A 60,948-nucleotide genomic window follows, 5' to 3' on the forward strand; every position below is an offset into this window, starting at 1 on the left:
GCAATTGCATAAAGGGCTTTTAGTACTCCGAATAGAAAAGCACTCTAGAAGAACCAGTCCACTGACTGTCCTTTATCCCGATGAGGTCCACTGCACTGTAAATAACTAGACAAAAACCCATCAAGGTATGGCACATGGTGAGAATTTAGCTATTCCAATTTCATTATCAATTTCATTCCTTATCAATTCCCTTGGGTTATCTACATGGGTCTTCGCCTTTCGGCACTCTTTCCTGGCTAAAGGATTATATAATATTATTACTTCTATAGTAAAATTAAGAAAAACAAAGTTGAGAAAAATCTTCCCCATCCGTCTTAAATGTGATTCCATATGTTTAAGGCAGAGCTTATTTGAAATACTTTAAATCCTTTTTAAACTCTATCATCATATTCTATAAAGCATATGCTGTTGGTGGCTGTCCTCTGAGGACACACAGGTATTGTTCATGAGCTTTTTTTTTGTAAAAACATATTTTTTTAAAGTTGAGTCTGTGTGTCTGAGCTCATGAACATCAGGTTTTGCCTAGATATCTGGTCAGAGTTGTCGTCCCTTCTCCAACATTATCGGCGCTTTCCTTGTTCATGTACTAAAGGAGTTTTGAACTCATCTTCTCTACATCACACGTGTTGGCCAAGGTGGTTAGCAAGACAAAACGTATCTGTTACGATGATAAATCACTGAAGGTTCTTTTACTTGCTAATGGTAGCTGTGTTTCCATTTGGAGACTGTAACTGATCTCAGAGCAGTGAAAGCGGAGGCGTTGCCAGCTTGCCTGGCGCGCTGGTCTTCCATCAGCTTAGCAGAGGTTGAAAAACCACCGGTTTGTCCGTAATGTGCATGTGCAAATGACCAGAAAATATGTTTGCCCCTCAGTTTGCACAACTCCAGTAGCTGACTGTAGCCACAAGATGGCAGTAATGTAAAGGATGGAAGTAAACAAACCAGGAGATGAAACGCGAAAGAGATCGATTTACTTTGGTCAGCTTTTTTTTTTATTTATGTTTACTTTTAGACCAACACTGCTTGCCTAGCTTGAGGTCGCTTCGACCTGCATTATTTTCTCTGTAGGAGCTCCGCATTAAAGGGTTTTATTGAGTTTGCGTTTTGTCTGTTTTTTGGATCTCCAAACTCTCATGCAACCCATTTTTGACACCTGACATTTATGGACTGTTGCTAACAGAACAGGGGGAAATGTGTACCTATCCCAACATTTTTGCAATGCATTTCTGCCTTCAAATTCAACATGAGCTAATATTACACATATAGTTGATTTACTCTGGTCTGAATCAGCTAATGAGTTTGTAAACTTGCTGCTTTTTCCTGTGGTTTGGTTTGTTTTCACAGGGGAAAAATCCAAGTTAACTCCAAGTGAATCGAAATGTGTCACTACAAAATATAGAGATACGCCTGGAGCAGGAAAACAAAAGTAAAAGAGGAAAAAGGTGCTGTTCTGGTCTGTTTGAAAACATGGAGAATTTATGTTCATTTCACTGCTAGTTGCTAGTCTGTACAGACCCTTGTACATCTATAGTATCTTGTCACATTGAGAATGAAAAGCATACGTGGTCGAGGTTTCAGGTGTCACAGCTGGGATGGCCGGTGTGCTTGTGAAGCTGACCCAAAAGCAGCCACTGGAGAAATGAACATGCTGTTTAAACAAAAGGTGAGCCTTAATTTTAGCTGATAACATGAATCCAAAATCAAGGCAAAACAAATAGTGGCAAAAACTGAAACCTTAACAGGAAAAAACTAGACTATAATAACTACGACCAAGAGAGGCATGAACATGATTCATAGCAGGACTATGAGAGAAGTTATGAGACAAACCATGAACATGAATCACTTGAAACCTAACATGACACGGAGGGCGCAAAACAGATGATGTGACACTGAACAAAGAACGACAGAGGACTTAAATACACAGAAGGGTAATGAGGGAAGTGGAAACACCCAGGGAGACACAGCTGACACAGATGAACAAGACACCACAGGGGAAGCAAAACCAAACACACTGAACGTGGAAACACAAGACTTTCAAAATAAAACAGGAAACAGAGAAACATGAACTGGGACACACAAGCTTAACAATGAGAGAGGGAGCGGGACACATGGGAGAGAAACCTACATAGACAAGGAGATAACACAACTAGACTAAATGGTAAATGGCCTGTATTTATATAGCGCTTTACTAGTCCCTAAGGACCCCAAAGCGCTTTACATATCCAGTCATCCACCCATTCACACACTGGTGATGGCAAGCTACATTGTAGCCACAGCCACCCTGGGGCGCACTGACAGAGGCGAGGCTGCCGGACACTGGCGCCACCGGGCCCTCTGACCACCACCAGTAGGCAACGGGTGAAGTGTCTTGCCCAAGGACACAACGACCAAGGCTGACCAAGCCGGGGCTCGAACCGGCAACCTTCCGATTACAAGGCGAACTCCCAACTCTTGAGCCACGATCGCCACCAAACTTCTACTAAACTTCAACTAAATCATAACTAAGAATAACATCACAAGAACTTAACATATTTCAATATAACGTAAGAAACAGAAAATGCTGAGTTGCAGACATCAGCTCAAACCTGCACATACCGGCTTAGATTGGGATCAGATCACCTTCATACCATAAACAAACTGCTTTGGAATCCCCCCCCCCCCCCCCCCCCCAGACCACCTCTTCCAACAGGTCTCAGTGTGGTTGTTTTGGTCCACACCCGAGTGCAATGTGCACATCTGGAAAAGGAACCACATCAAGAGGAAAAATAAACCACAGTTCGATTTAAATGGACCAAACACCACAGCTGTGAAAAAAATAGTACATTTTCTGCATTTCTGTGTGTTTGTTATGTTTGTTATGTTTTCTATGTTCTATTGTAAACAAAATACAACTTCATCACAACTTTGCTGGAACTGGGGATGTGCATGTGACAGCGGAGGATGCAAGGGATAAGATGAGATGGAGGCAGATTTGATGACCTATAAAGAGAGCAGCCTGAAGAAGAAGAAAAACACATGATGATCAGAGCCTGGAGTGTTTTTAACTGACTGTCAGCCACAAGGAAATGATTCAAAAGCATCAAGCTCTCGATTTCTGTTGGCTCTTTAAGCTGATGCCAGTCAAAACTATTTCTGATGTTTTTGCATGATGGGTCAGTCTTACTTACATGTAATGCAAGTAAGACTGACATGCAGCCAAAAAATGTGACAAAGCCTCAACCATTATCTACAGATGTCTGTAAGACTTTCACAGACTGCTTATCTGTATCACATAATATATCTCCTTTAGTTCTCAGTGACTGACTTTTAGCAACAAAGTGAATAATAATGCAGTTTAACATTGGTTCTTTGCTAACACAACACTCATTTATCCTTTCAGTTATATGCTTGAATGATTCATCGGTTAATGTTAAGAGGCTTAACAAACAAAGGACTGGACTAAAAATGGAAAAGCAGCAAATGTCAAAAGAGATTTTTTAATACTTTTAGAAAGTATGGAGAACTTCTTGCTCAAGTCCACTTGACCATTTGAAATGATAGCAAATGCTAGCTCCTTAGAAGAAAAACATAAAAGATACAAGGATAGCTCAAGACTTTAGCAAAGTACTCTATATTTTAAAAATGAACACAGTGTGAGTTCAGTTTGAGTCTATAAAATCTGTTGATGTATCCACGTATCATACATAAGCAGTCGCCTTTGAGTCAGCCCAGTTTAAGGATTCACATCTCACCACAAACATTTGACCTCAAGTCAAAAAATGTTTGCTTTTTTCCGAACCTGAGTCACACTTGCATATCAAGGTCACTCTGTTAGGCCATGCTTACTCCCAAAATAACTTTGCCGTTAAAAAAGATATATTAAGTGGCTGCAGCAGTGTGGGTGTGTTGCTAACACTACAGCTGAGGATGGCATACAAAACGTTAGTTCAGTCAGTGAAAACATTACATATTATTTTATAGTACAGCTAACTACATTAACCACATCTGACCATGAAATGATTTATCAAAAGCCATAAATAAATTCAACCACACCATATTTATCCATGATGTCATGGCAACAACAGCAAGAAAACTGACTGTTGTATTTTTTTGTTTGTTTTTTTGTTGTAACTCAGTTGTAACACTTCTGTTGTTTGCTATGAGGCACCTGCTAAGAGAGAGAGAAGGCTAAGAGGGGTACATTGTAAAGGAAGCTTATGCTGCAGACCCAAGTAGGTTCCAAATTAGAGATTAACAGGTTTGCCGATTGATTCTCGAGAAAATAGCATCCCTGTTGCTGGAAGATCGGAATATATGTCTAAAGTCTTTGTGTTTCCTTGATGTGCATCAGTAATAAACACAGATTCATAGATGGAACTTTAGTCCATGATTTTTATTTTTCCATTGTTCTACGAGCATTAATACATGATGCTAAAATAGCACCTACACTCTGCTTGCTGATCTCATATCAAATTTGTACACAAAATACACTTCTGATTGAATTATGCTTTTATATCTAATCTTTGTCTCAGTCTCAAACCCTTAAACACCAGCAGCTGAAAAAATAAGAAACAAAAGCTGTCAGGGCAGCTTATGTTTAGGAAAATAACTGGAATTTAACCTGGAAGCTGGTTTCACAGAACAAAGGTCCTAAAAATGAAGTGACCAATCATCATGTTCATATGGATCAACCCTCCTATGAACACTTGTTTGGTTTCTCTTTGTATTGTTTCATGCTGCTGATCTTCTCACAGGTCATTTCTGTGGTTTATCAGCATTTAGTGTTTAGTGTATTTTCCTCCTTATTATTTGTGGGCATCTGTCTTTGTTTTGGCAGCACCTACTGAAAAAGAATTATTATTCCTGAACTTTAGAAATAATGATGAATACACGCGTTTCATTGGATTTTGTCAAATTTATTAAATTTCAGAACATGCCTGCACTTTTCTTTCAGCAGATTTTGAAAAGGTGAGTTTGCATCATAAGGATGTTAATGATGCACTCAAAACTGTGGCGCTTCTGTGAAAACTATGAAAGGTTGTCTAGACATCACCAAGGGCTGCACAAATATTAGGTACATTATGCATGTTGTGTAACTGGTTGCAAGTCTTGCTGCAGAAATTCGACTGCTTTCAAGGGTCATCTTCTGACACATTGTGAGACTTTGCACCCTTTGTGGTTGATGTCATTATTGTTTTATACGATCAGTCCTCACAGGTTAGTTCATGTGCTTGTTAAGTAGTGTGTAAAAGTAGCATGAACATTTTAAATAAGTAACATTTATTTATATAAAACTTTTCAGTGATATAAAGTACAAAGTTAAGAAGATTCCTGCAGTCCTGCATGTAATGGCCTGACACTGATTGATCGCTCAGAGACAGAGTACACCTTGCAACCTTCACCCCAATCAAGTGTTTTAAATCAATATTTCCTACAACTGCTTATTTTATTCTTTTAAATATTGACAGACTGCTGTTATGAAGATTATCAGTGGCTTACTTTTAACAGCTCATAGAGGTGACTGCTGACTTTTAGCACTTTTGAGTTTAACTGTTGCATTCTGCACAGTCTGAACCTCCAATGTTGTTTGCAAGGCCAAGAGCATGGAGGGTGAATTGAAACTGTTCTACTGAAATGTAAAAGAAGAAAAATGGAGAAGGTGTAATTCTGAAGGAAAACATGTGAATAGTATTGTGGAGGTGAAGGGAGTGTTAGACATAATCATGACTTTTAAGCTAGAAGTCGAAGGTGTGATATTGAATGTTGACAGTGTGTATGCCTCAGAAGCTGGACACCAGCTGGAAGTGAGACCTGCTACAATGTATGGATGGAGACAGCAGGATTCACAAAAAGACAGGAGCTTTCTTTCATTTGCACAATTAGAAATATCCTGTCTCAGAGTGACGCTGAAAAACTAGTTCATGCATTTATTATTTCCAGGCTGGACTACTGTAATTCATTATTATCAGGAAGTCCTAAAAACTCCCTGAAAAGCCTTCAATTAATCCAAAATGCTGCAGCAAGAGTCCTGACAGGGACTATAAAGAGAGAGCAGATTTCTCCTGTATTGGCTTCCCTTCATTGGCTCCCTGTTAAATCCAGAATTCGAAATCCTGCTCCTCACACACAAGGTCTTAAATAATCAGGCCCCATCTTATCTTAATGACCTTGTAGTACCATATCACCCTATTAGAGCACTTCGCTCTCGCTCTGCAGGCCTACTTGTTGTTCCTAGAGTATTTAGTAAAAGTAGAATGGGAGGCAGAGCCTTCAGTTTTCAGGCCCCTCTTCTGTGGAACCAGCTTCCAGTTTGGATTCAGGAGACAGACACTATCTCTACTTTTAAGATTAGGCTTCAAACTTTCCTTTTTGCTAAAGCATATAGTTAGGGCTGGACCAGGTGACCCTGAATCCTCCCTTAGTTATGCTACAATAGGTGTAGGCTGCTGGGGGATTCCCATGATGCACTGGGTGTTTCTTCTTCACTGACCTTTCTCACTCACTGTGGTGTTAATAGACCTCTCTGCACTGAATCATACGTGTTATTAATAGCTGGAGGATGCTCGGGATAATGTGAAACAATATCATAAAAAAAGTATTGGTCCCAACACAGAATGCTGCAGAATTACATGATTAAAGTTTGTGTATGAAGAAGAGTCTTTGCGTACATAAACAAATTGAAATTTAGCAAAAGGACATGACTCATGGCAGTGCAGAAGTTATGCTGCACACAAAAGTGTAGAATTAACCTTCTGTAACGATTACATCCTGTTACAACAGCTACAATTTCCAGCTTGACCAGTCTTTCAGTGAAATTAAAACCAAATGAAAAAAATTTAAGCTAGATGAATGCAGGTGAAAAAGTATGTCATGGTAACCATAGTAACTGTTGTGTTCTATGCTCCAATTCAATTACAGATCCAAGGGAGTTACTTTGTTTCTCAGATTTATCTTGTACTCTGTAGAGCAAAGCATTCAGAGTTTCAGGGTCTGTTCTTCTCTGTGCGGAGGAGGGCTTGCTGGTAGAAAAAAAAACAGTTTGTGTGCTCTGACCATCTTTCACAAAAACGGGCGTAGAATCCTGAAGGTGTATTCTTTTTCTGTGCATGAGACAGGAAGTGATTAGTCACATCGAACACACCTGGGTCTAAGTGGCGTCATCAAAATAGCTACCACCTATGAAACCAAATAGTGTCAAATGTTGATAGAAGAACTCAAACTACAGTTGTGTCAGCAACAGTTCATGATTAATGAATCCCGCAGACCTTAATAAAAGACTTTTACTTTAAAAAACCAAAGCTGAGTGGCCAAGCCTCGCTGCAGGGGCTGGAGGACAACAGCATAAACCAGGGTGTCAGTAGACACATGTCAGTGTCTTGTGTCAACTGACAAAAAATAAAACAGTAAAATTTCAGGTCTGGGCTTCTTTGTTCAGGCTGCTACTCCTGCAATCCAGCGCTGAATAAGCGAAATAAAATGGATACATGGATGGATACAATTTCAGCCAGACTTTTACGATGAGCCAGTTGTAATCACACATAAGGCCATATTTGCCTGATCACCATAAAGCTGTGGTGCTGTGGTGTAGGTTAGGATAGGTTGCAAAGCAGGCTCATTTCTGCCATTAAGTTGTGTATTTTAACATGGGTTTTTGTTTAATTATATATTGTTCCTGTAACAGATAGGTATCTTCCTGCCCTGCTTTCCTAAGATTGAATTTGATCTCTAATTTGCCTCCACTCACTGACAAAATCGTGAAACTAGTTGTCATTGTTTATGACAGGGAACAGGACCCACACACAGGACAAGAGGAAATAAGACTAAAAGAAATAAGAGAAGCTGGCTAATTAATAAGCTAAAACAATCCCATGCTCTCCCTGTGTGTGGGTTTCCTCTTATAGTCCAAAAGCATGCATATTCTAAACTGGACAGAGTGAATGATTCAATTAAATTTTATTTACAAAGCGCCGAATCACAACAACAGTCACCTCAAGGTGCTTTAGATTGTAAGGTAGACCCTACAATAATACATACAGTGAAAAAACCCAACAATCATATGACCCAATCACATATGATATATGATCATTTGTCTCTATGTGTTAGCCTTGTGGCAGACTGGCAGCTTGTTGAAGGTTATCCTGCCTCACACCCAAAGAGGTGACTCTAATGAATAAGATTGTATAATTATAGTGAATAATAATAATAATAATATTAAAAAGATAATTACCCTGCTTCAATCCCTATACAACTGAATGTGGACTAAGCACTTGCAGCAGTTGTATAGGGATGAGTGTGGAACTCTCCCAGGAGGACCACAGAGTCTCCAGGTGGAGCACATTTGAACACCCCACACAGAGACTCCAAGAAGGCCACAGACTCTGAGCTGACAGGACGTTCCCCAAACCAAAGGCATAGGGAACCAGCTCTCTCATCTAATTGGAGTCACTGAACTAGACTTTTGAATTGTCTTTGTGTTGTTGTGTTTTAATGGAATGAAGTCTCCCAATAGAATTAAATGTCAGTAGGTGCAATGCTGACATTTATAGACTAAGAAATCAACTTTTTTAAGCAAAAGGCTGGGTATGATACCAGAAACACATGTAGATTGTGTCAGCACATTGTTATTCCATCATCATTTTTCCATATAGAAATGCTGAGAAGACTCACAGTCAGGTGGTCTCTTAACACTTCAGACCTGAACCTGATGAACCTGAACGGTCATGCTTGATCTATTTCACTGGATCCTTTCACTATAAACAAAGACTCGCTGGATTTGCTACAGCATTTACAGACCATGTGGGTCACATGAATAACCAATACATGCAGTGGGTGTAACTCAGCTGAGAGGTAGGAGGGGTTGACATAATCTTATTTATTAACTTCCTGACAACTGTGCTCTATTATTGTTACTGTTACTTGAAAACCTTTAAATTCTAAAACATACACTTTGCAGCCACACACTGAACCACCAACATTGCAACTTGTAGACGACCTGCTCTGCCTTCTGAGCCACAGCTCAGTTACAGCCACCCCAGTAACCCTCCTCCACCTCCTAGATCTCAATGCACCATTATGAACTCAATAAATAGTGGTGAAAAATCATGGACACGTGATGTGTTTTTTGACAGAACGAAGGGTCAAGGGATGTTGTTGGGAGGATGAAGTGGTTGCTACATTTGTACCCCTGAACCCACTGCACTACTCCTGCCCTGCAGCCGAGCCACAGACCGCACATCACCTCATTTGTTTCCCATATGAGAACATTTCATTTTTTTTATTTGGTGAGACAACAAAACTACCTGGTTAGTGCTATGAGAAGATGATGACCTCTATGAGGTCTCAAACATTATTAGTAACTCTACGCATAGCGTTAATGCTTTGCTATCACAATATTGTTTTTGTGGCTTTTCTCCAAACTCTTAGCTTTTCAAGTAACAAAAAGTAAGCACTGTAACAGTTCACATTAAAAGCACTTACATTTTTTAAGCAATTTCATTTTTCTTCAAACACTGGGTTAATTGGTATTAATGACGCCTGATGCAGGGTTAACATTTAATCATTAGCACCAGTTCACAGCAGAAACCTTTTTAGTAAAATACAACTTCACAATAAAGCTTTACCACAGTGGAAAAAAAAAAAGAGTGTGACAGGTCAGCTTGGACAATAATGACAATAATCTGGGGTTCTGCAAAAATCCACTTAATGGGAATAATAACTCACCTGCAACATGAAACAACAGCAGGACCATGAATAAAGAGAGACTTTCACACATTCTAACTGGATTAATTACAGTAAATTATCCTCAACAGAGAATTGAAAATAATACTATACACTTCAGACTGTCATGAGGAGTCACAGTTCATAAGCTATTATTTAACAATTAGTTAAAATTATAAATAGTTACCAATAAGCAGATTTTTCTCTCTCTGATAAAGTACTATTATTATAGTTATTCAGCTACTGTGTGCAGGTTTACTGGACACAGTGTGGATGGTGCTATTTATGTTCTCATTATCCAGGTATACACAAGCTGTCACGGACTGCCGGGGCAGACCATGTGGAGTGAGTTGAGGACCCAAGAGCAGACAGAGGCGAGGAGACAAAACTGGACTTAACAAAAAGCGAGCCTTTATTTAGGCCGAAAACTCACGGAAAAAACAACAACAAAGTAACTGAAGGAAAACCTGAACATAGACTAGAAAACTATGACTCTTACTGAGAATTTAGACTATAACTAAACAATATACAAACTATGGCTGGGAAACTGTGACAAGGGGTAGGGGAGATAACACAGACGACACGACACTGAACACAGCAAGGCTGAGGACTAAGTACACACGAGGTGATCGGGGGAAGTGGAGACACATGGGGACACAGCTGACTAGAATGAAACATAATGACAACACAGGGGAGAGTAATCTAAATGCAGTGAACAAAGAACAGACTCTTTCAAAATAAAACAGGAAACACGGAGACATAGACATGAAACGAACAAGACAACAAGAGCCACACAGACATGACACATAACAGGTAGGCGCACGAACCAGGGAGACCGAGTACAGGGGAAGATGACAGAAACGACAACATGAACTTGACAACATAAGACACACAGACATAAACACATGAAGGGCAAGGGAGACTTAACACAAGGGTAATATAATAACAAATGAGCTAGAATAACTTAATGAACCTAAACAAACAATAAACATCAAAATAGACTAAAACTCAAAACACTGGGTCGCACGACCCAGGACCATGACACAAGCATGACAGCAGGAAAAAAATCTCACACGTGATTTCACATCAGACAAATTTTTTTTTTTGTGATGTTTGTTTTTTTCTAAACTGTAATTGTTGCATGTGGAACCTGAGCTTTCAGGAGTTTTTGGTGAAACTGGAAAATCTGCTTGCCATCAGTCAACACAGACCAGTGTGGGGACCAACGGCTGACAAACTTAAACTACATCGCTGACAATGTGCACAGTGTCTGAGGGCTTGATGTCCTCTAGTGGACCCTGTGTTCACTGCCCACTACTGTGGTATTTTATGGCAAATGCCAATTTGTCATGGAATTAGCAGGTGAAAAGTACTGGTGTCCTGTGCTTTTCACAGATGAGGGGAGCAAGTTCACAGTTAGCACACGAAAGAGTTTGAAGAAGCCAATGAGAACGTTATGTTGCCTGGCTCATCACTGGGTGAGTGTTTTTTTTGGGGGGAGGCACATCCATGGAGGGACACAAGACCTCTACAAACTGTGCTATGAAATCCTTGGACCCACTGTCAGACCCTACAATGATGCGGTGCTCCCTGGGTTCTTCCTGATGCATGATTATGCAGGCAGTTCCTGGAGGATGAAGGAGCAGGTACCAGTGACTGGCCCCCATGGTCGCCTGACCTAAATCTATAAGAACACCTCTGGGACATTATGTTCATGTCCATCCTCTGGCACCAGGTTGCACTTCAGAATGTTCAGGAGCTCAGTGATCCCCCAGGATACCATCCGCCAGAACATGGGGGCCATAAAAACTATTAAGGACCCTTCTGAGTACCCGCAGTCATTTTATTTATTTTTTTGGCAAACTGAACTAGCATGCCATTGTGGAGGTAAGCATCAACGACACAGAGCTCTCAGTTCTCACTCCTTCTTTATTCGTCTCCAACATCAACTGCGCATATCGCGCCACAAAACACAGGAACACACTTCCTATACACTGGGTGTGAGTGGAGCCCTCTAGTGGTCCACCACACATGCCCCCCCCGAACACCCAGCAGAACTAGTCCAGGACCCAGGGCTTAAGCAAACGGCCGGAACGGCTGAACTGGGGGGGTGGGGAACTGACAGGGAGCAACCCAGCCTGGGAGTGAGGCTGACACTGGCGGTCAGAAAAAGCTGCAGACGACTCGGACTCCGTTGATTTTGGGTCGCTCCTGGGGGAAAAAACAGAATCCATCAGCCCGGTGGCAGGTGGGCGGCCGCGGTGAGGGGCCTGGGCCGGGACCACCTGATCCTCTTGCATAACATGTGCAGGCTTAAGTCTGTCAACAGAGACAACTTCCTGCCGACCGCCAAAGTCCAAAATGAAATGTTTGTTGCCTGGTTTAAGAACCCTGCATGGCCCGTCATATGGTGGACGCAGCGGAGTCCTATGGGCATCGTGCCTGACGAAAACAAAACGAGCAGAGTCCAACGAACTCGGAACAAAAGTGTCAGGCAGGCAGTGGTGCACAGGACCAGGAACAGGAAATGAGTCTCTTGGGGGGCGAAAAGGCAACAAAGAGGTATCGAAACATGGGGGAGGGCTCTCAGGTAAGAATTCCCCGGGGACCCGGAGAGGCTGGCCGAGGACCAGTTCAGCCGGGGAAACCCCGAGGTCTTCTTTAACCGCGCTACGCAATCCCAGCAAAGCCAGGGGTACCGCCTCCAGCCACCTGGTTGTGCGGTCCACCACAGTCAAAAGGTGCGTGAAACCCTGTGACTGCGGCAAGGGACCAACCAGGTCCACATGAACGTGATCGAAACGCCTACCCGGGACACGGAAAGGTTCGAGGGGTGCCTGTGTGTGCCGGTGGATTTTCGAGCGTTGGCATGGGATACAAACCGCCGCCCATTCTTTCACCGTCTTGTGAAGGCCCGGCCAAACAAACCTGGCGCTGACCAGCTTGACCGAGGCCCGGACGCCGGGATGAGAGAGGGCATGGACTGAGTCAAAAACATGACGACGCCACGAAAGGGGAACCACCGGGCGGGTGGTAAATGATTAGCGGTAATAAAAGCCGAGGGAGGTCAACAGTGATCACTGACTGTTTTAGGAGCTTTTTGAGATTAAATAGAAGAAAATACATAACATTAAACATGTTAACAACACAAAAGCCATATTAAACGCAGACTACTTTAGGCCCGGAAGTAGGATTCGTCGTGTCATCACTGAACAACCGGATATACTGGGTGTGAGTGGAGCCCTCTAGTGGTCCACCACACCATATCCTTTTTTCACTTTGATTTTCAGGGTGTCTTTGAATTCAGCCCTCAGATCCATCCAACAATGTGGCATCTTTTTGTGCCCAGTCCATATGAGTCTAGATACCCAGCATGATTTTTTAATTAAATTGTCCCTTTAATTTTTTTTGAGCAGCGTAAAATGTTAATAGGGCGTTGTTTTGACGGTGGTGGTGTCTGATTATTTACATAAGACAATGGCGGTGAACCTGGAGGGGCCTTATGTGCCTTGAACCCCAGAAGATTTGCCGCTGAGTGAAAAGCTCTGTTTTGACGCACAATGGTCACTTTTGGATCCATTTCCTGTTCAGTTCAGGTATATGGTGTTCCACTGAAAAAGAAAAATCATTTTCTTATTGATGTCAGTATGATTTACAGCCAGGGGTTTGGTCACTTCAGAGATGGAATGATGACAATAACGATGTGCTGATGGGATGAACCGCGCTGCTACTCCTGTCTCTGTGTGGGCGTTGTTAAAACTCCTGAAGCGGGGAGGCAGTGCGTTTATTTACGCAGTATATTTCCCTCCTATTGGTCCGATTATAGAAGCTGTTCTGATGACACAGCCAAATCTCTAGTGATAAAAAGATAGACGCCAAGACGCGCTAGAGAAACGGGTGTCGGAGGGCGGACAGCGAGCAGTTTCGTGGTAGATGTGCCTCTGCGACTCTTAACAAGGCTGGAAGTATCGGTCCGATTCCTGAGGTACCGAGTCTGGTTTTTACACTTTTTCTTTCTCTCAAACTTTAAACTAGAGAACATTTTATTTCCCTTTTATTGGTAATGATAACAAGTAGACGAAGGAACATAAAAAAAAAACTTACGTGCGCTCTCCGCTAACGTGATTCTCAGTTTCAGTAATTTCTTTAATTCCAGTCTGGTGAAACATTTGATGTGGTGTTTCTCTCCCCTCACCGACTGGTGTGTGTGTGTGTGTGTGTGTGTGTGTGTGTGTGTGTGTGTGTGTGTGTGTGTGTGTGTGTGTGTGTGTGTGTGTGTGTCTGGATGTTTTTGAAGAATGGAGTGGTATGTCCTGGTGCTGATGCTGAGCTTGCCGCCCTGCATCCACACAGACTGTTCTTCACAGTGTCAGAAATGCGCGCAGCAAATTCTTAGCGCCGATGAAGCTTACAGCAGCCTGGTAAGAAAGTTCAAAAGGGAAATTTAAGATGACTTCATAATCTTGTTGCTGATCCAAAATGATAGAAAATTCTTCAGTGTGTTATTCTAACTGTAATCGTCTAAATCTTGGAGTTAAAAATCAGGCAAAACCATTAATAAAATCTTGGAATATGCAGTAGCCTGTGTGTATATATAGTTTTGAAATTTCTCGTTCGACTGGGAAGTAAGGCGCAGCCGCCGAGCTTTACCACAAACAAAACTCACAAGTGGGAAATGTAACGTGCGTTCAGGTATAGTGCGCCCTGCTGATGTCCCCTGGTTTCCCGATCTTGTCTGTGTCTTGCAGTCGTGCAGCGCCGATTGTGAGGGCCAGCTGGAGAGCTGCAGCCAGGCTCCGCGGTTGGCCGACTTCAGCCAAGATGAGGCTGCGGAGGAGGAGGAGAGCCAGCAGGCAGATCTGGTCAAACGCTACGGCGGCTTCATCAAGAGGATCGACAAGAACAAGAACAAAATATTCGCCTCTCCGTGGCGCGACAATTACATCCTGAAAGGTGCCTCGCTGCCCAAAAAATATGAGCTTTTTTTGAAGAAGCTGGAAGATAGAGACGCAGATACAGCGGAGCAGGCAGACGACACTCCAGAGGATCACATCCTCCGTGGTTATGTTAAACGTTACGGCGGCTTTTTACGGAAATTCGGCCCAAAGTCAAAGAGAAGTAGCTCCGTGGAGCAGGAGGACCAGGAGCCCGAGGAGCTGCAGAAGCGCTACGGAGGCTTCATGAGGAGAGTCCGACCAAAGTTGAACAACCTGAAGTGGGACAAGCGGTACGGAGGGTTTCTGCGCCGTCACTTCAAAATCTCTATGCGCTCAGTAGAGGAGCCCTATTTCTCCTATGACGAGCTGACCCTATAGACACAGTCGTAGGAGAACTCAAAGGAACTTGCACAGGTTTACTTGAAATGCCATAATTGAAGTATCATATGCCTGCTGAGCTCGCCTAGATTCGGCTGCCTTCTGTGTAACATTTGTGTAATTTGCATCATCGCCTTTCCTTCAATAAATGCTTGTTTAATAAAATCATAAATAAAATCACCCTCTTTTTAAATGTATTTGATTTTTTGCACACAGGACGATATGGCGCGGTGTTCGCTTTGAGAGCGATTTAACAATTTTACGTTGTTGTTTCTCTTGTTGCGGCCGCTGTTTGCACTCTCAGGCTGCTTGTTGTTGTCCCAATTTTGAATTTCCCAGTAAAACGATGTAGGGTTTGTGTCAATGTTCCCGTTTTATTATTCAAAACAATACTTGACATAATAGATACTTACGTTAATTTTAAAAACAATATATATAATTAATATTAACAAACAATGAAAATAATTCTGTTTACTTCTAACGACACCAAAAATCAAGGCCAGCTCAAAGCTTAAAGTGATTTGGAATAAAACCATTGTGGAGAACATTTCATTTGTATGGTCAGGATAGGACATCTAGGAGCAATCAGGTCGAGGCAATGGTACGCTTCATATTCCATAAATTGAACGTTTCTGATCGGTTGCTGTATCATGCATGTCATTTTAACTTTGACACTTTACAGAATCTAAATGCCAACTAAATTTTACACAACCTGAATATTTATTATTATATTAGGTTATTGTTGTTGTTGTTGTTGTTACACATTTTCCCAAGTTTTCCAAAATATAGATAAACAGTTTTACAGGATGAATATAACAGCACCGCAGATGCCAAGAATTTGATCCTGAGACAGAAAACTGATGAATCTGTGAAGTCATTAAAACAGGATGCTGTTGCGCCACGGTGTGGGCAAGCGTCAGAAGTCTCCCCCCAGAACAGGAATTAAAGCACTTTAATAATAAAGGCGTCATTCACGATGAATGAATGTGTATGAATTAGCACCACAGGAGAATATGCAGATTTTTTAAATTCCTTTTCTTATTATAAAGAAAAACAGCAGAAGAAAAAAATAGAAATAGACTCCATCCATCCATCCTCATCCGCTTTGTCCGGGGCCGGGTCGCGGGGGCAGCAGCCCTAAGCAAAGAAATAGACTCGTTTGGCATTTTTCTATTCTTACTGAACAATTTACACTACCAGCTTTAGCATATCTCCTTCACTGTATAATTCTCATGTACATGGCTAATTTACAATGACAAGTTGAACTAAACAGCTGTGGGATGAAGCCAGGAGTGCCTGTAGGAAACCCACAAAGGTACAGGAAAAATCCACAGAAAAAGGGCCCAGCTGATCAAGAGGTTCAAAAACTTTTTTCCTGAGAGGAACTAACCGAACCCCACTGACTGCATGTCTTTGGACTGTGGGAGGAAGCCAGAGTGCCCGGAGAGAACAGGGGGAGAAAGGTGGAGTCACACTCAGGATCTTTTTACTGTGAGGCAACAGTGCGACCCACCGGGCCACCTGCTGCCCATGTAAAAAGATACGCAGACAAATGATCAAACAAAGACTAGACAAAGATAACCTGCTTCTCATCCTGTGGTAGCTGGGAAAGGTTTTAGCCCTCGTGTGACTCTGATAGGTGATTGGATGGACAAAGTAATTGACATATGCCATCCTGGAAAGCATCACAAAGCCATTTCTAAGGATTTGGAGCTCCAGCAAACTTTAGTGAGATTCATTTGTGGTTCACCAATCTCACAGATGGAGAAAACTTGGAACAGTGGTGAAACTTCCCAGGAGTGGCTGTTCTACCAAAATTACTCTGAGTGCATAGACGAATCATCTGGGAGGTTATAAAACAAGCCAGAACAACATCTAAAGAACTGCAGGTATCACTTGGCCCAGCGGAGGTCAGAGTTCATGATCCAACAGAACGAAAGAGACTGGAGAGTTCCACGATGAAAATCACGGTTGGCCAAAGAGCATCCTGATGATCCAAGACTTTAGGGAAAATATCCTGTGCACTGATGAGAAGGTTTGAGTCCCATTATATTATACTAACCGGTCAAACATGGTACTGGTAGTGTGATAGTCTGGAGTCACTTTGCTGCTTCAGCACCTGGATGACTTTCTGTAACTGATAACAGTGAATTCTGCTCTTGATCAGAAAAAGTCCAGCCATCAGTTTGTACCCTGGAGCTCGAGCACATTTGTGTTATGCAGCACGTCCACCTCTGAATGCCAAAAAACCCCCAAAAGTTTTACACTTCTTTATTCAAAACTCAAACTTGCATCAGAATCAGAGAAACTTTATTAACCCCAGAGGGAAAGTGAATAAATTGCATGACCTTAAACAAGTGATTCATGAAAGAAACCCTTCAGTGTGGATGAATTAGAACAATTCTGCAAAGAAAAACAGACCAATGTTGCTCCACAGTAATGTGAATGACTCAGTGCCAGTCATCAGTTGATTGCTCTGTCAAGGGTAACACAACCAGTTCTTGGGTTTACAGTGCAATTACTTTTTTCTCATAACAGAAGACTATTTTCTAATATTAACATTTGTTCTATGACTTGAAATATGTAAGTGTGCAAATGCAAAAACTAAAGAACCTGCTGCAGATCTCTTCTAGTTAAGAGTTCTTCCACCAACCATCCGATGACTGGGGCTCGTGTCTAAGTTTGGAATGACTGCTGCAATCTGCTGCTTTGCTTATAAAGCTGAAGGATTTACTCATAAACTTCATGTTCTGGGGGAGAATAAAGCTTTTAATGCAAAGTAGGGTCACAAAACTTTAACGCAACAAGAGTAACGATCAATTAAATACCTGTACATTTGCTTTCTTCAATGTGAAGTATAAATAACACAAAGTTTTTGTAATTTACATGTTAATGCTGAGTTCATGATACATACTCCAGCCAGCATAAGTCATGTACTGGTTAAGCTTCACATAAATGTTTTTTTACCCCCATTTTAAAGTGTTCTCCTGACCACACCCAGTGGTCAAAGCATCCCAAGAACAGGAGGTGGAGCAGGTCATCTACTGGAAGGTTGGTGGAGCTAAATCCCAACATGCTATCGGATGCATGTGTCAGAGGATGAATGTTAGACAGAAAAGCATAAAGCATGTTGTACAAAGTGCTTTGAGTGTTCAAGTAGAATAGAAAAGAACGATATAAGACCCAGTACATTAACAGTGTTTTATAATCCAAGTGAATTTAGAATCTATGAAGCCAGTAACATCACAGCAAACAGTCGTCCAAGGTCGGGACAATTCAAAAATCCCTTCACTCTTTTTTATAAAAATACGTTTTACAAAAATCCTCAAGTCCTGAACTTTTCTTTAAAAAAAACAAGCATTTATTATCAAACTAAACAATCTTCCTGTGTGGAATAAACAGACAGACGTGATACATATTTTATTACGGATGAAATATACAGTCACAACACCTGTTCAGTTTCTAATGGAGATCTATGGATGTCTTGAAATGCATGAAATGGTGTGGAAAAGGGTTCATAGGCCTTCACCTCCACCTTCAGTCCACTCCAAACTGAAGCCAATCAGAAGCCAGACGAGGGAGCAAACAGCCAGGCTGTATTTCACTGCTGCTGGTCCTGCTGGTCCCCGTCTTCCTCTTTAACCTGCTCTGGCTGACCTTTATCATCATCATCTAGCTGGTTTGCCTCCTCGGAATCGTCGGCAGTGGTGGCTGCCAAGGCGTCGACAACACTGATGGTGCCAACCTGCTGTTGGACAGCGGCGCCCTGTGTGGTGGCCAGACCCTGCAGCGTCACCAGCTGGAACTGAGGTCCCACCAACTTAACGAAGGCCCCGGAGGCTGCTTGGCTGCTGGCCCCAGCTGCCCCTTCCTGACCGGCAGCAGTGGACAAAACTGTCAAGTTAGAGCCATCAGCTGAAAGCTCTGACCCACAGAGCGAGGAGGTCAGGAGGGTGTACGCGCCAACATTGGTGCTGGGCTGGGCTCCTGCCACAGTCAGCACCTTCCCCAGTGGGAGGCTGGTCAGCTGGCTAAGAGGCAGGGTGATCTGGGTGGGTGCAGCATTGACTGCGGCAGGACCGGAGACAGCACGCGTCAGCCGGGGACGCTTGGGCCCGGGAGGCGCAGGCACCGGCGTGAGGGTCATCAGGACGTTGTTGAGGTGCTGTGATTTGCTCTTCAGCTCCTTGGCTCGCTTCCTGTGCTCGTCACACTGCTGCTCCAGGGCTACAGGGGGAGACGGTGAAGTACCACAAGATTGCTGTTACTCCTTCATGCAGAATGCAGTCATTTCTACAAAGTTACACAAATCACAAGCACAAGGAAGACCACTTAGGATTCTGCACTGACCGGCTAAGCTGCGAGTGTACTGCTCTCTGTAACGGTCCATCTGGCTCTTGTGACTTGCCAGAACCTTTTTCACAAGGTCCAGCATTCCAAAGTTCTGCACTATGTTGTTGAGTAAAACAGCATCTGAGAAACAGAGCAGTCACGCTGCGTCATTTCACGATCAGTATTTTTATTAGTCGTCTGTGGCAGGTGACTAACCGACCCACACCTGTGTGTGTTTCTAACCTTTGACCTGCAGCGGTGGGTCACACACTCTCTCCTGCAGCCCCTTCAGCACCTCCTGCAGCTCATTCTGGAAGTCCTCTACCACCTCTTCCAGCAGCCCTGCCTCCTTCACCGCACGCCAGAACGCGATGGAGTCCTCTGTGCACACAAACACACACATCAGTAACATGATTACCTCTCTGAGTCAGGTGACTCCACTTGATGGTGTCTGTGTGTATGTAGGTTGTTGATCACCTCCGATGGCTGTGACCCAGCCTGAAGCTTCCTCCATCACCTCTGGAAATGATGCTGCAGCTCCATTCACTACAACAGAGACGGCACACGTGGTTGCAGTGCAGACTGTGGTGCTGGTTCAGAAGCTCCACTCATCTGTGCTGCGCGTGGCTTCACTTTATATTTATTTATAACAATGACGTACTCCTGGATGCAAAGTCACTCACACTGTGACTGAATTACTGCCAAATGGGATTTTTCACAGGTAACATGTTTTCCCAGTCTTCACTAAAACTAGCTTGGAAATAACAAGTCAGGTTTTCTGTTTGCCTGTGACTATACTGCTGGATGAAGGTTTTAAAAAGCTCTTAAAACTGTGCTCACACTCATACATGGGGCCAAAGCATCGAGCTAAATACTCTCATATTACACCTGAGACAGACTCATCATATTACAGCCCACGCTGGAAGGAATCATATGATGGCTAACTTGTGTGAAAGATTTTAAATATCGAGGGAAAATCGAGCCATCAGGCCAGATCCTGGCTAGATCTTTCATATGTAAGCGTCAACATGTCCGACCAGTGGGTGTGTTGAGATTCAAACCTGTGCACGATTTTTAGTGAAATCACCTATGCCGTCAATTTGAAGCTCCTACGTCGCCTCGTTTTCCAATTACTGCATTCACAAACTTAGGTGTCCACGGCACCCGCCCGCCCAGCGAGGTGACGACAGTACAAAGGGCTGATTTGAGATCGCAAACTAACACACAATGTAACACAATCAAGTCTGAACCTAAAATCTGTGTTGGCAGGATTACATTAAGTGAGGCTAATGCAAAAGATTACTGATTAATCTTCATGATTCTGACCTCATCATGTTTGCAAACCTGCACATGGAGATGTAACACACTCCAAGACTCTGCAAAGTTATTTTTGTTTTCAGTATAGTGTATAAATGGTAAATGGCCTGTATTTATATAGCGCTTTACTAGTCCCTAAGGACCCCAAAGCGCTTTACATATCCAGTCATCCACCCATTCACGCACTGGCGATGGCAGCTACATTGTATAGAATCTGTTAATTTTTACTGTTTAAAGTGTTTATTTTTGCTTCATCACAGTCATTATTTTTTATGTAGTGTATTTGATTTGCACCAAATCATTTTGTAAAAGGACTTACAATCAGCTGATGAAGGCGTGGCGGGAATCACATCGTCTGACGAATCAGTGCTGATGGACACTTTAGTTCCCACCAGGTCTATTTTAGTACTGCGGCAGGTGTTGGAGCAGACCTTTGTGTGGTGATAGAAGTCCAGTTCACCAGAGTCCATGATCTTCCTGTGAAATTAAATATGATGAAAGGCTGTTAGGCACAATTTGCTGTAACTGTCTATCATGTCTGACAGAAGAGTGCCATCGTGACGCAAAACATGTTGAAAATAAGTTACAATGCAAACCAAAGGCCAAAAAAAATATCTAGGGGAGAGTTTAAGTATAGACAATAAATAAATAAATAAATAAATAACCAGGGAGCGTGGGATTCTCTACAAGTTTATGAATAAATTAAATGCAAACAGGGGAGGGAAGAAAATATACACACACAAAAAAAGTACATTTAAGCACTTTAAATTACTAATTTGAATGAAAAAGTTCTTTTTTAATGCATTGCACCCAAGACTGTGAGACCACCAGGCCCTCTACTGGTTGCTGTCGGGAACAACAAGCCGGCTTGTCTCTTTTTTCACTCGTAAATTCTCAGATATCTACCGTCAACTTAACTCTGCAGGAGCTTCTGACTCTGAAGTAGACTTCCTGTTTCCCCCACTGTCTTCCTCACAGTTATTTTCAAGCTTTACTCTTCCCTCCATAACTGATGTATCTAATCTTATTAAAAAAATCTACATCCTTCACCTGTCACCTTGACCCTCTTCCCACTGTGTTAGTTAAAGCCTGTCTTCTGGATTACCAATGACCTTCTGATGGCAGCTGATTCTGGTCTCCTATATATCCTCATTCTTCTTGACAGCGTTTGATACCATTTCTCACAATATCCCCACATACACCCCCCACCCCTTGCTTGGATAGCCTCGTATCTCTCAGACCGCACTCAGTTTATCCAATTGAAATCACGCTCTTCAAGTCTCTATCCTGTTTCTGCTGGTGTGCCCCAGGGTTCAGTATTAGGGCCTCTTTTATTCATTATTTACATGCTCCCTCTTGGACATACATTCTGAAAATATAATATACATTTTCCCTGTTATGTCGATGACACCCAGCTCTACATTTCTTCTAAACCCAATTCATCCGTCCCACTTACCTCCCTCTCAAACTGTCTTATCGAGATTAGATCCTGGTTCTCCTCCAATTTTCTTAAACTTAACAGTAATAAAACTGAAGTTTTACTCATTGGCACGGCCTCTATCTTAACCAAATCCCACAGTTTTTCCATTAACATTGAACGTTCTCCCACCGTTCCCTCCCCTCAGGTTAAGAGTTTGGGTGTCATACTTGATAATACTCTTTCATTCCAGCCTCACATTAGTTACATAACCCTGTCTGCATACTTCCACTTACGTAATAATAACCGACTCCGCCCCTTCCCTCCTACCCATGCTGCTGCCATCCTTGTCCATAGTCTTATTACGTCCCGTACTGATTACTGCAATTCCCTCCTATTTGGTCTCCCTAAAAGGTCCCTTCATAAACTCCAACTTCTAACTCGTACTCCGTCCAGAGCTCATATTACCCGAGTTCTTCAGCAGCTTCACTGGTTGCCCATAGAAGGATAAACTTTAAAATCTTACTTCTCACGTACAAGTGTATCCATAAATCTGCTCCTTCCTATTTGTGTGACCTGCTCCATATCATCACTGTTTCTCGCCCTCTCAGATCCTCATCTGCTGTTCATCTTACTGTTCCGTCCTCACGTCTCAACACTCCGAGGAGCAGAGCCTCCAGCCATTAGAAATATAAACTCTCTTCCTGTATTTAAGTCACAGCTCCAAACACATCTGTTCAAACTGGCTCATTCGCGTTAGTGCTGATTTTTATCTTTTATCAAGTTCTGTTTTGCAATTTTAACTTTCTTTATGTATTTAATGACTATAAGATAAGAAGAAGTCCTGCACACAAGCACTCTGAAAAGGTTAAATACTGGATTCTCTCAAATTACATTGTGTTGAAAAATATACTGCACAGTGGGGTTTGTATCCACTACAGTTACTGTCTATTAATAACAAGTCCAGACCTGAGCATGGTGCCATTGAGTCGGATAGCTCTCTTCCAGTCTTTCAGAGTGGATTTCCCTGCTAAACACACAAACTCCTTTGGGCTGATGAGCTGCTCATTGAACTGATCAGAGAGGAAAGAAAAACAAGTCAGTGTAGATTTAGGACAAGCTAAGTGCTTTAAAAACGACTGTGTACCTGGACACATTTCACATTTATCCCAGGGCAGACGAATTTCTTCCAGATCAGAGTGGCTTTGACGTCTCCGCATGTGATTGGGTAGAACACGTCAGCTTCCACATCCACCTCTTCACTTAATTTCACTGCAAAGACAGAGATGCAAACATCTTCATAAGGACACATAGTAAACTGTAAAGTAAACCATCACTTACACGTTCTTTTATTTACTTCTGAAAAATTCAGAAGAGTGAAAAATGGCACGGCAGTTTATTCTTTACAGAAAATTATGCAAACAAAGTGGAAAACAAGAAAAATTAATCCAGCTGAAGCTAATAAAGAAAAGTTCAGTTCAAATTACCAATGACTGCGTCTTCCTTTGCCAGTGAATCTGCTCTGATGGCCTCTGCTTCCATTGGTGCTACTGTGAGGACATTCTCCCTGAGGGGGAAAAAACAGCAAACTTCTGCATATCAGTACATCTGCTGTATGTGATTTCATGTACAATATGTTATTTTGTATATATATGACTGTCAAGTAAGTGGAGTTGGCAGTCCACCTACAGTATTTCTGTTCTTTATGTAGCTATTCTGCATCCTATTACAGTTGTTTGAGTTTATTTTTAATGTTGTATCTCTCTCACTTTGTATGACAGTCATTTTATTTTATTTATTTTCCATTTTTGTACATGTTCAGTGATTTTACATTTCTGTGTTTGTTGCATTTCTTTGTAGCGTGCACTTTTGCATATTTTTATTTTGTGTTTTTGTCGACATCTTGCTCATCTTTGGACCTGTTTGTCTCTTTATAGCAGTTTTGCATTTCTATCTCACTATTACTCATCTTATATCTTTCAGTAAATTTGCCCCTTCCCATTTATTTTACATTTTGACCACAAGGCCATGTGTGCAGTGAGTATGTGTTACCCGGTCTGAGGGGTCAACTCTGCAGTGACCAGCACTGCTTTATCCTCCTCTGCCACAGAGGGGAGGTCCTCGCTCCCCGACTCCGGTAAGGTGACGATCACAACCTCATTCATTTCCTGCATGTTTACCTCTGATGAAGCCATGAAGACTCGGAGGAGCTCACCTACAGACAGGTGACAGCAGGGGGTGGACAGATGTTACTGATTGTATAATGTTGTAAAAGATTTAGTAATTAGAATAAATGATCTCCTGACTATAGCAAAAACACACCATAGTTCAGAGAAGGGTGGGAATGTGCAGAATTATTCCAGTAATACTGGGAATGACTGCAGAGCGTCCGTAACTGTATACGGGGCTAAATGGCTGCTAGCTGTAGTAAACACTGACAGCATCTACTGTGTACTTTGTCTACACTGGAAAAACTACAGGAGACATCACTATTTTGTGACGGAATTAAATTGTTGGGGTTTGAATTTGTTTGCAACAAACTAACTAACATATTGAAATGAACTGAACGTGTTTGCTTTCTTGGCCTGATCGAACAGGATGTAACGACGCTCCCGCAGATTAGAGTATTATAGAGGGAGCTGAATAAGCTTACCTTGGCCTTGGGACGTAATGTTGAAAACGGTGTGTTGGTGTCGTCCCGACAGAAAGGATGCTATCTAGTAAATCTGAACCTATTCCAGTAAATTACTGTCAAAATATAAAGCTGATGATATCCGTCTCCTTTCGTCTTCATACAGAAAACTGTCGCTCTATTTTTGAAGCCTAAATTTGAAAACAAATACAATTAAGATTTCCTGCTCGTACCCAGCTAGCATGAATAGTTTTCTGTATAGTTCTTCTTCCTTTGTTATTTTTCTTGGTGGTTGGCGCTCCCAGATGGTACATTACTGCCCTCCATTGGTGTGGAGGCTGAAATGCCACAAAATACAAAAAACAGAAGCTACCTAACAAATTAGGCTGTCTTAAAAATGAAATATAGCCTGATAGTTTTCACGTCTTCAGTTCTTTATAAATAAATCAGTAAGGTCCAGTTTCATTTCAGTTTTTGGATCAGTTGTCTATGCATACCCTCATATTTTCAGCATTGCAATAAAACATGTTCTATGGTTCTCCACTGCAGACACATTTTCCTGTGTGGTATTTTTCTGTTTAAACCAGTGTGTCCAAGTCTAAGTCCAGATATGACTGTCTCCTCTCTGCTGTTCTTTCTTGTGCTTCTCGTTTCTCTGTTTTCCTTTGAATTTTGTAAAAGCACTGTCCCTTCATATCTTCCTTTCAGTGCTCTCACCACCTTTCCTATATTCCTTGTCTTGTTATGCCCTTCATCCTTGTCCTAACAGAGTCTGTTTGGCGAGATCAGCTGAAAGACTCTTTGTGGCTTCCTTTGCAGTCCTATCCTATGCGTGCGTGTGTGTTGTATTTTCTGTTCAGTGATTGCTCCATTCCCAAGGTTCTCTCTTAGGAGCATTACAATTAAAAAATAAGAAAGCTATCAAGACTTTTTACATGTTTCTATATTTACTAAGTTTCTATAAGTTTTTGTACAGCTAATTGTTCTTGCTAATAATAAGAAGGAAACAGTTAAATGCTATAAGCATGAGAACAAAAGGATTATTACTTTTCTAAAATGTATTTATTTATTTTGCAACAAAGCCAGATCACAGAGCCTTGCAATAGAAATTGGCAGCACACACTAGCAGCCATAGCAGCACAGAAGTTTCAGAATTTTCTAAAGTAAGAGATTAAACAAGACATTTATGGGTGTTATCAGCAAACATAAATGAAATTAATTTGTTCCTGAAAACATGCAAGTGCATCAATCACCAAAGACTTAGCAGATTTGGGGCTTATTATCATTAGGCTAGGATAATGTTGATAACAAACAACAATAGGCAAACAACGAGGTTTGTAAGCATGTCTAACAACATCAGGGCATGGTCCTATTGAGACAACCAATGGAGTCCTGGAGTCTCCTCCCACATATGGACCAGGAAATCACTGAGCTCCAAAACAGTCTGAGGTGTAACCTGGTGGTGTTGGATAGACCAAAAATAAAGTCCCAGAGGTTTTCTATTAGATGGTATCAATTCCATCATCCTCCAGGAACTACCTTCCTGCTCTCACCACATAAGGAATATATAAATATATTGTGTTGACTGTCAAGTCTATTTTATGTACAGAGCACATTTAAAGAGGAGAAACTGCCCCCAAGTATTTTGAGGGCAGACACATTAAAAATCCAGGTTAATAGTTTTTTAAAAAGTTTTAAAATACACTAAAGGTTAAAAGGTGTGTTTATTGTGTTAATTAATTATTGTGGAAATCAAATCTTAATAATCTTTCAGAGGGGGCAACAAAGAGGAGGTGAGGAAGATCCAGGTGTTACTAAAGGACAAGATCAGAGAGGCTAAGGACAATTACAGGAGGAAGCTGGAGTGGAAACTCCAGCAGAACAGCATGAGAGAGGTGTGGAGGGGCATGAAGACCATCACTGGATTCAGGCCAACCAACAGCAGGGGAACTGAGGGAGGTGAGAATAGAGCCAATGAGTTGAATCTGTTTTTCAATAGATTCGACACCACAGTGTCTGCTCCTACCCCCACAACCTCACCTGTAGTCAGCCTGGAATCCAGAGCCACACCACTGTGCCAGCCTCTCTCTTCACATGTTGCCTCCTGTGAGATTCCTGACACCCCTCCCCCACCCATCACCTTCACTCAATACCAGATTGAGATGCAAATGAGGAGACTTCACTCAGGCAAGTCTGCTGGACCAGACGGAGTGAGTCCCCTTGTCCTCAAGGCCTGTGCCCCCCAGCTGTGTGGAGTCTTTCATAAACTGTTTATGCTGAGTCTGAGTCTGCAGAGGGTCCCGGTGATGTGGAAGACATCATGCCTCGTCCCTGTACCAAAGACGCCTCGTCCCAGTGGCCCCCAGGATTACAGGCCCGTGGCATTGACCTCCCACATCATGAAGACCCTGGAAAGGCTCATCCTGGACCAGCTGCGACCCATAGTAAGACCACATCTGGATCCCCTTCAGTTCGCTTATCAGCCTCGTCTCGGAACTGAGGACGCCATCATCTACCTGCTCAATCGTGTCTACACCCATCTGGACCAGCCGGCGAGCACTGTGAGGGTCATGTTTTTTGACTTTTCCAGTGCTTTCAACACCATCAGGCCGACCCTCCTGGGTGATAAGTTAGCAGCGATGCAGGTGGATGCTTCTCTGGTGTCCTGGATTGTTGATTACCTGACAGGAAGACCACAATATGTACGTCTCCCACAGTGTGTGTCTGACAAGGTGATCAGCAACACAGGGGCACCACAGGGGACTGTCCTCTCCCCCTTCCTCTTCACCCTCTACACCACAGACTTCAGCCACTGCACAGAGACCTGCCATATTCAGAAGTTTTCTGATGACTCTGCGGTGGTTGGATGCATCAGCAGGGATGATGAGACAGAGTACCGGGCTGTGGTCGACTCCTTTGTCACGTGGTGTGAGCAGAATCATCTGCAGCTCAATGTGGCAAAGACCAAGGAACTGATCGTGGACTTCAGGAAGACCAGGAAACACTTGACCCCTGTTTCAATTCAGGGGGTCAGTGTTGACATTGTGGAGGACTATAAATACCTTGGAGTACACATTGACAATAAACTGGACTGGGCTAAAAACACCACAGCACTTTACAGGAAGGGCCAGAGTCGTCTCTATTTTTTGAGGCGACTGAGGTCCTTCAACATCTGCCAGAAAATGCTGAGGATTTTCTATGAGTCTGTTGTGGCCAGTGCGATCCTCTATGCTGTTGCATGCTGGGGGAGCAGGCTGAGGGTCGCAGATGCCAACAGACTTAATAAACTGATCCGTAAGGCCAGCAATGTTGTGGGGATGGAGCTGGACTCCCTCAAGGTGGTGTCGGAGAGGCGGATGCTGTCCAAGATAAAGACAATGTTGGATAACACCTCCCACCCACTCCATGACATGTTGGTCAGTCACAGGAGCTCGTTCAGTGAGAGACTGAGATTACCGAAAAGCACCACTGAACGACACAGGAAACCATTCCTGCCTGTGGCCATCTCCCTGTACAACGCATCCACTTAACACACTGTTTGCTGCTACAGCTACACATGTTTCTTGTTCAGCTATTTATTTATGAGTGACTTATGTATGTATGTATGTATGTATGTATATATATGTATATATTGTACTATTCTTAGTTAGTGTATTGTCTGTCTTGTCTTAATGTTGGTTTAAAATGGAGCACTGTAACAAAAAATAATTTCCCCCAGGGATCAATAAAGTATTCTGATTCTGATTCTGATTCTGAAATCAAATCAAAATTTATTTATATAGCACATATTAAAAACAACAGTGTTGACCATAGTGCTTCACAGTCAATAAAAACATGAGACAGTTAAAACAAACAATAGAAGAGGACAACAAACAATAGGTAACAACGCAACAAGCTAAAACAGCCAACTAGACAGAATCAAAAGCCAAAGTAAAAAAATAAGTTTTAAGACGTAATTTAAAAGACTGGATAGACTCGGCAGTGCGAATATGAACGGGGAGGTTAGTGGAAATAACAGTGACTTAGTAGTCATTATAATGTGTTTGCAAATTTGCAAATGTATGAAGATCATGGCTGCTCTCCTCGAAATAAGCTGCCTTTATAAGTTACAGTATCAGTATTGATATGCAGGCCCTGTATCGGATCACTACCAAAATTTGCAATATCATCGCATAGCACTAGTGGGGGGGAGACCTCATGATAAAATGATGGAGATGAGATGTGAATGGGCAAAAAAATAAAATAAAATAAGAATCTTTACTTCAGTGACCTTTTTGTTGCCGTCATTTTTCCCGTTACCCAGCGGGTCAGTGGAAGTGCTGCCTGACAAGCAGATGTCAGGGAGAAATCTCACAACAGCGGCTGTATCGTGGGCATGCGCAGTAGAGTGGCTACAGTGCTAGCAGCTGAGTTGTGTGTGCAGTTATTTAAAGACATTTAAAATGGCTAGTTGTTCTTGGGCAGAAAACATACTCCAGCTCCTCCGTAAAATGAATAACTTTTATTTACCAGGTATGCGGGTGGCAGTAAGAGAAAGGATGAAACGGATGAAGGCAGTTTGATAAGTAACCACGTCTATATTTCTCTCCACAGGTTCGTGTCGTTCAAGCTGCTTTCGTTTTGAGATTGAAGGAGCCCAGGTCGGCTGGATACCTCCTCACGTAGCTTCGCTTTTAGCACGCTATCCAGACGTGTTCAGTCCGCCACACCAGGGTGCAGTGACCCTCTGCCACGGCCTGGACTCGTACGAAAAGAGATCCGAGGCTGTGAGTCATGTACTGCAAGCTCTCAGACAGGAGCCCTCTTTAACCTGCCTTAAAGGATGGAGAGATGAGGTGAGGCGCGCAAGTCAAACGTGTCTTTGTGTGGTTTTTCACTGGAAGCATTACATACTCTTTACCCGTGGCCAACTGTATCACGAGTTGTAAAACCAAGCCTGACCCCCAGCCCTGTGCCAAAGTCAGAATTTACTAAAAACCTTTCAACTTTGCAAGCAACGTTCCCTCTAATTTTTCATGTGTCTGAGCGAACACACAAACTCCCTGAGCGGTCCCTTGGACCACTGTGAGCAACAGCAGACATGTCTACTGTGGTCACGCCAGCATCGAATCCATCCAAATTATATGGTTTATTAAAATAAGCAAATTACAGCATTTACATTTATGTTAGACTACTTTTAATTAACTGCTTTAGCCCACTTACACGGGCGCAGCCAGTCACTTACTGACTAACACTGCAAAACAGAATTGTTAAGTTTCAATTGTAATTTTTTTTTGTGCGCAACGCAGATTTTTTGTGTGCAGAGACCGCGCCAGCAGTGCGCAATTGCGCACGCGCGCAGCTTAGAGGGAACATTGTTTGCAAGTGTGTCCTCACTGCAACATCTGAGACTCAAGTACGCGCAAATGTAGAGGAAGTAGTGTTTGTAGGAACTGAAGGGTTCCTACAAACCTTTGGCGTTGTGGGTGGATTACACTGTCCTCTGTTTTGTGATACAATTTGTCCTGTTTTCTAAATCCAACATGAAAGTGAATTTTTTTTAAAATTTTGTGACTCCAATTCCAGCTATAAAGTGTGTTTTGATTTCTAGGCCTATGCCCTACAATAAACACTGCTTTGAAAACGTTTTTGCCACCTTTCTTAGCATTAGTTTTTATGTGCCTAGGCCTAAGTGAAAGTGTGTGTGTGTGTGTGTGTGGGGGGGGGGGGAAGAGTCATATTTCTGTTCCACTAGTACCTACTTGGCTCCACTTGGCTCGACTCGGTTTTTTGGGTTTTCCATTGGGTAGTAGTTCCTTATTCCAGGTACTTTTTTACTATCTGTTGGGATTCCAAGTGAGCAGAGTCGATCCAAAAATGTGACATTGGTAGACTGCATTCCACCGATTGCCAGTCAGTGACATCACTCAGTGCTGTGGGGGGGCTCCCACGCAAATGCAAAGCAGAAGATGAAGCATCGCCAAACTAACTTCGTTCCAAGCCAAAGACAAGAAAATATGATGAACAGCCCCTGCTGACTTCAGCACATCCAAGGAGGAACAGTTCATTGATCTAACCTCTGATTCAACAAATAGGCTGCAGTTTAGGAGGCTGTGCGAAGATTTTCTTGTAAAACAAAGGAGCCTAGTGAAAAAAAAAGTTTGGGAACCACTGACTCAATGTCACATAAAAGCAAGTCCTTCACAAAAATCAAACCTGCCATTTTTGTAATTGGGGAAGTGTCTACGCAAAAACCAATACCTTAGACCAATCATGATATGCATATTTATTTGGTCTTGGTGACTGATGATAGCAGGAACCAGGCAGAACAACCTGAAATGAGAATGTGTACCAGGAGATCTGTGAGCTGATGGCTGCTCAGGGATACCAGAGGACGTACAAGAGCAATCTCAACAAAAACCTATCAAATATAAAAGCGATTGCAGGACCATCAAGGACCACCACAGTCAGAGTGGTTCGATTGGAAATGGTTCAATCAAATGGACTGCATCTGCAGGCACTGACCGGCAAGCAACAGGAGGAAGATTGGGCTTGACTCGGCTACAGCATTGTTGGAAACCATAATGAGGATGGTGAGTTCTTTATGGGTTAATGCGTCTTTTATGCTAATTATCCTCACTTTGAACTCACAAGAATATTTTAAAGGTAATACCATTGTCTCCTATATGCAGACAATAACCTAGATGGTTAACTATCAACTCTAACTCCAAGTAGTCACTTCCAAGAACAAAATATTTTTAGCTCCAAGTGCATTTCCACAATATTGTTGTTAAACTGGCTTTCATTAACCATCTCCCATTTCTGCCTTTCGCAAGAGGAAGAGGACCCACACCAAACCGGACCTGACAAGTGTACTTGAAGAGATGCATGCTCAGTGTCCTAAATCTGGCCCACCATGAACAGCACAATCGATTTGCTTCTCAGTGAGAGATGTAAGGCAATGGAGCAAGAAGCCATCTTCCAGAGGAAGGAGATTACAGAGTGCTACCTTCATCCAGGCATTCCTCTTTGTGCTGGGTGAGCTTGTACAGGCAATGAGTTGCCAGCATGAGTGACATTTTTACCCCTCAGCTATGAAAGGCTGATGTGGTATCGTCGTCACCCTGTTGGCGAGCGTGCAGCATGGACTCCTAATTTTGTAAATGTGATAACTCAAGAAGGAAGTCACGTAGGACATTTAAATTGAAACCATAGGTGCAACTACTAAAAATCGGGGACAGGTTTAAATCTCAGTGACCTTGACTTGAAAGGTCAGAGGTCAAGTTTTCTGAAAATCTTGTGAAAGCAATAACTCAAAAATGTTGGATTTTGAAATTAATACCATAGGTGTGGCTAGTAGGAGGCTGAGGGGTAGCACTGGCAGTCACCAGTATTTTTACATCATGAATGCAATAAATGTATATAGTTTAACTTTTCAGCCTTCATTTTGCACATTGTAAATCGTTTGGATTTTGCTGCTGACTATAATAAAGAATTCAGTGACCATTGTGTATGTGAGTTTTTTTTGTTTTGTTTTTTTTTTGGGGGGGGTTGTCTGTTACAACACCAGTAGGAAAAAAGTATGAACCAAACAATTATCAGTGAAATTTTGGTGCAATGACAGCTCATTTGTAATAAAAAGTAACCAAAAGAAATAATCTTCTTCGCCAGGTAAAGTCATCACAAAAAACACTATATTATTGGATGCGCCAATGCAGAAGATATTGCACATTTTAGTTATTGCAACAGTATATCAAGAAACTGTGTCATACTGGTGTCGGCATTTCCTATAACTCTGTTAGTGTTTAATAGGATTTAACATAACACAAACAAGTTAAATGTATCTTTTAACATTTAATTTGTATCACTGAATCTTGGTCACCAGGAAAAATAAAACTTAGAAACAAAGATGGAGACAGAACACAACTTTATTGTCAAAATTCATAGTGACATTAAACAGGAGTACGTTTGTGGGGACATGACTAGGAAGGCAACGGCACCTTCCCTTCAGTCTGCTGAAAGCATTATCAATAACCAGCCATGCTCAAATGATTTTCTTTTTTAAATGTCCAGTGTCATGAAATGGTTTCAAGAACAAGCTTTGCAAGGGACAAGCTGTGTCTCCAAGGATGTAATAGCTACCACACAAATGTTCTTGATGTGAGCTGGTAAGAGGTTTTCCCAGCTAGCTAACTCCCACAGTGTGAACATATTGGTATGGTATTCAGTTATATTGGAAAACAACCTAATCCAAGTTGAGTCTAGTTGAGTTGACTCAAGATGAGTAGGTACTAGTGGAAAAGAGGTTCATTTGTCCTCTAAACCTAAGAACTGGTTGTGCTACCCTTGGCAATGAGAACTGCAGTGCAAACCATTTGTCATGACTTGCAAGTGTATTAGAACATTATCATGCTGTATGGGTTATACAGCAGGATCATGCACTTCAGTTTCAGAGTACTATATGATATAGCAAAATAGTATTTTTTTTATTTTTATTTTTTATATACACACACACACATGCAACGGCAAGGGGGGAACAGCCCACCTGAGATTGGGAACTGACCTGAAAAACAGGAACATTGCAAAGCTTGAAACCTGGACTCTCTGTAGCCGATTACCAAGACTACGTAAAATACCCTTTGAGGATCTACTAGGTGATGTGAATGCAGCACTATGGACCATACCTACTGCAACCATCTGCAACTAACCAGCTGATCTACATCATGGCAGCAGTGATCAATGAGGTGCTTGGCTACAAGTAGAACAGCCACAAGGAGCAGTACAGTCCATGGAAAAGGAGGCTAAAGGCCAAGATCAAGGAAGCACGGAGGAAAGTTAGCCAACTATAGGAGCTGCAAAATGGTGCGATGAAGAAGGTGCCTAAGAAGTACAGCACGCTGTCTCTACCTGAGGCCTTGGAAACTACCAAGGAAAGACTGACAGCCTTGGCCAGCCGCTTTAAGAGGTACACCAGAAAGATAGAAGGCAGAACCATCCAAGGTATACAGAGACTGAGCAATACTGGAAGAGCATATGGGAGAAGGACACAACACATGACGGCAATGCTCAGTGGCTAGTGGATCTAAGAGCAAACCCCAGCAACCTCCCTGAACAGAGACCAGTAACCATTACAGTGGCAGACATCCAAGAAAAGGTCTCCAGTATGAAGAGTTGGACAGCACAAATGAACCAGCTGCTAGTGGATGAGAGACACCCAGAATGGTTAACCCCCAGAAGGAACCGGTTCCATCCATCTACCGGCCAATAACCTGCCTCAGTACCACATGGAAACTCCTGTCAAGCATCATAGCAGCTAAGACGAACAGACACATAGCTCGATAGCGGGGCACAGAAAGGGATTGGCAAGAGGAGGAGCCAAACGCGAGCTATTGGTAGACAGAGCAGTTGCCTGAGACTGCAAGACCAGGCTGACCAACTTATGCACTGTCTGGATTGATTACAAGAAGGCCTGTGGCTCGATGCCGCACACCTGGATCTTGGAATGCCTAGAACTATAAAAGGTCAACAGGATCCTAAGAGCCTTCATTCACTTGCTCAATGAATACCTCAGGCAGCAGAAACCCAAGAATGCAGAGAAAGAGGAGGCACCATTATGGAGGGACAGGCCTCTGCACGGTATGTACCACAGGCAGATAGAGGAAGTGGCTAACATCCAGAAATCCTACCAGTGGCTGGACAAAGCCGGACTGAAAGACAGCACAGATGCACTAATCATGGCAGCACAGGAACAAGCTCTGAGCACATAGAGGCTGGGGTCTACCACACCAGGCAAGACTCCAGATGCAGGTTGTGTAAAGATGCCCCTGAGACAATCCAGCACATAACAGCAGGGTGCAAGATGCTAGCCGGCATGGAGCACCATAACCAAGTGGCTGGCATAGTATACAGGAACATCTGTGCCGAGTATAACCTGGAAGTCCTCATTAGTGCCTCTGTGCTGTCTTCTAGTCCAGCTTTTTCAGCCACTGGTAGGATTTCTGGATATCAGCCACCTCCGCTATCTGCCAGTGGTACATACCGTGCAGGGGCCTGTCCTTCCATGATGGTTTCTCCTCTTCCTTTACTTTCTTGGGTTTCTGCTGCCTGAGGTATTCACTGAGCACGCAGTCAGGAAGATGGCCCCCTTCTTCCTGATGTATTCATGGATGTTCGTTGCCTCATCCTGGACTGTGGACACTCACTAGTCCCCGGCCTCCTTCCCTACGCTTAACATACAGCCCCAGGGTGCTGGACTTGGGGTGAAACCCTCCATGCATGGTCAGAAGTTTCCTGGTCTTGATGTCAGTGGCTCCTTTGGCCAGCTTATTAACCGAGCAGGGTGCCTGATCACGGGGTGTTGATAGCCTGGATCTTTTTCTTACCATTCAGTTGACTCCTCAGGACTTGCCTGACCCTCTGCAGGTACTCAGTGGTTGCAGCTTTCCTAGCGGCCTCTTCATGGTTCCCATTTACCTGTGGGATCCCCAGATACCTGTAGCTGTCCTCTATGTCTGCAATGTTGCCTTCTAGTAGTTCAATCCTGTCAGTTCTGGCTACCTTCCATTGTTATCATCAGACTACATTTCTCCAGTCTTAACAACATTCCGATGTCGTTCCTGTAGATAGATCCTGGTGGTGTGGATCAATGAATCAATGTCACGTTCACTCTTGGCATACAGCTTAATTTCATCCATGTAGAGGAGGTGGCAACAGCTCCATTCTGTAGCCAGTATCTGTAGCCAGTCTTGTTAACGGTGTCACTGAGGGGGTTCAGGCCTATGCAGAACAGCAGTAGATCCCGCACTTGATGTTAACTTGTGATATTGGCTTGAAGTTGGGCTCTAGTGTGAATATATATATATGTGTGTATATATATATATATATATATGTATATTAGGGGTGCAACGATACACAAAATTCACGGTTCGGTTCGGTTCGATACTTTGGTGTCACGGTTCGATATTTTTTCGATACAAAAAAATGTTCATGCATTTTTAATTTGTCATTTATTAAAATTATAAATATATATTTTAACTCAAAAGTACAGTTTTTAAATTTAACCCTAACCCTTGTGCGTGTTTTTTATTTTGACAGCGAATGCGCACCTGCGGACCACTTATGTGCAGCCCTGGTTATTTAGCTCATCATATTGCAGCCACAGAAATTCTTTTGTCCATGAAACCATAAAGCTGCACTTTCTTTTTGCCTTATAGTCTGATTTGTCATAACTTCTCCGTTTTGTGGTAAGCTTTTCTTTGGCTGTCACTTCTTCACCCTGACCTGTCTTATTTGGCTCAGCAGAACTGAAATGCTTTTACACACGCACTCACATAAGCTCAGCGATTCTCTGCGCGATCAACCTCTCACATGTTTAAGCTGCGGGAGATTTCACTTGTCATGTTTGCATAGTAAGCTAACGATTAATAAGACGATGTCAGAGGAATTGGTGCACAAATTATCATCACTCACAGATCAGTGCTGTCGCTCTCTATACACAGTTCGCACGATTGCAAAGTGAAAGCAAAAAAACAAGCGCAAATTCAAACGCGACTTCAATATGTCACATATTGACAGTGGCTCACCGATGCCAATGACATAATTACCCAGCTACATTTCTGAAAGAATGCAAAAGCATTGACATATATTTTTCCTACAATAGCCCGACGGGCAGGGAAGAGATAGATTTTGGTAGCCCGACTGAAAAAATCGCTAGCCCCGGGACGTCGGGCTAGCGATATTGCGAGCCCTGTATCTGATTGAGGAATCACTCATCTTTGGAAAAGAGAGTTTATTACAGAGAAATGTCTCTTTCCAAAATAAAAGCTATACTATCCGCTTCTTCTGGGCTATATTCTCAGCAGCATAAGGAGAATCATGTGCTAACAGCTGTCTAAATGACTCGGCTAAAGTTAGTAGCATGCTTGCTTTTTGTTGTCTGCTTCCACTTGTCTTTGCACTAGGATGATGTCGGCGTAAATGTGCAGTCATATTCGTTGTGTTCCCACTAGTGCTTTCAGGTTAATCTCGTTGAAATGACCTTAACGCCACAACACGGCAAATCTCCGTTAACGAGCTACCACCCATCGCTCCGTGCATGGGGCTAGACGGCCAACACGTTAACGAGCTAACTGCGCTAACACACTAGTTCACACCAATGTAATTGAGCATTGCATGGCACATCCAACATACTGTTTTACTTTAGTCCATGACTCGCTTACCTTCAGGGTCATATGTCACATGAAAACCAAAATAATTCCAAACGCCAGATCTGAATGAGGTTCAATTTGCCTGTTGCAAGGAGAGCTTAACTTCTGTCTCGCTAGCTTGCCCTGCGCTCTTCCTTCTGACTATGCTGTCTGTGTTGAACGCTCAGTGGATCTGCGCTGGACAGTGCAGCCTAGGCGGAGTAGTCAAACACAGATTCACTGAGCGCTCAACACAGACAGCATCGTCAGAAGGAAAATTGATAAAATAAATTACAAATGTTGTATTGTTCGATACATATGCGTACCGAACCGAAAGCACTGTATCGAACGGTTCAATATCGATACGAATATCGTTGCACCCCTAATATATATATATATATATATATATATATATACACATGCATATAGTGATTAGATTGCTCAGATAATAATAAAGTATAATAGTCCAGCCTAGAATTAATAAACATGAACACGCTTTTCAACATCACTCTGAGAAATGATGTTTCTAATTTTTTGCAATATCTTGCAAATAAAAAAAAAGCACTCCCACATATTTTATTAAAGTGCATGTTAAAGGACATGTGCTGGTCAAATTAGCTCCAAGATTTAGCACAGTGTTAATGAAGGCAAAGGTAATGCCTTAGCAGTATTTGATTAAAAACCCTGCTTATGAGGATTTAAGACCAAGTAGAAAAGCATCAGTTTGATCTGACTGTAGGAGAAGAAAATTACACAATTACACAATCCCACACAACATCCAGCCCATAAAGGGCTGGATGTTGTGTGGGATTATGGGATTATGTAAATGTATCTATTTAAATAATCCCACTAACTGCATGACTTTGACTGGTGGAAGAAGCCGGAGAACCTGGAGAGAACCCATGCAGACACAAGGAGAACATGCAAACTTCATAAAGAAAAGCCCCGCCAGATGGTGGAGTCAAGCCCAGCAGCTTCTTGCTGTGTGGCAAGAGTCCTAACCACCATGCTAACCAAATTGCATTGCATTACATTTTGGCTTTGGGTTCAGTTGTTTACTTCTCTGAATGGTTATAAGCAGGTGGAATGAAAAGGGCAAAGCAAGATAGTTTCACTGTCTTAAATATAGGTGGAAGGTGTGAAAAAATGTTCAAGGTTAAATCAACTTACATGTTCTCACTTATAACACTAAAACATCTGTTCTTTCAGAAATACAGTGTAATGCCCAGATTTTCAGACTGCCCTTTGATGTGGATGGAAAGAGCAGCTACAAGTAGGTTTTGGAGCACCGTCTCAGGCTTTTATATTATACCTGTGTTTGAGCTGTATGAGCAGACCATGCTGCTACACTGCAGGTCTCTTTGGGGTGAAGCGGTATGGAGTTCATATCAATGGCTACACTGTCAGTGACAGTCAGGAGGTTTGTATGTGGTTGGCACGGCGCTCCCACACCAAGCAGACGTACCCTGGGCTCCTGGATAACATGGTAAGAATAGACTGAAACACTGACATACGAGACAGTGTGATGAAAGCATTGGTGCAGCATCTCATGTCAAGCTATTCCACTTCAGTTTCTTCAGCGTATTGCTTGTATCCTCAAAGGCAGCAGGTGGGCTGGCTGCTGGTGTTGGCATCAAACACACTCTGGTCAAAGAGTGTCAGGAGGAAGCCTGTGTTCCAGCAGCCATAGCTAAGAAGGCTCGTCCAGTTGCAACAGTAAGGTGAGCTTGATACACTGCTAAGAAGAAGGGGGTTAAAGAACAACGCTAAGGGTAGTCTACACTTTGTTTTCTTACTGACATATCTCCCGAAAAGACTCCAACTAACAGTGATTACACAGTAACAGATCAAAAGGCAAAAACAGAGCCTCCAGATCCCCACATAATAAGGGGGATGGGGCTGTGGAGATATATATATATATATATAAAAACACCTAGCTCACCCTCTGCGGGCGGTTTATCCTTCAAGCTCGGGTCCTCTACCAGAGGCCTGGGAGCTTGATGGTCCTGCACAGTATCTTAGCTGTTCCCAGGACTGCGCTCTTCTGGACAGAGATCTCCGATGTTGTTCCCGGGATCTGGTGGAGCCACTCACCTAGCTTGGGAGTCACCGCACCTAGTGCTCCGATTACCACAGGGACCACCGTTACCTTCACCTTCCACATCCTCTCGAGCTCTTCTCTGAGCCCTTGGTATTTCTCAAGTTTCTCGTGTTCCTTCTTTCTGATGTTGCTGTCATTCAGAACCGCTACATCGATCACTACGGCCGTCTTCTTCTGTTTGTCTACCACCACTATGTTTTGTGGTGGTTAGCCACCACCATTTTGTCCGTCTGTATCTGGAAGTCCCACAGGATCTTAGCTCGGTCATTCTCCACCACCCTTGGGGGCGTCTCCCATTTTGACCTCTGAACTTCCAGGCCATACTCGGCACAGATGTTTCTGTATACTATGCTGGCCACTTGGTTATGGCATTCCATGTATGCCCTGCCTGCTAGCATCTTGCACCCTGCTGTTATGTGCTGGATTATCTCAGGGGCATCTTTACACAGGGATGGGTACCGGTGGCACCGGTTCTGACATAAACGGTAGTAACCAGACCGAAAAGCAGCGCACATTTCGGTGCTTTATTTCGGTGCTTTTTTTTCCTGAGCTGTGATACACTTCTAGCCAATCATTTTACGTTTCCGAGGATAGTAGGCGGGGCCGGGTACGTACATTCTGTTAGAGCAGAGCTACAGATTAAAAATGTCCAAGGCGAAGCGGTCAAAAGTCTGGCTGTACTTCACAGCAAAATAAGCAAACTCAGCAGCCTGCAACAAGTGCTTTAAGCTGATACTGTGATACTGTGCAAAGGAGGTAACACCTCAAATCCGATGAAACACCTGGCGACGCATAGCGTTTTTTTTAAAAAGCCCAGAAATGCGCCGTATTTGATAGCTTGCTGCGAGACCTCACACCGTGCACGTCGGGTGGGTTGCCAGTTATCGGACCCAGAGCAACATCCCCCAAAAACCCGAAGAATAGAGTCCTGGCCCCTAGCCCTGCCAGTGTAGCAGAAATGATGACGGATGATGATGCAGCAGCAGCCGTTCTTCTCTGCGTGAGTAGCTTCATGTTGTTTGTGTGTAATTTACGTTGAGTAGGCTAACCACGTTATTACATTAATGCATGTGAGGTGAACTAGCAAACATCATCATAGCTACATGCGGCTGTCTTCTTGTTTGATGGCAGATACTCCCTTCACCCTGGCCAAAAAGGCTAAAATGACCAAAGAAAAAGTGGGAAACAGTTAAACATGAGAGGTTTTTGGACAAAGTTTGTGTTTTTTCCATTGATTAAGCACTGCTTCCAGCCAAGAGTGATGCCATATATGCCACATAGCTGCAGAAAAGGCACACATTGTTATCTTTTTACAAAAAAACCCAGCTGAACATGAGAGGTTTTTGGACAAAGTTTGTGTTCTCCATTCTTTAAGCACCGGTTCGAGCACCGTTTAAGCACCGGCACCGTTTCAAAAGTACCGATTTGGCACCGGTATCGGATAAAACCTAAACGATACCCATCCCTACCTCTATGTCTGCAATGTTGCCTTCTAGTAGTTCGATCCCCTCAGTTCTGACTACCTTCCCTCTCTTTGTTATCATCCGACTACACTTCTCCAGCCCGAATGACATCCCGATGTCATTGCTGTATATCCTGGTCGTGTGGATCAGTGAATCAACGTCTCGTTCACTCTTGGCGTACAGCTTGATGTCATCCATGTACAGGAGGTGGCTGACAACTGCTCCGTTCCATAGTCGGTATCCGTAGCCAGTCTTGTTAATGATCTCACTGAGGGGGGTTCAGGCCTATGCAGAACAGCAGTGGGGACAGAGCATCTCCTTGGTAGATCCCGCACTTGATGGTGACTTGTGCTATGGGCTTGGAGTTGGCCTCTAGTGTTGTACGCCACATCCCCATTGAGTTCCTGATGAAGGCTCTCAGGGTCCCATTGATCTTGTACAATTCTAGGCATTCCAGTATCCAGCTGTGGGGCATTGAGTCATAGGCCTTCTTGTAACCAACCAGGCAGTGCACAGGTTGGTGACCCTGGTCTTGCAGTCTCGGCTGACTGTTCTGTCTACCAGTAGCTGGTGTTTTGCGCCTCTGGTATTCTTGCCAATCCCTTTCTGTGCCCCGCTCATGTATTGACCCATGTGCCTGTTCATCTTAGCCGATATGATGCTTGACAGGAGCTTCCATGTAGTACTGAGGCAGGTTATTGGTCGGTAGTTGGATGGGACCCATCCCTTCTTGGGGTCCTTGAGGATCAGGACCGTCCGACCTTTGGTTAGCCATTCCGGGTGTCTCTCGTCAACTAGCAGCTGGTTCATATGTGCTGCCAGATGCTCGTGGAGGGCAGTCAGCTTCTTCAGCCAGTAGGCGTGAACCATGTCGGGGCCTGGTGCTGTCCAACTCTTCATACTAGAGACCCTTGCTTGGATGTCTGCCACCGTGATGGTTACTGGACCCTGTTCAGGGAGGTTGCTATGGTCTGCCCTCAGATCCACTAGCCACTGAGCATTGCTGTTATGGGTTGTGTCCTTCTCCCATATGCTCTTCCAGTATTGCTCCGTCTCCAGCCTTGGTGGTGCTGTTCTCTTATTGTTCCCTTGCCACTGAGAGTACACCTTTGCTGGTTCTGTGGAGAACAGCTGGTTTATTCTCCTGCCTTCTATCTCTTGTGTACCTCCTCAAGCAGCTGGCCAAGGCTGTGAATCTTTGCTTGGCAGTTTCCAAGGCCTCAGGTATGGACAGCTTGCTGTACTTTTTTTATGCACCTTCTTTGTCGCACCTTTCTGCAATTCTGTTAGTTGGCTAACCTCCCTCCGTGCTAATTTGATCTTGCCCTCTAGCCTCCTTCTCCATGGAGGGTACTGCCCCTTGTGGCTGTTCAACTTGTAGCCAAGCATCTCACTGATCACTGCTGCCGTATTGTAGATCAGCTTGTTAGTGTCGGTAAGCGTGGCTGTAGGTATCATCCGTAGTGCTGCATTAACATCATCTAGCAGACCTTCTGAGGGTACTTCACGTAATCTTGGTAACCGGCTACGGGGGATCCAGGTTTCAAGCTTGGCCATGATCCTATCTTTCAGGTCAGTTCCTCTCGCACTCAACGATCCTTCTCCTATCGCACTTGGGGCTTTGTACCCAATCTCCCCCCTGACCTGGCGTCCTGGCTCCCCCTTGCCGTAGCATTTATGTTGTACCTCGTCAATCTCTAGCTGTGAGAGTAGTCCCTTCTTTCGAATGTTGGAACACTGAGCTACTAGTTGTTTCGCCGTCATTGTGGATGTTGGGTATCGAAGAATCCATAGGTCCCTCATCCTATTCATGTAACCAATTCCGCCAGGGTTACTTGCGTAGTAGCATTCCAACAACGCCCTGTTTTCGTCTCTAGTAGCCCGCTTCTCGTCAGGGTGCCCTGGTTCCTCAACACCTGACGCGGACCTCGTTGATCCGGGCGACGACCGAGCCGGCATGCCTTCATATTTATGTGTCTCGCTCATGTCTGCAGTAGGCTCACTTAGCATATGGGGTCTAGCTTTAGGACCCTTACTGGATACAGACGCCCCAGGCGGGGATCGAACTTGCGATCCTCTGCTCCTATATATATTAGGGGTGCAACGATATTCGTATCGATATTGAACCGTTCGATACAGTGCTTTCGGTTCGGTACGCATATGTATCGAACAATATAACATTTGTAATTTATTTTATCAACTTTCCTTCTGACGATGCTGTCTGTGTTGAGCGCTCAGTGAATCTGCGTTCGACTACTCCGCCTAGGCTGCACTGTCGAGCGCAGATCCACTGAGCGCTCAACACAGACAGCATAGTCAGAAGGAAGAGCGCAGGGCAAGCTAGCAAGTCAGAAGTTAAGCTCTCCTTGCAACATGGACCTCCCCCACCCTCATTCAGATCTGGCGTTTGGAATTATTTTGGTTTTCATGTGACGTATGACCCTGAAGGTAAGCGAGTCATGGACTAAAGTAAAACAGTATGTTGGATGTGCCATGCAATGCTCAATTACATGGGTGGGAACTAGTGTGTTAGCACAGTTAGCTCGTTAACGTGTTGGCCGTCTAGCCCCATGCACGGGGCGATCGGCGGTAGCTCGTTAATGGAGATTTGCCGTGTTGTGGCGTTAAGGTCATTTCAACGAGATTAACCTGAAAGCACTAGTGGGAACACAACGAATATGACTGCACATTTACGCCGACATCATCCTAGTGCAAAGACAAAAACTACAAGCATGCTACTAACTTTAGCCGAGTCATTTAGACAGCTGTTAGCACATGATTCTCCTTATGCTGCTGAGAATATAGCCCAGAAGAAGCGGATAGTATAGCTTTTATTTTGGAAAGAGCCATTTCTCTGTAATAAACTCTCTTTTCCAAAGATGAGTGATTCCTCAATCAGATACAGGGCTCGCAATATCGCTAGCCCGACGTCCTGGGGCTAGCAATTTTTTCAGTCGGGCTACCAAAATCTATCTCTTCCCTGCCCGTCGGGCTATTGTAGGAAGGAAAAATATATGTCAATGCTTTTGCATTCTTTCAGAAATGTAGCTGGGTATTTATGTCATTGGCATCGGTGAGCCACTGTCAATATGTGACATATTGAAATCGCGTTTCAATATGCGCTTGTTTTTTTGCTTTCACTTTGCAATCGTGCGAACTGTGTATAGAGAGCGACAGCACTGATCTGTGAGTGATGATAATTTGTGCACCAATTCCTCTGACATCGTCTTATTAATCGTTAGCTTACTATGCAAACATGACAAGTGAAATCTCCCGCAGCAAGCTTAAACATGTGAGAGGTTGATCGCGCAGAGAATCGCTGAGCTTATGTGAGTGCGTGTGTAAAACCAGCAGCATATATATTTTAGTTCTGCTGAGCCAAATAAGACAGGTCAGGGTGAAGAAGTGACAGCCAAAGAAAAGCTTACCACAAAACGGAGAAGTTATGACAAATCAGACTATCAGGCAAAAAGAAAGTGCAGCTTTATGGTTTCATGGACAAAAGAATTTCTGTGGCTGCAATATGACGAGCTAAATAACCAGGGCTGCACATAAGTGGTCCGCAAGTGCGCATTCGCTGTCAAAATAAAAAACACGCACAAGGGTTAGGGTTAAATTTAAAAACTGTACTTTTGAGTTAAAATATATATTTATAATTTTAATAAATGACAAATTAAAAAGGCATGAACATTTTTTTTGTATCGAAAAAATATCGAACCGTGACACCAAAGTACCGAACCGAACCGAACTGTGAATTTTGTGTATCGTTGCACCCCTAATATATATATATATATTTATATATATATATATATATATATATATACATACATACATACATACATACATATATGTATGTATACAAAATGTGGAAGTTGAATTTGTTATTTTTATCAGTATATTTGTTGCTGGACAGTAACAGGAGTCACTGTGGAAAAGGCTCATTCCGCTGTGATGTACCACAGAAAACCATCAAACAGCTTCTGTCTATAAAACCAGAACTATTTTTATTTGCAATATCTTTTTACATTTCTACATTGTATTTTTGATTGTTGATTGTTTGATTGTGATCTACAGATCTGTCACTTCAAAGCCTGCGCAGCTGCTTAGAACCTCTCAGCAGCTGCAGCTCGATCGTGTTGCTATAACAGGCAGAACAAACACAAGTCTGTGAACACTGTTTTTGCATTAATTGGAATAGTGTGATAAAAATGAATTAAATACTGGGTATAAGAAAACATGCGTTTTAGTAGTCAGAATGGTAGAAGGGCACCGGTACTGGTGTTGATATACTGCAGCTTTGGTGTGGCTGGATCACAGCCTCACAGTGACACCTCTGGAAGAACCTCCTGTTCTGGAGAATCATTGCTTTATGAAACAGTTAGTTACATAATTGGATTTTCAAAGAGACAATTTAGCTGCCTTTGTTTTATTTTATTTTCAAGCTACACTTATGAGGATGAAGAGGGTGTGTTTCCAGAAAGCCAGTTTGTCTTTGATTTGGAACTTCCTTTGGAGTTTAAGCCCATAATAGGGGATGGAGAGGTGCAGGAGTTTTACCTCCTCCCCATAGATAAGGTTAGTGTTTTTCTCATACTATAATTTGGGAATTCAGCTTCTAGGAGCCAGTACTGCATGGGTTGAGATATAGATGACACAAAGATATAAAATATAGCATCTTGTTTCAGGTGAAGGAACTGCTGGTCACTGATGACTTCAAACCCAACTCTGCCATGGTAGTCTTGGACTTTCTCATAAGACACTCGTACATTGACCCTGACACAGGTTTGTGGGTGTTTGCAAAATGTCCAGTCAAAAAACCAGCTCACTGCCTTAGTTCTCTTTTTGTTATCATTTCAGAGCCGTACTATCAGGACTTTGTGACAGGACTCCACCAGATATTATAGAACGAAGATGAAGATTACTCACTGTGCCTGAGGCACCATATGTCATGTGGTGCCAACATTGTTGTTCACATTTACAGTTGCAAGAAACATCATAAAAATGTGAACTTTTCTTTAGTGTTTCTTCAGAAACACTAAAGAAAAGTCATACACTTTATTGTACAACATGTTAATATTAAATATAGTGAGTTATTATATTTCACAGGTGTTTTTCATGCAGTTTTGTTCAGTGGGTTCAGCCTGATAACTGCAGGTGAGTGGTTCAGAGGATGGCTGAACCACATGAGTGCTGGATCTAAGAATGACATGTAAGAGTTATCATGCACAACACTTTGCAGGTGTCATGCAGACCTCAGAGTAAATATGCTCTATATTATCTATAGTCATAGTACGACCTTTTAAGTTCAAAGTGCAATTTCAGTTTCTGCACTTCCACCCATTAAATGCAGTAATCATACTTGATTCAAATCTAGTCATCTCCTTATATACTGCAAGTCTATAGGATAAAAATGTAGAGAAGAAAAATATGTTATGTTATTCTTTTGAGTATGTAGAGCTCAAAGAGAAGATAAGCAACTTCATTAGAGTAAAGCACACATGGATATTTGCTGTGTAGGCGGGTGGTTTGTGGGATCCAGCACTGGTCACATAAACCTGACAGAGCGTGGAGCTGTGTTTGGTACAGCTGAAAAACTGTTTACACAGTGATATATACGACAATATACACATATAACACTCCAAAAGAAGAATGTTTTGAGATTCCTCACAGCAATAAAGTGGAACTTGCGAGTTCATCTTTATTTATTGGTGCTTTCTGTTGTAAAATCTTAACGAGTGTTCACTGGACCAGTCTTCATCACAGGTTTTTCTACAGTTGCTCGTGACACTTGCACAGTAACGAAGAACAACTTTGGACCAGTCCTTCTGCGAGGTGTTTCAGTTCATCAACAGTTATGGAATATCTTGATTATAAAATATCATCGCATCATGCTACACCACCTCATGTGGGTTAAGCACAGGCCTCCCTGATTTTTTTTTGAATAATTCTGATATTAATTTACATCCATGCTTTGGGTAATTTATCTTATTTCATCAAACTGTCCTAAGATTCAACTTGTGAATCGCTCGCTAGATCCAGTGCAAATAATCAGACTCATTGATTCAATTTATTGTTCCTTTAATGACTGTAAAGCCTCAGATGTACTTCCACTTGCATGCCCACTAGTGTCAGACTTTAAAGTAATGACTCCTCGGGGTCTCCAGTTGTCTGTGTCCACAATGGAATATATTTGAGGATGAAGAGATCAGGCGTCGATCCCAAAACATGCTTCCTCCACCATATGTCATTGTTGGGATGAGGTTTGATGTGCAGTGCATTGTTTTTGAAAAAACAGCAAGTCATTTTATCCGCTGAACTGCTAAACTGTCAGGTTTTTAGAATGGCTTTCATAACCTTCTCCAGCCTCTCTGCATCTCTCTGCATCTAAAGCCCTTAAATGTGGGGCTCACACACACTTATATCATAAGTCTGCCAAGTGTTGGCCAGTAATTACACTGTGGTTTTTATGTTATTTTTCCTTTGTGAGGCAAAACTAGACTCATTGCTTATCTGGAATACTTGAATATTATAACAGTTGAATGTTTGCAGTATGGAGTTGGGATTAAACTTGGCTATTGATGAGGTTATAGCATCGATGGGGAATATGTTCCTGTTATACGTTTGCAGACACATGGACATCTACACAGACCATCATGCTCACCATCTTGAGCCAAGACTTGGACACTCTTAAGTGGGTAAGAGGACAAAACACATGAGAAGTGACACACACAGCAGATTTGGTCATTCTCGAATGTATTTCCTTTAGAAAACTTTACAAAAGACTACTGGATATAAAAGAATATTTTGCTTACAAATAACCAATCCTATAGAAGATCCTTGCATTTTGCATTTCAGAATTTGGACATTGTGTGTTTTTATATGACACAGACATTTGAAGCTATGTGCAAATAATACAAAAGTAAGCTGATGGAATATCCCATAGTTAAAATAGCATACAATGGAATGCAGAGCAGGAAAGAAAAACAAAACATATAGGTACACTATAAATGTTCAAACTTGTACTTAAATAATGAGTTACATATTAGCCTCACAACATGCTTTAAAGTAGCATAATGTAAATTTCCAGAGCCCTAATTCCATCAGTACAACACAAAGATATTAGAAGAGAAACACTGTTCTTTACCAAGTGTGTCCAGTCTTAAAAGCCTTCTAGTTACAGTCTAACTGTAGCACTGATGGAATTAGTGTTGTAGAAATTGTACATTATATTAACTCTTCAAGACAGCAGGTGAACAAGACCGGATCAGAAACATGGAGGTGTGGCATTAAAACTGGAACTGCTCGACTCGAACACAATCCTTTCTTCTATAAACATCCACTCCTCTGTGTCAGAGGTACACCGAGGCCTCTTTAATATCTGACAGTTAACAAAAACTCTGTTCAGGATCATTTGCCTTTGTTAGCGCTTCTATAGCCAACTACATACAGTGTTAGACAGTCCACATCAGTTTAATGACTTGAAAAACAAAATCGAGCAATCAAATTTTGAAAAGTTGTACAAAACACTGGTAATTTAATCTTACACACAAGGTTTGGCATCACACAAAGTCCTTGTTTTGAAAGAGAAGCGCAGACTTTTATTTTGAAAAACAAAAAGTCAGAAATGAACCACAGTCTATGACTACATCATACACAACTAATGTAATCATGCATTACTGTAATTTTATTGGAATACCTGTATTGGAGTAGAAAGGCCGATTTTTAGCACACAGTGTTCCAATGGCATGTTGTTACTAATTCAAGTTTATCATGTTAGAATGTTAATTCATTACATTTTTAAACTTTTAGCTAGCTGAGTAACTGAAACATCATCCTTTGTGTGTTCAACCATAATGTGCTATGAAAGTGAACGCTATTGCATGCAGGAAACTGCCCAGAACATTGTACACAATATTATTCCCTTTATAGAACAGCCCAACTGAGCAGCAGGCCAAATACATGAGTCTGCTGTCTGAGAACAACACCTGTTAAACACTAAACAACAAGAGCTGAGAAGCAGATCAGGAATGCCTGCTTAAAAACAGTGGGGAAAAAAGAGACCACCTTATAAAATGAATAGATGGGTAAAGGTTTTGAATCCATTTTAAAATTATTTTGTTTTTAATTCTCTTAATGGTTTTGCCCCTGAGCTGCTTCACCCTTACATGCCGTCACATGCTCTTACATCAGCTAACCAGGTGCTTTTATAAATCCAAAGGAGACCCAGCTTCTGCAGCTTTGGCTCCCAAAATGTGGGATGAGCTGCCTCTGGAGGTCAGGCAGGCTCCATCCCTCACTGTTTTTAAAACCCGTTTAAAAACACAACTTTTAACTCACACACCTGGCTTTTAACCCAGTGAGGGTTGTCGTCTTCTTACCCTTTGTATGTACTTTTACTGATTTATTCTTTTGTTCTCTTATTTTCTGTACAGCACTTTGGTCAGCTGTTATGTTGTTTTTAAAGTGCTTTAGAAATAACGTGGGGAAAAAAGAACAGATGTTGGACAGAGGAAGTCAGGGAGAAAGTTTTATGAACAGATAAACCTAACAGAGGTATTTGGGTCAAAAAGAATATTTCTGAGACAAAGACTGAAGGATCGTGGAGGTGTGCCTGCCACCTGTCAAGTGGCACTTTGTAAAAGTTTTGGAGGTCTTTGGGGTGAAGTGGGAAATTCTGGGAAATTCAGGACAACATCGGATCCTGTGGATGCTGACTGACTGCAACAGCACAGTGAGCCATAGAATGACTAAACTATACAGAAGCAGCTGAGAACCCAGCACAGTCATTGGATCTCAGTCCACTCTCACCCACATTAAACTGGGAGCTTCTGGAAGAATGAACTAAAATGTCAGCAAACTGATGGTAGAATGCTGGAAAGACTCAATTATTTTTGCAAAAATCATTATTTCTAACTTTTTAATATCAATAATAAAGAATAAAAGTGTGATTTTTATTGAATTATTTAATTTGACATTTGGCAACTTGTACTTTTGAGCGGTAGTGTGGATTTTGAATGTGAACCTGCAGCGACAGGTTACTTCATCATCATAAAGGAGGAAATCAGGTCTGTATAGAGTTGGATGGTCATTGCAGAGAAATAAAGGAAATGACAAAAGTACAGACTAATAGGATGTTAACTGAAAGAAACGCCACAAGCCAAGTCCTCCAGAAACTTGTTCATATGGTACACAGCTGTGAATGTACTGAACACCTGGGATGGATCAGTTCTAAAGATGGGCTCGTGTACAGACCATCAGGCTGCAATTTAGAATAACGGAGACCACTTCATAGGTCTGGAAATCCCAACGCACCTCTTTAAGAGAGATGGTTCCTTCTTTCCATGTTCTCTTGATTTTAGGTTTGATGAATCCAAAGATATGATTACAGATTAAAGGCAGATTAAACCTTGGACATGAATGCTTACACTCCCCTTTTGACCTAGTTTGATTTTCTCCCTTATTCCTGAAAAGGACCCATTCAATTCTGCACAGCATGGTGACAACGTAGAAACAGGAGGAATGATTTTGTTGGCAAGGATCCTTTCCTCCTGTCCTCCCTAACCTGTGTAACTTGACACTCTATAGCAGAAGGCAGCCACTCTTTCTGCCTCGTTTCTTGGCCTGTAGCGCCGCCCTGGTGGCCATCTCAAACACCTCCCTCACACCATCCTTCGTCTTGGCTGAGCACTCCAAGTAACCAAAGGCATTGATCCGGTTGGCCATTTCTCTCGCCTCCTCTGACTTCACAGGTTCCTGTTTGGGAAGAACAAAACCATGAAGGAAAACCAGCTCAATCCAATGAAAAAGAAGAAGTGAAATCATTATTCGACCCTCTGTGGGATTTATACGTTTGCTCACTTAGAAGAAATGAACACACTCTAATGTTCATGGTAGATTAATTTTAATGGAGATCAGTAAGAGTAACCGAAGGTCCAGAAACAAAAACATAAAAGTAATCTTGATTTGTTTGTCATTGAGTGAAATAAGTCTTTGATCCCTCCCACAGATTGGCTGTGAGCACATTTAGCCCACAGATTACAATCAATCAATTCCAGACACTCCCCATCTGAACTCTTTACTGTAAATGTATAAAGCACACCTGTCCACAGTATGGTATATGCAGAAGCCTGTCTTAACTTTACCAGCAAATCATCAAGCATGCCGGAAGTAATTTCTGATGTGATCAACACGGTGGAGCTGCTCATGACCGAGTTCATGTTTGGACCTTTGATTTCTGTTTTGGGGGGTTTACAGGTTTTTTTTGAGGTGTGGACCTAAACTTTTGTTCAGCTGTAAAACAGCCTGTTTCAGTTTAAATGTTGTTTTCAAAAATAATTGTTTTGTCTCACTCCCATTTCTTCATGTTGCATATTGAAGCTCTACTTGGAACCTTGTTAAGATCCAACCATGCAAAATATGATTTTTTTGCTTTGTTGACAGCGCTGCAAACCCTTGGCCTTCTCTCAGTGAGCTTCATGATGTTGTCACCTGACATGGTTTCACTTCACAGGTGTGCCTGTCAGGGTTCATTTGTAGCCTTCTTAATGAGGTTGGGACCATCAGTTGTGTTGTGCAGCAGTCAGGTTGGTACACAGCTGACAGCCCTATTTGACAACTGTTAGAATTCATATTATGGCAAGAACCAATCAGCTAAGTAAAGAGAAACAACAGCCCATCGTTACTTTAAGAACTGAAGGTCAGTCAGTCTGGAAAACTTTGATTGTGTCCCCGAGTGCAGTCGCAAGAACCAAACGCTATGATGAAACTGTCTCACATGAGGACGCCCCAGTCCTCTGCTGCTGAGGACACATTCATCCGAGTCACCAGCCTCAGAAATCACAAGTTAACAGCAGCTCAGATTAGAGCCCAGATACATGCCACACAGAGCTCCAGTAACAGACATCTCTCTACATCTTCAGAGGAGACTGTGTGAATCAGGCCTTTATGGTCAAACAGCTGCTAAGAAACCACGACTAAGGAAAAGCAACAAGCAGAAGAGATTTGTTTGGGCCAAGAAACACAAGGAATGGACATTAGACCAGTGGACATCTGTGCTTTGGTCTGATGAGTCAGAATTTGAGATGTTTGGTTCCACCCGTGACGCAGAAATGGTGAACAATGGTCTCTACATGCATGCACTGTGAAGCATGGAGGAGGAGACGTGATTGTGTCAGGGGGCTTTGCTGGTGACACTATTGGAGATTTATTCAAAACTAACGACACACTGAACCAGCAAGGCTACCACAGCATCCTGCAGCAACATGCCATCCCATCATTGATTTTTCAACAGCACAGTGACCCCAAACACACCTCCAGGCTGTGTCACGGCTGTTTGACCAAGAGAGTGATGGAGGCCTGGCCTCCACAGTCACCTGACCTAAACCCAGTGGAGATGGTTTGGGATGAGATGGAGCGCAGAGTGAAGGCAAAAGGACCAACAAGTGCTCATCATCTCTGGGAACTCCTTCAAGACTGTTGGAAACCATTTCAGGAGACGACCTCATGAAGCTCATGGAGAGAACGCCAAGAGTGTGCAAAGCAGGAATCAAAGCAAAGGGGCTGTTAGGAAGAATCTAAAATATCAAATATGTTTTCAGTTATTTCACACTTATGTGTTCATTCATAGTTTTGATGCCTTCAGTGAGAATCTACAATGTAAACAGTCATGAAAATAAAGAAAAACCATTGAATGAGAAACTGTGTCCAAACTTTTCACTTATATCACACTTTATATCAAAACAAAAGTTAGTAAATATATTTGTCTTCATTATCAGTGGCTGCAGCCCTATAAAAAAACCTAATGAATGTTAGTGGAAACTGTAGTAGACTAAAGGCTGACACACAAAAGTTATGGACATTTTTGTCATTAGTTATGTTAGTGTAGTGTTTGTGTGGTGGGATTAATATGAAACTGTATGAGTGCATGCCGTCACTGACCTGTTTCATTTTAGCCAACTCTCGGCGTGTGTGCTCATCATTTCGCAGGTCTTTCTTGTTTCCCACAAGAATAATGGGCACATTGGGACAGAAGTGCTTCACTTCTGGAGTCCACTTCTCCGGAATATTCTCTGCATCAGGTACAATGTGGACAAGGTAAACATGCAGCAGATATAAAAGAGTTTTTTCATTTTTTTTAATGAAACCAACAGAAACAGACTCACCTAAACTGTCAGGGCTGTCAATGGAAAAGCACATGAGGATGACATCTGTGTCTGGATATGACAGAGGCCGCAGTCGGTCATAGTCCTCCTGACCTGCTGTGTCCCACAAGGCCAGCTCCACCTGCAGGGGAGGGACTATAGTTAATTCCTACTACACACACCAATCCTGCTTAGGGTCCTCAAACACAGGCCCATTTTTATCATGTAACAGCATGCTATGAAGACAGGTGGATGGAAGCCATTCAGGCATGTATGTAAGTGCATGAGGTGTAAATCATTGATTAGTGTTCTAGCTTACACAGAGTCCTAAAATCGAGGGCATGAGCACTCGACTGATGAAGGTGCAGACAAACTTAAGGGGGCGACAGTAGAGAAGAAAAGAGCAGCACAACCCACCAACCTCTTGGTGACATCTGCCCCCAAGATCCTTGTTTGAGACATTCTCTCAAGATTAATGTGATCTACAAGTAATTTCTATACCGAGTAATGCATTGATAATTGTTTTGATTTTGCATTCATAGATAGTTTGGATGGACAGACCTCGCTCCAGTTTTACAACTGGGAGGGAAATGGATTCATTTTTGTTTGTTTTCTTGCTAAGCTGTAAAATTATGACCCGGCTCCAGATCATGTTTTGCTTGATCAGTCAATCCAAAGCGTGAGCTGCACAGATACTGCAGGTGAGATGCAGTATTACAGAAATTCAGTTTGAAAGGGTATGTACACGAGTATGTACAGTTAGATATAAACAGAGATTTAAAACTGGTAATAGGAGGTGGTTAGTTTGTGATGTGCCTCATTATGCTGAACTAGAGCTGGGCGATAGAACGATAACGATATGTATCGCGATATAACTTTTACTCGATAGAGAAATTAAGCTATCGCGATAGACTTCGCCGCTCTTGTCCTCTTAAAAAAAAAAAAAAAAAAAGGTCAGCCAATCCAAATTAGGTAGCGCAGAGCCGAACCAATCAGGGCCGCAGCGTCACGTCGCGTGACTTGTTACGTACAGCACAAGTGCCAAGCCGCACGTGTGTTTGTTTGGGAAGCAGCCAGCGGGTAATGGAGCCAGCGCATAATGGAGGAAATGAGTGTGCCGACTAGAAAAATCAACCGAGCGTGACCGAAGAGAAAACAGATGATGGTTCCAATGCCGGAGAGATTGTCGAACGGAAGAGCCATAGAAGTTCCGTAGTTTGAAGGTATTTCGGCTATTTCAAGTCTGACAAAAAACAGAGTAGCGTGCACTGTAAATTGTGCCGAAAGCAAGTCTGGAAATACAATAAACTGGTGCATGCGTCACACTGTGCGCCACGTTATTGTTTCGGTGAAATGAATTTCTACAATACTGTTACTGTTAATTCTACTCTCTGCAGTGTTTAAATGCTTACATATACACACAGTTACTGTCCGTCCACACATACGACTCAGTTCTGCTTCTATGCCCCAGCTTTGTTTACTTTTTCCCACCGAGGCTTCTAGACTTCTGATTGGCCAACATTTCTGCACGGTTAGGAATCTAGCGCCACCTGCTGCTTTGGCATGTTCATAGCAGCGTTTTCCTTCATTTCTGCCTTTATGTGTGGACGGGATTATTTTTTGAAACGAAAACGGAAAATCTCCGTTTTCAAAAATACCCGTGTACGTGTGGACGTAGCCTCAGTCTCTGACTGGAAGCGCTAATTTGTCATTCGGCTTTTGTCAGACTAAAGTAACTGTTAAAACTGTTTGAAAAGCTAAGCTATACAACAAGGAGAGTTTGAGAATTTCCTTTTAGTTCTCAGTTTATTTGATATTGACAAAAGTTAGTCAGTTTTGTCTGTTCTTCTGTAAAACAAACTAAGATTTATTTTTAGAATTAATATTTTGTTTCTAAGTGGAATTGACAATTTAGTCTGTTTCGTTTGTTCTATTTTGAAACTTAAACGCTTTAGCGGCTGCCTTTTGTGTAGTTTGCAATATTTGCCTTTATTTATCTGAAAAAGTCTCATGTTCCTTAAGTACATCTACCCTGTTGAACTTATTATGGGAAATAAATATTTAAAAACAAGCTGCTGATTATTTCACATTTTACTTGTGAGCAATGGCACATTTAAATCTTACAAATATAGTTATTTGGCTTATATCGTGATAGATATCGTTATCGCCTGAAATGAAAAAAACATATCGTGATATGAAAAAATCTCATATCGCCCAGCTCTATGCTGAACTAAATTCATTGCTCTTGTATCGAAGTTTGACTGGCCTTAACACTTTGCATACAGCAGGTAAAATAAGTATTGAACATGTCACCAATTTTCTAAGTAAATATATTTCTAAAGTTGTTATTGACAGAAATTCCTACCAGATGTTGGTAACCATCCAATCCACACATACAAACAAGTCAAACCACTGATGTCCATAAATAATGTATATAATGTAAAATAAGCTCTTTTAGACCTTTGCAACCATACTGATGGAATGGGTTACAGGAGAATTTCTAAACTACTGAAGGATCCAGTAAGTACTGTTGGGGCCATGATCTGGAGGTGAAAAGAACATCATTTTACCATCAACGAGCCACGACCAGATGCTCCCCACAAGACTTCAGACAGAAGAGTGAAAAGAATTATCAGAAGAGTTGTCAAAGAGCCAAGGAGCACTTATGGAGCTACAGAAAGTTTGCTGAACAACATTTAAACAAGCCTGTGAAATACTGGGAAAGTTAGTCTGGTCAGATGATACCAAACTTGGTCTACACACCATGCTGGGAGGTCACAACATATCGCCTCACAAACACCATACCAACACTGAAAATTGGAGGTTGGAACATCATGGTGTGGGGATGTTTTTCAGCATACGGCACTGACACGCTTCATGTCATTGAAGGAAAGATGAATAGAAAAATGAAGCGAGACGTTCTTGATTAAATCTGCTGCCTTCTACCAGGATGAAGGTGGATATTTCAGCAAGACAACACCGTCAACGAACCTGTCAACTGGTTTCAAAGAAAGAAAATAAAGCTGTTGAAATGGTCCAGCCAGTCACCTGACCTGAACCCAACTGAAAATCTTTGGAAAGAACTAAAGGTCAGAGTTCATAGAAGGGGCCTATGTAACGTTCAGGACTTGAAGACTGTTTGTGTGGAAGAATGGACCAAAATCACACCTGAGCAATGCATGTGACTAATACTATCTATTAGTGGTAGACTGCCATGTTAAAATTATTTATTGTTAAGCTTTACTCAAGGTGTACTTAAAGTCAACTCTGAACTTATTAACCACAGAAATCATCCGTGTGGCTGCATTTTGTGCAGGTGGCTGACCAAAAAGTTAAAAGCAAATTTTGCAGTAATGAATATCACAACTCTATCAGCTATATCTATATTAACATTCATAAAGCTATCCAAGATAGAGAAAATAATTAAAGCTAGTTTCAGCTTCAATATTAACATACATACATCAATCAATAGTTACAATATAATGTGCTATTTATGAAATTGGCTAGTGTTAAAGTACTTTAGATATGTCCCGTCTTAAAACTCTTAGCCTCACACATAGCACACACACTGCTATGCTACTGTGCTACAATAAATATAAAACAATCTGACATTTATTGTTAGAATGAACAGCTTACCTGTTTACCATCCACCTCAATATCTGCCACGTAGTTTTCAAACACTGTAGGCACATAGACCTCAGGGAACTGATCCTTGCTGAACACTATGAGGAGGCAAGTCTTGCCACAGGCTCCATCACCGACTATCACCAGTTTCTTTCTGATTGCCGCCATCTGAAAAAAGTCAAAGTACAGAATCCATCAGCCAAGCTAGAGATTTAAATTAACACAAAGGTTTATTGCCAAAGACAAACTTGTTAGGGAGAGTGGTTTGAGCTCTTGTGAAAACACAAAATCAGGGAAATAAGAAATCTGAAAAGGTGAGAAAATACTACGTAAAACTAAGAAGAAAATAATGTGTGCTTGGACAGAGCTGAAGCAAGGTCCCTAAAATGTTTGCACATTTCTCAACAATCACAAAATAACTTCAACTGTAATGTTTCATCACAGCTTATTTTGAACGTTAGGCAAAACAGTTCTAGCTTTTGTCAGTTGTGGTTATTTCCTGTCTTTGCAGGTAGAGTGCCTGATGAGGACATTATTAATATCCCTCTGTAACTAAACCAGACACAACTGTATCAGAGAGCCACTGCTTTGCCTGAAAATGGAATGCAGGGATCTGAAACACATTCTTTTCTATTGCTTGTGCCGCAAAATAACGGTTTCCTGCAGAGTGTGAGCACTCACACATGTCATGGTCAATCCTCAACAGTTGAGCTTTGAAAACCGTGCGTTGTGATGTATGTTTGTAACACCAAAAAAAAAGAAAAAAAAAAGTGTACAGCTGCATGAAGTTCAACCACACAATGAATGAAAACATGGAAGAAAAGTTTATCCAAGTTTGAGAATTATATTCCAAAACATCCTTTAAGGGTCCCAAGGAGGAAAGTGGTGCTGAATCATATTTTCCCTAAATTAGGCACAACACAGGTTTGTTAAAAAAATAAAATAAAGAAGCTTGCTGTATCTAGGTAGGTGGACTAGTTTTTAAATACAGCAGGTAAAATAAGTATTGAACATGTCACCAGTTTTCAAAGGGAATATATTTGTAAAGGCGCTACTGACATAAAATTCTTCTCAGATGTTGGGAAACATCCAATCCTTTGTGGATCGGATGGTTCCCTGCAGGAAAAGACTTATCAGAAGTGTCGTCCAAGAGCCAAGGACCACCACAGAATTTGAAGAATGTTTGTGTTGAAGAATGGGCCCAACTCACACCTGAACAATGCATGTGACTAGTTTTTCCAGACAGGAGGCATATTGAGTCCCAACTTGACATCCTGCTATTATGCGTTCTGTATCTTAGCTGTTCCTAGGACTGCGCTCTTCTCCTGGAAAGAGGTCTCAGATGTTGTTCCTGGAATGTGCTGGATTCCAGGAACAACACTCACCAGGTTTTATCCTGGTACTATGTGTTTCACAGTTTCCAGGGTCCCTTTGCACAGTCTGTAACTTGGGTCCTGTCAGCTGTGACAGCCGCCTTTATGGATCTGGTGCTTAGATCCATAGAGGCATGTGCCATGATCACAGCCTCTGTGCTGTCCTGTAGGCCGGCCTCTTCTAGGAACTGGTAGGATTTCTTGATGTCATCCACTTCCTTCATCCTTCCTTCATCCGCAGGGGCTCAGTCATCCATACTTCCTCTTCCTCATCACTCTCCATCTTCAGCTGTCTTAGGCATTCTTGGAGCAGCTAAACTCAGGAGGTCATCTTCCTGATGTATTTCGAATGCGTTGTTTCATCAAGGATTGCAGTTCTGACACTTACTAATCCTCACCTTGCCTGTTTCCATTGCTTGCAGAGGCTCGAAGAGCTTGACTTCAGGTGAAGACCTGCAAGTACTGTGAGGAGTTCTTGTTATCAGTGACATATCTTCTACTGCGGCTACCTTACTAGTGGAGATGGGCATTAGATGAATAGTTGGCGATATGTATTGATGGCTTGGATGTTACTCATTTTGGTCAGCTAGCTTCCAAGATCCGTAAAAAAAAAAAAAAAAGTATTTATTTATTGACTGATTGATTCATTTGCCTATGAGTAAGTTTGCTAATAATGATGGAGCTAATAGAAGCAGTCAACAGAAAGAAAAATAATAGCGCTGCTTTAACAGCACCCTCATTCATCTGTGAGCAAATGCCCCTTCCTCAGAGTGCGCCCAGATGCTTGTTGATGGAGCTGCAGAAGCTGGTGATAGCCTAGCATACTCAGCCGGATGGTGGACACGTACATGCTCATGTAAGTTAGCCGTGTTTGAGCACTATACGTCTGCACAAGCGGCACACCGCTTTGGTTACATCCTTAGGTTTACCTCTGTCATCTGGTTTAAAGCCAAAGAAATCCCAAATTGGCGACTTTATATTTTTTTTTTAGTGCTGTCAGCGTTAACGTGCCATCATCACGACCAACGCGATGAACAATTAACTCATCTGGAGCGCAGACTGAATTAAAATCCCTGAAATGTCTCTATCAACGCATTTCAGCAGTTAGTCCAAAGTTTGTTCATTCTGCGCTCCAGATGGGTTGAGCGCATTCAAAATTTTAATCGCATTAATCGTGATGACCGCATTAGGGCTGACAGCCCTAATTTTGGGGGGAAATTAGTTTGTCCATGTTTGGCCTTCTTCTGTATTTTAAAACATGCAAATCAGTCCATGATTACATTGCTCTGCCCATCAAAAAGTCTGTGCATGTGCAAATATATCGCCCATTGTCAATTTTGGGAAGTTCACCACTGTTCCAAGTGTTCTTTATTTGTGGATAATGGCTCTCACTGTGGTGCCCTGGAGTCCCAAAACCTTAAAAATGGCTTTGTAAACATTTCCAGACAGATGTCAGTTACTTTGTTTCTCAACTCTTTTTGAGTTTCTTTAGACTTTGGCATGGTTTGTTACTTTTTGAGATCTTTTAGCCTACTTCACGTTGTGACACAGGTTGTATTTAAGCAATTTCTTGATTAAACTGGCCTGACAGTAATCAGGCCCTGTGGTGAGTGAAACTGAATTCAACTCAAGGGGGCCAATAACTTTCCCCCCACAGGGCCAGGGAGTTTGTTTTTTTGTTTTTTTTTCCTTGATAATTGAAATTATTAAAAACTAAATTTTATTTTTCAACTTTCCAAGTTATTTTGGACCAAGCTGCCTTTTTAGAAAAATGAATCTACTGAACTAATCTCTTACATAAATAATTATGAGTTTTGCTAAAAGCATTAGTGGACATCTTTTTATTACATATGACAACCATGTCAAAAATGAAACTTCTTATAGTATTTTTGGTGTGTGTGTGTGTGTGTGTGTGTGTGTGTGTGTGTGTGGCAATAACACTGAACACATCACTACACAATAAAGTACAGTTATGATAGTTAAGACCAAATTTCTGTCCTTTTGACTAAATATGGCACCCAATATAAATATGTTGGCTCACAAATGCCACAATTTGGCTTTTAAATTGTCTCGATAAACCCATTCAAGCGCTGTGACTCTTCTTTATCCAAAGCAGTAATTTCAGGATGTATTTCTGTGACATCACTATTTCCTGAAGGTTCAGACGTCCGCTCAAACGCAGTTCAGTAAAGGCAGACATATTTTGAGTACATCGATCTCCTAACTAACTTTACAGTTATACTATAAACGACTAGTCTTTTCTGTAAATACCTATAAGAACCATTAACTACTTCACAACAAGATAGTTTACCGTTATACACTGCTGAGAGTTTAAGCCTCGGTTATCTGGGGATTTTGTAATATTATGCTGATTTAGAACTTCACTTCCTTAATGATACGTGCCTCCGATGGAGGGGCACTTGTAACTCAGCTCAACGCTGGTGAAATGAAGTTACATAAAACTTGGCACGCTAATGTTTCCTCAGTTCTGAAGTAGCCCGTTGACCTCTTTAGGTCACCAGAGTGTCGGCTAACTTCTACCTAGCTGCAGTTTCCCTTTCGTCTACGGAAGCTAATCATTAGCTTGCTAACTTTGCTTACTTCTTCATGATAGCTGGCCTCTTGTCGACCTAAACACACACACTTTAGAGAAGGAAGCATATTACTTGATACCAGTTTCAACGCTAAGAATTTTAAAAAGCAAAGGGAGATTCTGAGCAATCAGAGTTTTACCTTTTTCCTGCGAGATACTCGCCTTTCTTTAGTTTTCCTGTCAGAACTAACAGTCCCGCCCCCGAAAGCGCTACGAGGATTGTCCCGGCCAAACCACATACTTTCAGCCAATAGGATACGTTGAAGTCATGAGTGAACGGCAACTTAGCCAACCAAAATAATATATTATGAAAAGTCATTGTTTAGCCCTAACCGAGAGGCTGAAGGTTGTGTCCCTGAGTACAGCCTCCCAGGGATGTTCGTGTTTAGAGCGCAGTTGGTATATAAAGCATTTATCTATTAAATTATATGAAACAAGGTTAGCTGACACCCACAGTATCCCCTTCATCATTTCTGAAGTTCTATGTTATTGATTCAATATACCGAAGGGTCACCGCTGATAGCTCGTGTTGCAGATGTATTACCCTGTATATTACCCACACAAGTTAAAGAGGCAGGGTACACACTGGACAGGTCGCCAGTCTGTCGCAGGGTTAACACATAGGCAGGAACAAAATCAGTCGTGCATTTCATTACTTTATAATTTAGTTGTGTGCGTTTATCTGTATGTGCTATCATACACTGACATCATGATGTGTAACTGCAACGTTTGCTGATTTTTTATTTATTTATTTTTTGTTCCATCATTTTTTTGCATTTTT

At 42.2% G+C, this 60,948-nt stretch overlaps 4 protein-coding genes across 6 annotated transcripts; 2 read left to right on the forward strand and 2 right to left on the reverse strand.

Annotated features, from left to right (window-relative positions):
• The first annotated feature begins 13,559 nt into the window (after positions 1–13,559).
• pdyn (prodynorphin) lies at positions 13,560–15,204 on the forward strand. Its single transcript, XM_085260100.1, has 3 exons — positions 13,560–13,681; positions 13,994–14,117; positions 14,445–15,204. Exons 2-3 carry the CDS (start codon positions 13,995–13,997, stop codon positions 15,009–15,011), a joined length of 690 nt encoding a protein of 229 aa, XP_085116226.1. The 5' UTR covers positions 13,560–13,681; position 13,994; the 3' UTR covers positions 15,012–15,204.
• Positions 15,205–17,266: 2,062 nt separating this feature from the next.
• gmeb2 (glucocorticoid modulatory element binding protein 2) lies at positions 17,267–24,997 on the reverse strand. Of its 2 annotated transcripts, XM_085260097.1 has the most exons (10): positions 24,731–24,997; positions 24,130–24,292; positions 23,565–23,644; positions 23,225–23,349; positions 23,047–23,150; positions 20,980–21,137; positions 19,821–19,889; positions 19,587–19,724; positions 19,362–19,484; positions 17,267–19,238 (listed from the first exon to the last, which is right to left on the reverse strand). In XM_085260097.1, exons 2-10 carry the CDS (start codon positions 24,270–24,272, stop codon positions 18,613–18,615), a joined length of 1,566 nt encoding a protein of 521 aa, XP_085116223.1. In that variant the 5' UTR covers positions 24,273–24,292; positions 24,731–24,997; the 3' UTR covers positions 17,267–18,612. The 2 variants fall into 2 exon arrangements, with proteins under 2 accessions (XP_085116223.1, XP_085116224.1); XM_085260098.1 differs by lacking the exon at positions 24,130–24,292.
• Positions 24,998–29,081: 4,084 nt separating this feature from the next.
• Positions 29,082–46,132, forward strand: tpk2 (thiamin pyrophosphokinase 2). Its single transcript, XM_085259199.1, has 8 exons — positions 29,082–29,221; positions 29,303–29,544; positions 38,083–38,146; positions 38,229–38,359; positions 38,476–38,594; positions 44,880–45,012; positions 45,123–45,219; positions 45,295–46,132. The coding sequence occupies exons 1-8, from the start codon at positions 29,152–29,154 to the stop codon at positions 45,339–45,341; spliced, it is 903 nt and encodes a 300-aa protein (XP_085115325.1). The 5' UTR covers positions 29,082–29,151; the 3' UTR covers positions 45,342–46,132.
• Positions 46,133–47,173: 1,041 nt separating this feature from the next.
• LOC146551017 (rho-related GTP-binding protein RhoA-C) lies at positions 47,174–60,405 on the reverse strand. 2 transcript variants are annotated; one of them, XM_085259200.1, is made up of 5 exons: positions 60,308–60,405; positions 56,214–56,369; positions 52,599–52,719; positions 52,375–52,505; positions 47,174–50,190 (listed from the first exon to the last, which is right to left on the reverse strand). In XM_085259200.1, exons 2-5 carry the CDS (start codon positions 56,367–56,369, stop codon positions 50,017–50,019), a joined length of 582 nt encoding a protein of 193 aa, XP_085115326.1. In that variant the 5' UTR covers positions 60,308–60,405; the 3' UTR covers positions 47,174–50,016. The 2 variants fall into 2 exon arrangements, with proteins under 2 accessions (XP_085115326.1, XP_085115327.1); XM_085259201.1 differs by having other exon boundaries at positions 60,330–60,375.
• Positions 60,406–60,948: the final 543 nt, after the last annotated feature.

The sequence above is a fragment of the Mchenga conophoros genome, linkage group LG20 (assembly GCF_057382185.1).
Source record: "Mchenga conophoros isolate Kocher_MC1m ecotype Shallow Benthic linkage group LG20, M_conophoros_male_GT1.1, whole genome shotgun sequence".
NCBI lineage: Eukaryota > Metazoa > Chordata > Actinopteri > Cichliformes > Cichlidae > Mchenga > Mchenga conophoros.

Excerpts from the sequence above, each read along its gene's own strand:
- gmeb2 (XM_085260097.1), bottom strand. The coding sequence starts at position 24,272 with ATGGCTTCATCAGAGGTAAACATGCAGGAAATGAATGAGGTTGTGATC. Across the intron at positions 23,151-23,224 it reads TAAATGTGAAATGTGTCCAG|TTCAATGAGCAGCTCATCAG; the intron begins GTACACAGTCGT and ends CTCTCTGATCAG. Across the intron at positions 19,890-20,979 it reads CACGCCTTCATCAGCTGATT|TGAATGGAGCTGCAGCATCA; the intron begins GTAAGTCCTTTT and ends TCTCTGTTGTAG.
- pdyn (XM_085260100.1), top strand. The coding sequence starts at position 13,995 with ATGGAGTGGTATGTCCTGGTGCTGATGCTGAGCTTGCCGCCCTGCATC. Across the intron at positions 14,118-14,444 it reads ATGAAGCTTACAGCAGCCTG|TCGTGCAGCGCCGATTGTGA; the intron begins GTAAGAAAGTTC and ends TGTGTCTTGCAG.
- tpk2 (XM_085259199.1), top strand. The coding sequence starts at position 29,152 with ATGGCTAGTTGTTCTTGGGCAGAAAACATACTCCAGCTCCTCCGTAAA. Across the intron at positions 29,222-29,302 it reads GAATAACTTTTATTTACCAG|GTTCGTGTCGTTCAAGCTGC; the intron begins GTATGCGGGTGG and ends TTCTCTCCACAG. Across the intron at positions 45,013-45,122 it reads ACCTCCTCCCCATAGATAAG|GTGAAGGAACTGCTGGTCAC; the intron begins GTTAGTGTTTTT and ends ATCTTGTTTCAG.
- LOC146551017 (XM_085259200.1), bottom strand. The coding sequence starts at position 56,369 with ATGGCGGCAATCAGAAAGAAACTGGTGATAGTCGGTGATGGAGCCTGT. Across the intron at positions 52,506-52,598 it reads TGACAGCCCTGACAGTTTAG|AGAATATTCCGGAGAAGTGG; the intron begins GTGAGTCTGTTT and ends TACCTGATGCAG. Across the intron at positions 50,191-52,374 it reads AGTTGGCTAAAATGAAACAG|GAACCTGTGAAGTCAGAGGA; the intron begins GTCAGTGACGGC and ends CTTCCCAAACAG.